Below are 72,089 nucleotides of genomic sequence, written 5' to 3'. Positions count from 1 at the left end.
GGCTTCCTCCTGTTCTCGGACACGTGTCACCTTCTGGGCTGTGATTTCACCTTTGGTGTTCAAAGACGTTGGCAAAAGTCCCAGATATTAGCAAAGGGAGGCCAACCTAACGAGAAACCCTAGATGCTAAGTCCATTTGTTTGAAGCCCCCCGCCTCCCGCCGCCCGCCCCGCTCCACCTGCCAGCAAAGACGTTGCAGAATTCACATGAAAACGGGCCCCTGTTCTAAGGGATCATAAAGTGGAGCCATTTCACTGGACCCTAGGACTGGTCCCGAAACCCCAACAGCCTGCTGACATCACCTGGTTCTGAGTCAAAAGAGAGAAGATTGTGTAGACCAGAATTTTCCTACCTTCACAGCCTGTGCTGCGTTAGGTTCCTGCTTACTTTCTCACCAGAAAAACATTAAGGAAAAATTTCGTGCTTCTCTGTCCTTCCTCCTCACTTCATCCCAGTAGAGAATTCTTTCTAGATGAAGGACATATGTGCAGGCCAGCACATGTGTGCACACACAGAGCACACAAGTCACAAATACTCAGGCTAGAATTTGGCAGGTGGTCAAATCCTTTATCAAATGAACCATTTTCAAGAGATTCCTCAAGGATAACCCCACCAAACTCCAGGTAAACAGTGACGTGCTCACTTGAATCACCAGGAAACCACCAGCGCCTTGAGGACAAGGATGCTGTCATTATTTGGGGATCCCTGCCACCCAACCCTGTGTCCTCACATGACAGTCCTCCAACAAATGTGTCTGTGAATGAATGAATGAATGAATGAATGAAACTCTCTCCCTTATTATGGAGACCATCTCCAGCTACAAGGAAAGGCTTCTTTTCTCCCCTAAATTTCTTCAGGGACATTTCCCAGCCCCCACCCACCCCCAGTGCCCAAGTCACATCCCTACATCTAAGAAACTGAGAATAGAGATTTCCAGAACAACGGTAGGATGCTATGTGGCTAGTTCGTGCCAAAGCCAGCTTCTTATTTAGCAGTGCGATTCCACACCAAGTGTCTTCTCTTCATGGCGGTTTTACCATGAATTCAAAGCATAATACCAAATGTAAGTTCAGAAAGCACCTTTTAAGAAATGAATTTTAGGGGCGCCTGGGTGGCTCAGTCGGTTAAGCATCCGACTCTTGGTTTCGGCTCAGGTCACGATCTCAGGTTTGTGAGTTCAAGCCCCACATCGGACTCTGTGCTGACGGCGTGGAGCCTGCTTGGGATCCTCTCTCTCCCTCTCTCTCTGCCTCTCCCCTGCTCACACACTCTATCTCTTTCAAACTAAATTAAAAAACTTTTAAAAAAGAAATGGATTTAAGGCAGTGATTGCCGACGCTTTTCTACACGATCCCCTGACAGGTGTGAATATTTTTGTTCGGAGCCAGCTGCGTCAGGCGCGGTCTCCTCTACTGCTTCTCTATTGACGCTCTAGCTCCTGTTGCGAGAACCGTGCCTGGCACTTGGGAGCCACTCAGGAAGTATTTCTCGATTTCACAGAACGAGTAAAGGTATAAATGAATGAATGGCAGGCTGACGTCTTCTGTGCTGCCGTGAGACTCTCCAGCCCCAGTGAGCCTCAAAGGCAGAGTCCCACGAGACGGGGCAGTGGTTATTAAACTGCGGGATTACCAGTTTCCCAAGCCAGAATCAGGGGCTACCTACTCCTTCCCTCTCATTTGCCCACCTTCAAAAGATAGACTCTGTCACTTGTACCTGCTCACCTCTAGGACCAGTTGTGAATGACTTAGTTCTCTGGGCTGGGTGAGACAGGAACTCAACTAGAATGATCTTATACAGAAAGGGTCCCTGGGCAATGCTGTGTCCTTCTCAAGAAGCTTGTGGCTTCTGTCAGGTGCCCTCCTAACACAGCTAGTCTGCCTGGCCCCTCAGGCCTGGGGTTGTTCATGGCTCCCCCTGTGACTCGCCATTCCTACAAGCTGCACCCCTCCCTATCGGTTTCCCTAAACCCTGCTTGTATCATGATAAACAGTCCCTTTGTTAAATCCTATATACTTATCAAGTGCGAGCGTGCCTTGTCTTTCCTGCTGGGACCCAGACCCATATATCCACGCTGGTCTCCTTCCTGACCCAAAGTAAACAAACCAAAAGTTCCCAGGTGTTTCTAATCACAGTTTCCTTGCATATACTAGTTATTCAATAAATATTTATGAAGGTAAATCATCAAGTCCTATCACCAATAACAAAACTAACCTCCATCTTTTCCAATTACAGGTCAGTAGATAATTTCCCTTAAATCTCAAAACTTCGGGTTCGAATACACAAGATTTTAAGAAATAAGAATCTCATTGTAGGGGCACCTGGGTGGTTCAGTCGGTTGAGCATCTGACTCTTGATTTTTCTCTTCTCTCTCTCTCTCTCTCTCTCTCTCTCTCCTTCTCCTGCTCTGCCCCACTCACTTTCTCTCTCTCTCCCTCTAAAATAATTTTTTAAACAACAGTGCCGAATAAATACCATTAAAAAAACAGAATTTCATTGTAAGTTGGTAAGCCATCCATTTCTTACTAGAATCATCGGTCTCCACCTTGGACACATAACAAAAAAGTATTATGCCTGGAGTACTTTTATAGTAATCCCTGGACCCATCCCCCACATTCTGATTTAATTAGTCTGGAGTGGATCCCAGGCACTGCCAATTTTTTAAAGCTTCCCAAGTGGCTCTAAAGGGCATCTAAGGTTGCAAATCACCTTTCTTTGCAGTACCTACCTTCTCCTTCCCAGGGGTGATAAATGTCTGCTTTAACCATAATGAGGTTGCAAAGGTGAAGAAAAGACTGCATGTACGACTGGAGGAAAGGATACCTAGGGAAGTATTTCAAAAAAATTTCCCTCTTAAACATAAATTCATTGAATAAATAAAATGAATGAAATTGCAAATAGCACCAAGGTCACAGTGAAGAATCCAGAGCTCGGGGCCCTGTTTTAGTGTCAGCCCAGACTGCAAGCTAGACTCAGTGAGGAGATTCAGAAGTGTTCACGCTTTGGTCCCACCCCATGGCCCCACCCCAGACCGACAGCTTCAGTATCTATGAGGTGGGTCCCAGGAGACAGTAGTGTTTTTTAATACCCCAGGTGAGTCTAAAGTGGCCAGAGTTAAAGACCATTAGTCCAGACCAAGCAATTTTTTTAAACACCTTAGAAATTACATCATAGATCATGTCATTCTTTTAACACAAGAAGAAATTCAAATGTTTTCGTATAGAGACCAGCGACACCTTGAAATCTGGTCTAAATGTGATTAAATGGCATTGTTGGTAAGTCTAGCTAAGAATTTTTAGTTGCAATGTGGCAAATATGGGGTGGGGGGGGGGGTTGCTGGACAGGACAAGACAAGACCAAACCAAAGCAAACCAGTAAGCGTACCTGGCTGCCTGTCATTAGTTGGTAACCAGATGTCCCAGAGGGTAACGCTGGCACATGGGTCTGGATGTGCCCTTTGCCAAAAACCGGTAACTCTCCTGGACACATGGTCCCCAGATGAGGTGAGTTCTGTGAAAAATGTTTCTCCAGCAGATGTACGGACCACCAGCTACAGGTTTTCCATTAACACCGTGAATCAAAGGAGTGTGCAAGGTTTCCGGAGGAGAAACAGAAGGCCAGCCTGCTGGCCAGCGATGGGGAAGCCACAAAGGAGCCCACGTTCAGCTCAGCTGGCCCCAGACACAATAAGCTCATGCCGGCCAGACGTTCCTGTAAAAAAGCATCAGTGTATTACCGGTGATTAAATCCCTGTTTGCCTTCAAAGGAACTCATTTCTTAAAGCTACTTCGTAAACTTACACCTTGAAGTGTGCTTTTAATTTATGGCCAAACTACAGTAAAGAGAAGCAACGTAACGTGGCACAAGAGGGCTCAGTGAGAGTCTTCTCTGGACAGTTCATTTCTTCACATGTCAGATTCGCCTAGCTTGGTGCTTCTCAACCTCGGCCGCACCACAGAATGCCATATCAGAACATGTGGATGTCCGGGCGGGGACCCCAGACATTCTGATTTGATGTGCTTGGAATGCAGCCCAGGCATCAGTATTTCTAGAATATTCCCCAAGGGATTCCAGTGCGGGACCAGGTTGAGAAGCCCTGCAGTGGATGTTCCTGAGGCTCCCCCTCCGGCCCCAGCCTTCTCCTGAGCAATTAGAAGAGGTGAGTAATCCACGATGGAGACATCCCAGAAGCCCGCTCGAGGCTAGCTACTTTGCCTCCTACGAAGGCTACCATTTCTTTTTTTCCAAAATGAATAGAGCTCTCAATCGAGCAACAACAACAAAAAATCTAAGACATCTTTGAAAATAGCTTCCCCCACATGCTGTGCCTCTGCCATTTTTCCCTGGCCTGAGAAGATGTTCAGTGGCCCTTCCCATAGCCCGATCTCAGCACACACAAAGACCTGCCAGGTTGGGTAAGGGGTGTTTGCAGCACGTCACTAAAAGTGTTCTTGATTCCACCTCCGCCCTTCCCAGTGCCCCTTGGGCCTTCGGGCTGTGGGCCCACGTACATTTTCACGGTTGGCCTTAAAGGACTGATTCCCATTTTGGTTTGGATTTGTTGCCAGACGGCCCCACCCGAGTCCAATTTCCCATGTGCCGGCTGAACCACCAGCGTGGAAGAATATGCTAACATTCCAGAGCTGGAGCTTTGCCAGCCATGTTACATCAGGAGAACTGAGTCCACATCAGCCTTCCAGGGTCACTGCGCTCCCGCTGCCAGGGAGCCATCCTGGAAGCCCACAGTGGATGGCCCCAGCCCTTCATTTCACACTGTCCAGTCCTTGATTCCAGCTGTGGAGAACAAACCCAAGGAAGGGGGCGGGGTGGGGGGGAGGAATCCAAGGAAGCACTCATTCAGGGCCAGATTCCAAAAGCAAGTCGTTAAGTAGACGTTGTGGAGCAAACCAAACTTCTGGACACCGGTAAACTACAGAATTAAAACCAGGACAAATGTAGTTACGTCTAGACACTGGTCCTTCAAATCCAGGTTGTAGACTGAGTTGTCCAGTTAACTGCTCTGACCTATACCTCTTTGCCCATGGAGACATAGCTTCCATATATTAAAACTCATCAAGCGTTGCTTTGCCACCTGAAGGCTGAAATGACAATGGAAAAACCACATCTGGCAAAAGTTTGATCTTTGGCTCAAGAAATTAGATTGGTTTTAGTGGGGTAAATTTTACAGCCCGGAGAACTATTTTCAAGTTGCTACAGTTTTGCAAATTTGCAGTTTCCACCACCAAAATTTTCTCAGCGTGGGAAAGAATGAGGAGGGCCACCCAGGTCTTTATTTGGGAGTCTCCTGATGAGTTTGTACTTGCCCACAGATGCCCCGTTTTCAAGACAAAAATCCTACTTAATAAGAACATTTCTTGGGTTTTGGAATTATTCATCATTACGTTTCACCAGATCCTTCGCACCAGAAGTAGAAACAAGATGGAGGCATGACGCCTGGGGAAAGGTCAGGGACAGATTTAAACGCGTCTCACTAAGCAAGTCAGCTCGTGTCCCTGCTATCAAGCTTCTATGCCAGCTGTCATCCACTATATCCTTACCCTGGCCCCACCCCTCCTCTGCCCAGGGAAAATGTCCAAAGGAACCTCCTACCCTACAGAAGAGTGAGCAAGGATTATTTCCAGCATCGGCCGCTCGGGTGACACAGGATGTGTCACGCCACCTAGAAATACTGAGGCCAGGAATGGGCACTAGGTCACATTTGGGGAACACAGGCTGGTGATGTCACACTCTAGATTAGAATGTGGGGTGTCTGCGGACACTGTGTTATTGGCATCACCTGACGGTGTAGCTCGCAGGTGAAGAGCGTGCGATCTGACGTAAGACTAACCTTGGCTCAGCTCCCAAGTCCTCTGTTCTCTCAAGGGAGACCTTGAACAAGTTATGCAACTTTCTGGTCCTCAGTTTCTTCCTCTGTAAAATGGAAAAAGTCCACTTACTTTGTAGGACACATGTGAAGATTAAGGCAGTGTAAAATGTTGAAACACAAAAAGGAGTCAAGAAATTATGGTTGCTTTTAGTATCCTTTATCGGCATCTAGAATGATGCAGCTATAATGAGGTCTGTCCACCTAACAGAAGTGTTCTCAGGGCCTTATTCTGTGCATGGACTTAATTTTTTTTTCACCAAACAATTTTTGCCCTTCCAATTATACACCAAAGCGGGTACGTGGCACAAAGTGGAGGCATCCGCTAAAGCGAACGCGGAAATTACCTGGAAAGCAAGTGAGAGACATGGCCTCAAATGGCACATAGGCCTGACTCAGGCCAGCAAGGTCAAGGCCAATGTGGCTCTATGAAACATCCTAACTAAGGATGTTTTTTTTCTGAAATTTTAATTTTTTATACATATATATATATATATATATATATTTTTTTTTTATTCAAGTTAGTTGATATACAGTATAGTATTGGTTTCAGGAGCAGAACCCAATGATTCATCACTTACATATGACACCCAGTGCTCATCCCAACAAGGGCCCTCCTGAATGCCCATCACCCATTTAGCCCGTCCCCCACCCACCTCCCCTCTGGCAACCCCCAGTTTGTTCTCTGTATTTAAGAGTCTCTTATGGTTTGCCTCCCTCTCTGTTTTTCTTTTATTTTTCCTTCCCTTCCCCTATGTTCATCTGTTGGGTTTCTTAAATTGCACATGAGTGAAATCATATGACACTTGTCTTTCTCTAATTTCACTTAGCATAATACACTCTAGTTCCTTCCACGTTGTTGCAAATGGCAAGATTTCATTCTTTTTGATCACCAAGTAATACTCCATTGTGTATATATACCACATCTCCTTTATCCATCCATTGGTTGATAGACATTTGGGCTCTTTCCATAATTTGGCTATTATTGATAGGGCTGCTATAAACAATATAGCACATGCACCTTCAAATCAGCATTTTTGTATCCTCTGGATAAATACCTAACAGTATAATTACTGGGTTGTAAGGTACTTCTATTTTTAATTTTTTGAGGAACCTCCATACTGTTCTCCAGAGTGGCTGCACCAGTTTGCATTCCCACCAACTAGCTAAGGATATTTTAAAAGAAAATCAGTCTTATAACTTCCAGATACAAACTAAAAGTGACATCACGTCAAGGAAATGTCATATAATCATTTTTTGGAGGCTGCCTTAGGAGCCACATTGAACTTGTGATTAGCACATCAATTCTTAATACATGAGAGCTTTCAATATGTTAGAATGTCTTGAGAAAGGTTATATAGTATTTTAAAGCTTTTAAAAAACATTCTGTTGGGGACGCCTGTGTGTCTTAGTCAGTTAAGAGCCCTGATTAACTGATTTCGGCTCAGGTCATGAGCTTGCGGTTTGTGAGTTCAAGCCCCGCATCGGGCTCTGCACTGACATCAAAAAGTCTGCCTGGGATCCCGTCTCCCTCTCTCTCTACCCCTCCCCCACTTGCTCTCTGTCTCTCAAAATTAATAATGACAATAAAAAAAGCATTCTGTTGATGACATGTCTGAAGTTCCTTCTGCGTGGATGGAGCAAAGATGGACTCCAGCTGCTAACCAAATTAGCAATGGCCTTCACGTCAAGTGGGGATAGCAACACCGCTTTCCTTCAAGGACCAAGATGGGACCTGCAAAGCACTGCACAGAGCACCACAGCACTCAGGAAGTGCTCCCAGTCAAGGTTAACTGCTGCTGTCATGGCTACAGATTGGCTGGCACTCTCATCCAGTCGTTCGATGACCGAACCACACCTGTGCTAGGCACCGGGTTTTCTGAGAATACTCCAGAAGTGCAGTCCCTCAAGACTCTCTAAGACTCCAGGGAGCGACGGACATGTAAACGTGTTCTCGTACAAAGTGGCAACTTCTCTAAGCACTGGACAAAATGCTACAGGCACCCAGAGGGGAGCCAAGGCAGGCTTCACAGAGAGTGGAAGCTCTTATGTGGGTTTTAAGAGATGAGTAGGAATCTGTCTGGCAAAGGGAAAGGGCATGCAAGACAGAGAAAATAGCATGTGCAGAAGCCGGAGTTAATTAAAAGGTGTCAGGGACTGAACTGTTTCCCCCCAAATTCAAACGTTGAAGCCCTACCTTCCATGTGGTAGTATTTGGAGGTGAGACTTTTTGGCGACAATTAGGCTTAGATGAGGTCATGTAGGTGGAGCCCTTGTGATGGGATTAGTGCTCTTCGAAGAAAGGAAGAGACACCAGTTCTCTCTCTCTCTCTCTCTCTCTCTCTCTCTGCCCTATGAGAACACAGCTTGAGAAGGCGGCTGTCACAGGCCAGGAAGCGCACCCTCCCCAGAAACCAAACTGGCTGGAATCTCAATCTTGGATTTCCAGGCTCCAGAAGTATGAGAAGTAAATGTTGCTTAAGCCACCCAGTCGATGGTATTTCATTACAGCAGCCTGAGTAGATTAATCCAAAGACATGGTGATCTTTGAGGAACAGTGGTGACCTCTGGATAATGAAAGCAGAAGTCAGCCAAGAAGGCTTTGGAGAGATCGTTGGAGGCCAGACCGTGAAGGAGCCCAAGAGCGAGCCAAGGATTTGGCTCCAATGCTATGGGCCTCCGGAACCAACAGATTTGGGCTGGGAAATGATGTGCATTGATTTCTTTTCTATGAAGAGAAGTCTGGTGCCAATAGGGAAAGAGAGACTCTGCAATTTAGAAACAACAGGAGGAGAGGCCTCAGGAGTGAAGCAGAGGGAAACTGCTTATTAGCTGGTAGGGAGCAGCAGCCACCTTCTCTGCAATGGCTGGGCTCACAGCTGGTCAGCTGCCACCAGGATCCTGCGGCCCTGCAGCCCGTGTGCGGAGAAGGCCTGGCGGATGAGAAAGGGGATCTCGGTTTGCTCGTCAGCGCAGAGACTCAGCTAAAGAGAGCTGCAGTGTTTAAGGACAGAGCCAGAAATGAGAAGTCATTCTTCTCACCAGTAAAAAAAAAAAAAAAAAAAAAAAAAAAAAAAAAAAAAAAAAAAAAAAACAAACAGCCTTGGTTTGTCCCAGAAATTCCCAGAATGTGACATTTCGGTGGAGAAGAACAGAAGATGGCATGTGAGGGCTCCCGGATTATTTTCCCAATGTGATATGCAAGCCCGTCACCTTGACTTATGCATTTTGGTTTTGCCTCTGAAATATGCTTGGGGAAGCATGTTTAGAAGCTGAGCTTCAGAAGAGCTCAGGGTACTGAAGATAAAGGGCAAGATGACCAGCTGTCCTGGTTTGCCCAGGACTATCCTAGTTTTACACCAAAAGTCCCCCATCCTGGAAAACCTCTCATCCCAGGAAAACCAGGACAGCTGCTCACCCCAAAGAACGATTATAAAATGCAGCAAAAAAGACTGTGATTCAGTATTTATCAAGTCCACAGGAGACAGACATGATACTCGGTGAAAATGAGGTGATGATTTTTCCCCAATGTAATTTTAGGGTGCCACACATGAGAGCTCAGAGAACACACATTTCCTCTAACAGAGCCCAACATGTTGACTATGAAACCCAGGAAGCAGGAGACTAACAAAAATAATGACAGTAAGGACTGACATATTGGGCATTTATCATATGCTAGGCACTATTCTAAAAGCTTTACATAAATTAAATAATGTAATCCCAACAGCTGTATGATCATCATCTCATCTTACAGATGAAAAAAAATGGAGACACGGACATCGTGTATATGACAAGTGAAAACAGGATGGAACCAGAGTCTGAAACCAGGCAGCCTGGGTCCAAGGTCCACACTTTCAAACAGCTCCTGTATATAACATATAACAACTGATGTTCCCTGAGCATCTACTGTGAGCCAATCATTGTGCTAAGGAGGCTTTTCGTAAAGCATCTCATATAACCCTCACAGCAGTCTGCCGAGGTCTAGAGAGGTTATCCATCCTTTCGACCAATATTTGTTGAGCTTACGGTTGTTCAAGAATTATAATGTTATATGTTTAGAGGGGAAGGAGGGTGAGGGTTTAGACCAAAGCAATAGCAGTAAATATGGAAAACAGAAATGAGAGGCAGGGCTCCAGAAAAATTTCTGAACTGCAAACATCAGGACATGTGAGTGTTTGAACATAGGGGATGGGGGCGGGGGGAGTCAAGGAGCACTCACGATTTTTTTACTCGAGGGACTGGATGGATGGAAAACCATCTATCAAAAACAAGACTACAAGAAGTTTTCCTTGAGGGGGAAGAAAATGAGGTCATATTGGAATGTGTAAGTTTCAGCTACTACGGGTCATTGCAAGTCGATGTGGCCAGAAAGTTCTGGAAACACGCCTGGAGCTTAGTCTCCATGGTTGGGAACCAGTAGCCCAGACTTGGTGATTAAAGTCACAGGTGTAAATAAGGTTACTCAGAGAGGAGAAAATGACAAATGGTAGAGCCCTAAGGAATGTCAACGTTTCGGGGTGGGGGGTGGGGGGTGGGGGGTGGAGGGGGAGCAGAGGAGAGCATGCCAAGGAGGCGGTGAATTTTCTGGGAGAGGTAGGAGAAGAACCAGGAAACGAGTGGTTGCCTGGAAACCAAGGGAGGGACAGGTGATGGCCAGAAGGGCCAGTGCCACAGAGGACAAACAGCAGGAAGGCTGGAACAGACCATGAGGACCAGGGCCCAGCTGGGGACTAAAGGCACCGGTCAGACAGCAGCGAGGGAAACTCACTTCCACCTCAGTCCGCTCCTGCCCTGGGTCTCCTTACAACCCTCGGCCAGGAATAAAATCAACTTCAAAGCCTAAGGTTAAGGCTAGGTCTCTCCCTGGGAGTTAAGGATTCCAGCTGCTGAGTCTAAGACTCAAAGAAGCAGGGGTGGGGGCCGGGGCAGGGGTGGGTCAGGCAGATAGGCCATCACTGTTTACACATGTATTTTCAGGTGCTTTGTCAGGCCAGAAGATTAGCTCTAAGGAGCCACCAAAACAGAAAAACAAAAAACAAAAAACAAAAACCACAGAGCAAAAGCAAACCGTTTTTTCCAAAATCCTTTCCTTCCACAGCAAAAGAAGAGAGAAAGAAAAAGTAATTCTGCCCGAAAGAAATTCCACGGGCAGGTTTATGGCTGCCTGACCCCTGACCCGGGGCTGGAGAATGACCGAGTCTTACTAACATCAGCGAAGTATGAGTAAAGAGGCACGCTTTCCAAGGGTCTCATTTCATTTCCAAACCCAAATAGCTCGCAGGTGACCTGGAAGCTGTGGGGGACATTTCCCCCTTCAGGATGATAGAGAAAAACCAAAGCCGAGGCAGGGTTCCGAATGGGAACCATCACATTCACGTGAAGCAGCTCTGTTTTTAATACACCCTGGGGAGAAAACGAGGCAAGCCAAGAGCTGAGCTAGGGAGAGATGTGGATGCAAATCTGACCCTCATTCAACTCTCAGCAACTCGGCTCAAGAAGAAAAAGCATGTTATTTGAAGTCAGACGTTTGACCTTTTTTATGGGAGTTGCCCATTATTTATGTCCACACCCTTTCACTGGTATAGCCTGGGTATTTCTTATGCTCTGAAGCCAGGCTCTGTATCCAAGTCTGTGTGATCACCCGAGCTTTACGAGGTCTCCCCACTAGCCCACCACACTTCATTTTTCATGTAGTAAAGGGATCATGCAGAACATTCCTGTGGGGAGAGATACCGCCCAGGCCTCCCCACACTGCCTCTCTCTCTGGCTGATAAACCCCCATCATAAATCCTGCCACAACGTGAGGCTTCGACCTGTTGCTATCAGGATGCTTTTCTCTTGGCAAGACACCAGCTCTCTCCCATGAGATAAATCCATTATTTTCAGAGTCCTAGAGGCTTCCTGGGGGGGCAGGCGAAGGAACAAGAGAAGCCTCTCCAGCCCGGGGTAAATCATCCTGCGTTGCCAATGTTTGCAATCCTCAAGCTAACATCTCATTCTGTGCTCCTTCCTGGGTCTCATCAGCAGTTCTGCCACAGAGTGACGTGGAACTTTCCAGTCCTCCACTTCACCATCCCCCCCACCCCCCTTCCCAGCTGTTGTCAAAGCAACAGCCTAATTCACTGGGAAGTTTGATGAGGAGAGATGGTGAGGGGGAGGGGTGGGCTAGGAGAAGAATGTACTGAGATAAGAAAAGCACTTGGCTGTTGTCTACACAACCAGACCCCTGAGCTCTGCTTTCTGGCTCTTGGACCTAGGACTGGACCTCAGAATTCATTCTCTTTGGCCTCAACAGGTTCTCAGGTCTGGAACATGAGAACGAGAGATTGAGAGAGAGAGAGAGATGGGGGAGGGGGGGGCTAGAATCCCCAGGACACTCCAGGGCTACCCGTGCACATTCATCCAAAGACCTTGACCCAGCTTGGCCCATGTCCTTTCCTTCCATTTAGTGACTCCGCCGGGACTAGACAAAGAGGCCGCCGGAGCCCCTGGGCTGCTCAGGCACAGCATGGAACCTCTGAGCTCCTGCGTTTAATCCCAGCCCTTTCCAATTCCAACCATTTTTCCCCAACAAATCACTCTTTCTGGTCATGTCAGCAACTACTATTGCATGATTGAGTGGATCCGCCGTACAGATGAGCCGGCTTGGCTGTGGGGGCTGCCAAAAGAAAACCCCCAATTGATCTGGTGTATTTCATCTTATTGACAAGGATTTAATTCAGCCAAGCTGCACATCATCTTGGAAAAATTTCAAACCTTGGGAGAAGGGAAATCACAATGCCACCCTATCGCAACTGGAAAGTGGGTCTTGAGGCCGTGTTGATGAGTGTGTCTGTAGCAACTTTTGAAAATAATCCATTTAAACATTGCAACGGTGATCCCCAGGCTTTGGAGAGAGGTTACCACGTCCAATAGCCATTTGGTTCTTTCTAGATTCCCCCATTCCCCACCACCCCCTAAGGCACAGTTTTCGAAAATCTGGGCAAACTAGAACTTCTTTTAAGATATTTAAAGTTAATTTTAGGTGATATTACTTTCAGACTTTTTTGGTGAATTCTGCAACACCTTTGTGATCCCTCAGACACTTGGGGTTTCGCCCAAAATCGAGGAATCAATTCTCTGTCCCCCAGGTCAGAAACGGATCTTACCAATGCTGAGAAGGAAACTGAGTTTCTCACAACTCAGGGCAATCTCTAAGGCAACATACATGATATGCGCAGACGGGGCTTTGAGCATCTCGTGTTCTGCACTATCCTAGCAATTCCAGCCTGTAGCTGTTCCTCACAGAAGGCTGCATGAGCTTCGCGGGTTCTTACGGAGAGAGGCTAGAGCGAGAAACCCTCTCCCACTTTTCCATGACAAGAAGTCCGCTGATAATAATGGCTAACATTTACTGAGCTGCTATTATGTGCCAGGTACTACTCTTGAGTATATTCACAAATCTAATCCTTATTACAACTTTCTGAAGGTGGTACTATAATTCTCTCCAGATACTTACAGATGGGAAAACTAAAGCACAGAGAGATCTAGCAATGCTCCCAGAGTCGCACAGCTTAAATAAGGGGTGGTGCCAGGATTCTAGCAAAGGAGGTCAGAGTCCAGAGCTCATGCTCTTGACTTCTAAATGCCCGCAGCTCTCACACCCGAGCATGAAGAATCAGCTGGAGGGCTTGTTACAATACAGATTTCTAGGCCACACATTCAGAATTTCTGATTCAGTAGCTCTGGGTGAGGCCTGAAGACTTACATTTCTAGCACATGATGGCGATGATGCTGGACCACACATTGAGAACCACTGGTTATGTTTTTGGCCCCCAGAGAAAACTCTTGCTGGAACCCTTTCTTCTTCCCCATATACTCTTCCAGTACAGAAAAAAAGTTCAATGAAAGCATCATACTAAGTAATCCCATGAGATCAATCAACCAGCCAGTCTTCTGGGTGGCCCTGACAGTTTCTCAGATAGCACTGTGCTGTCCTGAAGGGCTTCCAGAAGCAAAGTCACACAGCCTTCTCAGGGAGCCTCTCTGGGCCACTGACTGGACAGGCAGCCTGTAGAAAATGACCCGACAGCCTATGCCCTCTTATTTCTTCCATCTCTACTCCCTCCTTTGTTGATAACACATTGTTTCTAAGCAATGAGTATTACTAAACCAAAATGAATCTCATCTGTTTGTTAAAACTTCCTCCAGGGGCGCCTGGGTGGCTCAGGCTGGCTGGCTGGCTCTTGACTTCGGCTTAGGTCATGACCCCAGGGTCGTGGGATCGAGCCCTGGACTGGCTCTGTGCTGAGCGTGGAGCCTGCTTAAAATTTTCTCTCTCTCCCTCGCTGCCTTTCCCCCTCCCCCTCTCGCACTCGTGCACGCGTACTCTCTAAATAAATAAATAAATAACCAACCTTCCTCCACAGATGTTTGTAAAATTATTATATCTGTCCAAGTTAACGTAGACACGCATTCACATTCAGAATCGCGTCAGGGCTATGCAGGACCACAGGATACTATACACAAAAAGGGAGGAAAATCAAGGCAAAGATAAAATTGAGCAACGCTCAAAGATAACGCTGGGGCAAAGTTAGCACACAGAAACACAAGCTAGAAGACAAACTCAAAGAAGGAAATGCAGTAGGTTTTGAGACTTAGGGTTTCTGAGCAGCTCTTGCACATGCTGAGATCCAAAAGATCTCTCCATCGTTACGAAGGAACACAGCATCATGTGGCCGACCAGGTTCTCCACAACATCCCCACGCAAGACACAAAAATGTCTCACAGAGAACTTATTAGAATAGCCCTCAAAGGACACTTCAAGTACTTCCGGTTATAATATTCCCCAAAATATGGACCCTACAGGGTCCCTCATATCAAGGTAAATGCCTTACCCCCAGTAGCTTTGCAACAAGTACTTAAAAATTAAGAACATTTTTAGCAGGTGGGCTCTTCACTATCTATACCAAAGTGCAAAGATGAAGAACTACAAATGCACTTCTTCCCAAACCCCCATCATTCTGACACTTTTGCCACTGCCCTTCTAACTTTTAGTTTGTGCTTTTTTTAAAGTAGACTCCGGGGGGCACCTGGGTGGCTCAGTCAGTTAAGCGGCCGACTTCGGCTCAGGTCATGATCTCGCGGTCTGTGAGTTCGAGCCCCGCGTCGGGCTCTGTGCTGACAGCTCAGAGCCTGGAGCCTGCTTCGGATTCTGTCTCTCTCTCTCTGCCCCTCCCTTGCTCATGCTCTGTCTCTCAAAAATAAATAAATGTAAAAAAAAAAATTTTTTTAATAAAAATAAAATAAAGTAGCCTCCATGTCCAACATGGGGCTTGAACTCACAACCCTGAGATCAAGTCTCATGCTCTCCTGACTGAGCCAGCCAGGTGCCCCTTGCCACTACCCTTCTATTCAACTTAACTAAGTTGAATTTAATTCTCTAATGCTGGGAGACAATTATTACATCAAATGGTGAAAGTCACTGCACATTTTCTTTTAAAAACAAAGTCCAGGGGCACCTGGGTGGCTCAGTCAGTTAAGCGTCCAACTCTTGATTTCGGCTCAGGTCATAATCTCATGGTTCGTGAGATTGAGCCCCATGTGAGGCTCTGCGTTAACATTGTGAGCCTGCTTGGTTCGTTCTCTCTCTCTCTCTCTCTCTCTCTCTCCCTGCCGCTCCCCCACTCCTGTGTGCTCTCTTTCACTCTCTCTCTGTCTCTTAAAATAAATAAACTTAAAAAAATCATTTTAGACCAAATATTGGAAGGCTGAGATTCTAATCCTCTCCCCATAACTTAGTGGCTATGTGGCTTACTTTTTCTCAACCTTGGTTTTCTCATGTGTTAACTGGAAGAAAACTCACCACATAAATACTCCTTTATTAAGAAAGGAATAGAAAAGCCTTTCTAAGAACAAATGTCTGAATTTGAAGTGAACCACAATAAATGAAAATTCATTTGATGAATTACAATGATGGTAATAATCCTATCTAATGGTCATTGACTTGTTTGCCCCGGGGGGCAGTGATGCATTTGTGTACAATAACAGGTGTGATCCCTACCGGTGGCCACTGGGGCTCAAAGGGAGTAGGGACAGACTCACACCAGGGGATGGTGGCAGGGGCGAAGCGCTTCAACATAGCGCAGCCAAGGTTGCTCAGATCCAGAGAGTGAATTCAACAAACACGTCTACACCCATCATTGGAGCACGGGGACCTGGTGGATATCAGAGCCAAGGTACAAAGAAAATAGGGTTGGAGAAAAAGGGAGATAAAGACAAAAACAGTGAGTTGACATGGGAAGACAGGAGTCAGTCTGAAAAACTTCTGGCCATTTGAAGCCAATGTCCACGCCTCTCCTTTAAATACTTCTCAGGGCCCATTTGCTGGTGGAAGCGAAGTCTGTTTAAATGGGCAGGGACCAGTCACACAGACACGCTCACTCAGTTTACCCTATAATTAGTGGCAGATGCTTCCCAGCCTACCAGGAAACATGGAAGAACTAACAGACCAGTCTGGGTTTCGGATTTGAACTCACCATGCCAGTGTCCTTACTGAGGCCCTCAATCTCAGGGTGGACACACTAATGTGTTAAGAGAGACTTGTTCCTAGTAATAGTCAATGTGCTAATGTTTGTAAATGCCTTATGTGTTTATACACATGCTTTTCTGATTCATATAAATCAGAACAGGGTTGAGTTTATCCCTAGCATAACCCCCCCTCTCATTCACTGGTATTCTAATACGTTTCTTGAATTTAAAAGAAAACAAAATGGGCTAGCACCTAGTGGTCTGGGAGATGTATATAATCTGAGAGTTGCCCATGAGAGTGTGCAATGTGAGGGAACGTCCTCAGTAGAGACAGAAATGGTTGGAAGCCACCACCAGAACCAAGCCAGCTGAGTAGCTTCATGATGAAGATGACACAAGAGGTGGCATGAAATCACCATTGAAGAATCTGGGTAGGGTACCAATACCCAAGGGCTCTGTACTCACAACAGAAGAGTAGAGTAGAGTAGAGTAGAGTAGAGTAGGCAAAGAGTAGAATCCAGCTAACTGTAGATGGTCTTCTATGACCCTGAGCTAATGACTTATCTTGATGTTGATCATAAACCTCTCATCCTGAAAGCGCTCAAATTCACAATTTGACTTTACCCACTTGGAATTTTTTTTATAGTAGTTGGATGCTAATTGCCAGAATAGGAAAGTGATTAATCCAATTCTCTTTTGGAGTGACTCATTTCCAATTATGTACTAACAGCTCGTGGTGGTCAGCCTCCAAGATGGCATCCAGTGATGCCTCCTGATACCTCCAGTACCTCCTGGTATGCACACCCTTGTGCAGTCTTAGCCACACTGTATCAGGGCGTCTTGGTGTGGTCAATAAAATATGGCTTAAGTGATGACGTGTGACTTCCTACACTAGGTCATAAAAGACGTTGCTATTTCTGCCTTGCCCCCTCAGATCTTGTTTTGGGAGAAGCTAGCTGTCATGCTGTGATAATACTCAAGCAGGCTTTGAGCAAGTTTCACTAGAAAGGGGACTGAGAAATCAGTTTTCCAACCATGTGGGTGTGCCATCTTGGAAGCAGGTCCTCCAGCCCCAGTCAAACCTCCAGATGACTGCAGACTCGGCTGACAGCTTGACTACAGTCTCATGACAATACCTGAGCCAGAAACACTAGCTAATCCATTTCCAGAAACTACATAAAATAAGAAATGTTTATTGTTACTTTAAGTCATTAAGTTTTGGGATAATGTGCTATGTAGCAATAGATAGCAAATATATAACTGGTGTGCTAATTACAAATTACTTTTTATTATTCATTCAAACCAGATACTCAAGGATCTTTATTTTCCAATTTTTTTTATTTTTTTTAATGCTTATTATTTTTGAGAGAGAGAGTGAGTGAGACAGAGAGCAAGCAGGGGAGGGGCAGAGAGAGAGAGGGAGACACAGAATTGGAAGCAGGCTCCAGGCTCTGAGCTGTCAGCACAGAGCCCAACACAGGCTTGAACTCATGAACCCACAAGACCATGAACTTAGCCCCTGGCTAAGGTGCCCCTGGTGCCTGGGTGGCCCAGTTGGTTAAGTGTCCAACTTCAGCTCAGGTCATGATCTCATGGTTTGTGGGTTCGAGCCCACATCAGGCTCCATGCTGACAGCTCAGAGCCTGAAGCCTGCTTCCAATTCTGTGTCTCCCTCTCTTTGCCTTTCCCCTGCTCATGCTCTGTCCCTCTTTCTCAAAAATAAACATTAAAAAAAATTTTAAATAAAAAAAACTTTTTTAATTAAAAAAATTTTTTAATTAAAAAAACTTTTTTAATTAAAAAAATTTTAAGAAAGACTTGTTGCTAATTCTCCATAAGTAGCCCAAATGAGTTTCAGGTTTTATTGTACATATGTGAATCTATTTCTTACTTTGACCAATTGGCAATGTTATTTATTTGGGATTAGAGTCTGTTCTCCATTGGCGACCCTTCAGAAACAAGTCGTCCAAAATCTGGTCCATTGTATATGTGTGTATATTTTATGGCAATGTCTAGGCCGCTACTTGGGACATGAATCAATAAGTTACTTGTGTTTATTTAAAAAGCCACAGGGTGTCATCAAAAGAATTTGATCATATCAGAAGAATTTCTTTTCCTCCCCTGAATTTGGCAAAAAGGTTTTATTTATGGTACCAAGAAAGAATGGGCAGCACAGGTGATCTCCGAGGATTTTTTGCCACCTCTAAAATAGAGCAAACAATTTTGGAATTATTCCTCCTTTTTAGTATAAATCAGGAGACAGAAAACCTAAAGCCCAAACAATGAATTCTCACCGCAGGAAAGGTGTGCCCCATAAGCACTGTCTGAAGAAAATTTGTCTGCTTAGGCCGACGCATCATCCTGAAGCACTACAGAGCCCACTTCCTAGGGCATCATGCCGTAGTCGGGTCTGTGTGTTCTGAGAACATCCGACACAGCAACATCTGGGAATTTCAGAAAAAAACAAAAAACATATTCCAAAGTCAATATAAACCCTGTTTACGTTGTTGCCATCCTGAATTATACATTCCCCTTTAATTAGTGCAAATAATCAAAAGCTAGCAATATTTACAAAAGTCTTAGTTATGATTTATTTTCCTCAAGAAAGAATTCTACCCACCAATTGCAGATTGGGAAATGAAAGAAATCAGGCTAATCAAGATTTTAGCCTAAAGGCAAAAAAAAAAAAAAAAAAAAATAGGCCATCTGGAAGATAGTTCCCAAATGTTCCAGCATGAGTTCTTTCCCTCTCAAATACTTCTAGTGTCCCTTATTTTCTGATCAGAATTTCTTTACTTTCCATCCCTCTGCCTCCAAGAAGCCTTCCTGATACCTAGACTGTGTGAAGGGCCCCTCCTCTGAGCACCCACTCCATACAGCAAACATTCTAAAGGCTCTGTTCCTATTTAAGTTTTAAGCCCCAAGTGCCTAGCACAGAGCCTGGCACACGGTAGGAACAAATAATATGCATTGATTGAAGTGTATATTGGACCCATGATTTTCATATAACATTTGGCTCTTCCTTATATTGTGTTTATAGACCATTCCTTTTGATTCACTGTCTCTGCCAATTCCCCCTTTATACAAATCTCTCATTGTGAAAGTCTATGTTTTGCTAAGTTTCAATTGGCTGAAGGCAAAGAAACAGGACAAAAATGTCTACATTTTTCACCCAGCGTGTGAGACTATTACAATCCAAAAAACGACCACGTAACTTTCCACCCACCATGATGGCTATAAGCAAAAACAGAAAATTACAAATGTTAGTAAAGATGCATAGAAATTAGAACCCTCATATATTGCTGGTGGGAACATAAAACAGCTAAGCCAGTGTGGGAAATCAATTTGGTGATTCCTTAAAAACTTCAACATAAAAGTACACGTGACCCAACAATTCCGCTCCTACTTCCATACCCAAAAGCACCGAAAACAGGTTGTTCAAACAAAAACTTGTACACAAGTGTTCACAGTAGCACTGTTCACAATAGCTAAAAGGTGGGAACCATCCAAATGTCCATTAACTAAAGAACATGTGGTATCTCATGCAATGGAATGTCGCTGGACCATGAAAAGGAAAGAAATAGTGATACATGCCACAGCACAGAGAAGCCTTGAAAATGGTATGCTAAGAGACAGAAGCCAGTAACAAAAGACCACATATTACATAATTCCATTTATAGGAAATGTCCGGAACAGGCAAATCTATAGAGACAGAAAGCAGACTAGTGGTTGCCTGGGACAAGGATGGAAAGATAAGTGGATGGCTAAAGGGTAAGGGGCTTCTCTTGGAGGTGATGAAAATGTTCTAAAATTTACTGGTGGAGGCTGCACATTATCTGTGAATATATGAAAAGCCATCACACTGTACACTTTAAATGGGTGGACTGTATGGTATGTGATTATAACTCAGGAAAGGTATTTTAAAAAACTACCAGGTAGCACAAGGAAATTCATGAGGTGTTGGGATTGTTCTGTGTTCTGTTAGTGGTGGTATTTGGCAAGACTCGGTGCATGAGTGAAAATCTACAGAACTTGAGGCACCTGGGTGGCTCAGTCAGTAAGCGTCCAACTTTGGCTCAGGTCATGATCTCATGGTTTGTGAGTTTGAGCCCTGTGTCAGGCTCTGTGCTGACAGCTCAGAGCCCAGAGCCTGCTTTGGATTCTGTGTGTGTGTGTGTGTGTGTGTGTGTGTGTGTGTCTGCCCCTCCCCCACTCATGCTAGGTCTCTATCTCTCACTCTCTCAAAAATAAGCATTACAAAAAATTATATATTGGAATTATGAGCTGGGATCCATGGTCAACTTCAGTTGCGATTGGTTTATCTAGTCAAAAATTCCCGAGCATACTCAACGAGAACACTCAGATACAAGGAGCCAAGCCTGAACCTTGTTCGTCAGGCTGCATTCTGCGGCTGAAATCCAGACCATATTGAATCACTTCAGAGAGACCATCACCCATGTAGTCTCGTCTCCACTTCATGCTTCAAGCAGAGGTGTTGATTCGGTGGTCCAAGGTTTCCTTCCAGGTCCCCAAAACCCCTGGTGATTGAAATCTCCATCTCACACGTACCAGATAATGAACCTGGGCCCACAATGTAGAAGGGCAGGCGGTGACGTAGGAACTAAACCAGGTCATCGTTAACATCCTGTGACCCTCTCATGGGAGTTAGGGAAGCCTGGTACCCTAATCATGAAAATACCCTGCCATCCCCTCGTCCTTCACTCCAATCCTCGAAGACTCTGACCGAAGAGTGATACACTCCACAGTAGGGACCACATGCATGCACCTGAATGTGCCAGACTCCACAGCATCCACAGGCATGAAGTGAGAGCAGGGACCACCGGTATCAGCTGGGATTAGATGCGACCACATATAATGGAAAGCCCAAAATGACTGAGGTCTAAACACAAAAAAGTTACTCTGCCACATAAAAGAGGTCTTTGGGGAGGCAACCCATGATTGACACGAAGTCAACAGGGACTAATCCCTCCGCCTTTCTGCTCTGCCAACCTCAGTGCCTGGCTTCTACACTTACGGCCCAGCATGACCGCTGAGGCTCCAGATGTCACCTTTCAATTCCGGGCAGCAGCGAGGAGAAAGAGTAGAATAATAACACAGGCACACCTCTGGGCTGAATCGGCAGTCTTTAGAGAGCCTTCCTGGAGATCCACGTGAAGGCTCCATTTGGATTTCAAGGACCAGAACACGGTCACAAGGCTACATACAAGTAAGGAGAAAAGGAAGCTGAAAAAGCATCGCTTTTCAGTGGACACCTTGCTGCCCTCAATGATGCAGGAGTTCTGCTGGTCAAGAAGAAGCCAGAATGAATGCTGGGCAGAGAACCTGCGAGTAGACCCCGCCAGCCCCATGTCTTCTGGGGTACCCGGAGCTGGCCCTGCGAGGAGCCCATTCAGTGCTGCTGATCTGATCTGATCAGCAGCAGTCAGACAGCCTGATCTAGAAGCAGCTTTGTTTTCTGCTCGTGTAAACAGGCAACTGTCTTGTCTGGCCCGCAGCGCCTGGGCTAAGCAGATAGGGCATGGTTTTTCCAGTCTTCATGGAAGGAATTGGTCAAAAACATTGATATTTTTTCTTAGAAACCACAGCTCTCTGTGAAAATGAAAGGAAATTATTCCAATTTTCTAAATCATCTAGGCTTCTCAGATAGGTTAGAAATGAGAACACACTGTGTCATTCGGTCTTCAAGGTCACCCCATAATTCTCCCACCCGCAGATCCATACAGACCAATGGAAAATAGTCACATCTGAAGGAATGGGGGTCGACGGTAGGTATCTGCTGTGTCCTAAAGGTGCCACTGAGAATGTGCCATTCTCTCTACGGGGAGGCCCTGCATATGTATCCCCTCAGGAGCAGAAGACAGATTCATGGACTAGCTCTTGTCCAACTCTTTTAATTGTAAAAACCCTTGCCTGTAGGGAAAAGAAATGGGATACAAAATGAGTGTAAGTGACTTTCCCAATGCTGAAGGCAGAGCTTTTAACTTGGGTCCTAGCTCTCAGTCCCCTGTTCAAATCAACATAACCCAAACTATTACTGAAAAAGGAAAAAATCTACAATGGAGAACCAAATGTTTGAGATTCTGAAACATCTTACATTTCTGTCTACACTGATTTAGTTATCCAGATCAGTGTTTGATTCTTGATTTCATCTTGCCTTGCCTTGGTCTCTATAAAGTCACCCATTTAACTCAATCATTATTTATTGAAAGCTTACTCAGTGGCCAGAAAGAAGTATGTTATGAGAGGGTTACAAAAGGACTGCAAGATATGGCCTTAGAGGGGCACCTGGGTGGCTCAGTCAGTTGAGTGCCCGACTCTTGATTTCGGCTCGGGCCATGGCCTCACAGTTGTGAGACTGAGCTCTATGTCAGGCTCCATGTTGAGCGTGGAGCCTGCTTGGGATTCTTTCTCTCCCTCTCTCTCTGCCCCTGCCCCACTCAAGCACTCTCTCATGCTCTCTCTTTCTCTCAAAATAAATGAAGAAGTAAGCATTAAAGATGATGGCCTTATAATGTTACCGTGTTAAGATGTATGACCATGAATTAATTAGGTTAATTTTTAAACAAACACACCAAAGACTACACACATCCATGTGAGTGGCACCTCACCTTAGGAAGCGCACAACCCAATGATGGTGCCATCGCTTAAAATATTTTTAGAATTCATATTTGTGAATTCTTTTCAATAAATGAACCAAATTATATTGGGTACCTGTAATCGCCACTGGGTCTTTTTGCTTTGAGAATGGAATTTATTTTTCAGGGCAAGCCAAAATCATTCAGAACCAAGTCTGGTAAAACAGGTGGATGGTCAGTTTAGGTTCCTGGTGACATTCTATCAGCCCACGAGGTCATCCGCCAGACCTCTTTTTCCATAATAGAATAATCTTGGTATGTTTAGGCCAGCGGTTCTCAAACTTTAACATACATCAGAATCATGCGGAGGGCTCATTAGACCATAGATGGCTGGGCTCCAATTTCTGATTCTTCAGTTACGACTGAGGCCTAAGAATCTGCATTTCTAATAAGCTCTCAAGTGATGCTGATGATGCTGGTTCAGGAACCACACTTTGAGAACTACTGCTTTAAAACAGTTATTTTAGGTTTTCCTTGAGACAGAGCCACACTTAATCTTACCGGATGTAAATCATCCCTGCTCTCAAAGAACTTCTTTATTACTTCTCGTACTGGGTTCTGGACACTTCATGGCCTCGTGCCTTCCAGGTATGAAACTGGACATGTGCCCATGGTCCCTACTGATAATGTGTCACTTTTCACCCAGAGCCACAGAGGATGGAGCTAATGTCTGCAGTGGAAGGGGCTCACAGGTGTTTCTGTGATTAGAACTTGAGCTTTGCCCAGTACCCAGGAAAGTCACAGAATATTTGAACTGGAAGGGCTATGAATTATCATCTAGTCTAACTAAGGTCCAACCCCACTCCCCTCATTTGAGAGCTGAGGAAACCAGGTCACCTAGTAACTTCACCCAATGGAACCCAAGTTCAGAGTCACCCAGTAAGTTATAGGACAATTACATAGGATCCATGAGAAAGTATCCGAGTCACCTTCCATTTACAGAGGACAGGATCATGATCTCATCCAACCAGCACCAAATGCAACGTGAGGTAGGCCTAATACAGCGTGTGCCTCCCCCAAAGAAGAAATAGCGCAAATCAGACTACATATTTCTACCCCTTCCATCCCATAATAACTGCAATGGGAAACATCACTATTTACCCCCCTGTGGTGAAGTAGTCTTCATACTTGAGACATAACCCATTGACTCCATCTCCAACGATAAAGCCCTATTTCTAGAAGATGACAGAGGGAGGTGAAGTGAAGGTCAGCTAGAATGCACATCCTTCCACTTCTTTGGTGTAAACATTCACTATTTGTGGTAAATGTCCACATGTCAGCAGAGAAACGGTCAAGAAACCACAACGAGTTGACTTGGCTGAGCCCCAATAGTGTTCTAAGCTTCAGTGCATGTCGACATCTGGTCTCAACCTCATTTCAATCTGGTACCAATTGATGGGATGGCACGGGTGCTTTGGAAGCCACATGCAAGGAAGAGGCTGCTGGGGAGGGTGAAACGGGGAAAGGGGGAGCATGGCGGGAAGAAAGGCTGGAAAACTCAGGGAGGACACAACGTGGGGAAGCCTGATTGTTTTAGTGTCTGCCCACCCTGGAACTGGCTACTCATGATGATGGATCCAGCCTGTAAGACTCAGCCATATGGCCCCCAACGCCTTGTTCCATTGGTTCAGCCTCAGAGGACCTGCCCCCACCTGTGCCCCTGAAACAATACACAGCCCCTATGGGGGAACTACTAACATCTCCTCCCTTTTTCACAGCCGTGTTTTGCCCTTTTCTTCTCCTCCACCAATTCTACTGGAAACCCGCCTTCTCTAGAAAACTACCTCCAACTCACCTACATACCTGCTACCCACCCCGCCCCCACCAAGAAACTTCTTTTTTTTTTTTTTTAATTTTTTTTTCAACGTTTTTTATTTATTTTTGGGACAGAGAGAGACAGAGCATGAATGGGGGAGGGGCAGAGAGAGAGGGAGACACAGAATCGGAAACAGGCTCCAGGCTCCGAGCCATCAGCCCAGAGCCTGACGCGGGGCTCGAACTCACGGACGGTGAGATCGTGACCTGGCTGAAGTCGGACGCTTAACTGACTGCGCCACCCAGGCGCCCCCCCACCAAGAAACTTCTAAGTGCAATTCCTTACAGTGAGTTGATCGCATTCTCGAATGTGAGCATTTTATCTTCTGTTCTTAGTGATCAAAAGCAGGTGCTTTATTTCCTTGGCGAGATTCTGCTCGTGTTGTTCTTCTCGCTTTCCCAATTTTTCCAGCTCCTCCTGTTCCCCATGGAGTGCTGTTTAGGTACCTGGAAAAGACAGTCAGGTCAATACTCCTGAAGTGCCCTGCATGTTAGGGCTAAGCCCGCCTAAGAATGCCACTAACAGTTTGGGGAAAGCTTGAAAAGATCCGTCTGGGAAAGGTCTGGGGAGGTGTCTTAAAGAACCCACAAGGTCAGGCGTGCATGGTTGCTATGGTTATCAGGTCCTGAAGGTCTAGCCACCTCTTTCTGACAAGGTAATCCTCCGTGAAGCAAAAAAGACATTCAGGTGCCCAAATCCAACTCCCCCCAAGAGCTGGGAGAGCACTGACGGTCACATTAGCCAGCTTGTCACAATGTCACAGCATATAGATCACCAGGGCTGTGAGGGGAACACACATGGAAAGCCACTTTATGAACATTTGTTAACATTAGAATGACATTCAGGGCACCTGGGTGGTTCAGTCGGTGGTTCAGCTGAGACTTTGGCTCGGGTCATGATGTGGGTTCAAGCCCCACATCACGCTCTGTGCTGACAGAGCCTGGAGCCTGCTTCAGATTCTGTGTCTCCCTCTCTGCCCCTCCTCCATTCGCATCTCTCTCCCTCTCAAAAATAAATTTAAAAAAAAAATTTTTTTTAAATAAAAAAAAAAAAGATGAGAATGAAATTAAACAGTGAAGTCAAAGCCAAACGTTCCTTGTGCTGAGTCTCATTCTGTTTTGCTTTGTTTCTGTTTCCTCTTGAACCACAACTAACATCACATCTGTCTGTATGGTTCTTCTGTGCCTGGCAGCCAAGCCCTTGGACGTGAACAAGGCTGGGGCAGTGGGGAAGTGAGTGAGCCAGGACCCCATCAAGACCGTTTCCCCTTCCTACCTGAGTCTCAAACGATGGTTTTCCAAGTTCCAGATGGTGATCATGATTGTTCAAAAAGCAAGCATTATCCCTGTTAATGAGGATAATAAAACTGCACAATTCATAAGCACCAACAGCATATGGAGCACCCAACAAAACACAGATTTTCCCGGCATTATCAGGAAATGAAGTTTTCCACATCAGTGAATTTTCTAGAAAATTAGGGCTTACCTCTTTAGCGTCCATATTTTTTTCTGAAGATATTAACCATTTGGGATAGAAATATGCGTCAGATCTGTAGTACCCTTTCCTATCTTGCTAAACAGTTTGTCGAACATGACATACACCTTTTTTTTTTTCCTGGATGTCTCACTACGAACACGTGATGCCCATAGAAAGGGTGTGTCTCCCTTTACAACGATTCTGGGTCTTTACTGGGACAGCCCGCTTCACGTTGGCCTAGAAGCAGCTGTCCACCAGGCTCCCCGCCCTAGACGGCAAACACCCTAAGTGACAGCCAGAGCTTTCTATCCTTAAGCCGGTATCCCCTACAACCTTGCCATTCAAAAGGTGGCCCCCGGATAGCGAATCAGGAGGTCCTCAGAACCGCAGACTCTCCGGCCCCTTCTCTGACCTGCTGAATGAATTAGATTCTGAATTTTAATAAGACCTTCAGATGATTCGCATGCACATTAAACGCGGAAAACTATTACCCTCCAGCTGTGCGTGCCAGCCTGGCCCTGGCCCCTCACTCGTCATCACCTGCAGAGGCCTGTTAGAATCACGGGACACGGGGCCCTGTTTAGACCCCAAAACCAGAATTTCCCCCAGTGAAGCCCAGAAATCTATTTTTATCACACCCCAGGGGCAATTCTGATGTGCATCCGCATGGAGTATCCGGCCCCAGATTTTGCTCTCGGGCACCCCAGTTTTCTCTCTCCACTCACATTCTTCATTTCAACTCTTCCTAACAAACCAAACCCACGAACTTTTTGCAAAGCGTTGTAGAGGCCGCCTCAAAACTGTACCATCATTCCTGTAGGTGGGGGGGGAGGCGGGGCGGTCCACGGCGTCAGGCCCAAGCCTGAAGTTTGGCCGCGTCCTATCATCAGTGCTCCGGCCTCATCAGGGACTTTGACCAAACCTCCTGGCGAACGCATCTCTCGCGGCTCGGGGAGCTTGAGTTTGCGTGGGGAGCCGCCTCCGCAGCCCGGCCCAGAGCTGCGCACCGCGGCGGCCGGGCGCGCCAGGGTCACGGACACTGGGGCTCCTGCAGACGCGTCCGCGGGGACGTCGCCTCCTGCGCGCCCGCCGGGGTCCCCTCTGCTCCGGGCATCTGGAGCCTGCGGGGAATGCGGCCACCTGAAGCCGGAACCGCCCCGGACCCCAGACCCCACCACCCAGATACCCCCCTCCCCGCGCGAAACCGCTCTCGCGCGTAACACACGTGGTCTTTATTAGTCTTCACTAAACTGAATGGAATTCTTGTCTTTGTGTCTCCTGGGTAGCCTGTCTCCTCCTGCACCAGCGAGCTGACAGGTGTTAGTTCTTTTTGTCTAAGCAGATACGATCCCGTTTCTAATTTTCTGACACGGTGGTTAAGATCTCCGGCTTTACTAAGTGAAAGAAGCCAGACACAAAAGGCCACGTATTGTATGATTGCATTTACATGAAATGTCCCGAAGAGACAAATCCTTAGAGATGGAAAGTGAGTTAGTGATTGCCGGGAGCTGGAGGGGGGCGGGGGAGTGGGGGGGGGGGGGGTCCCGGTTAGCAGGTACAAAATTGCTTTGGGGGGGTGGGGCGATGAAAATAAAATGTGCCATTAGAGAGTGGTGATGATTGTATCATCTTGTAAATATAATAAAAACCACTGATGGTACGCTTTAAAAGATAGAAATGTGAATTATAGCTCAATGTTTAAAAAGATCTGGGGCTTCAGAATCAGACCATCTGAGTTCAAATTCCACCCCTGCTGTATCCCAGCTGGGTTACCTTGGATAAGCTAATTAACCTCTTTGAGACCCAGCTGCATAGTGTATAAGGAAGGACGATAGGGGTGCCTGGGTGGCTCAGCGTCTGACTTCGGCTCAGGTCATGATCTCACAGTGTGTGAGTTCGAGCCCTGCGTCAGGCTCTGTGCTGACAGCTCAGAGCCTGGAGCCTGCTTTGGATTCTGTGTCTCCCTCTCTCTCTTCCCTTCCTCTACTCGCACGCGCCTCTCTCTCTCAAAAATAAACATTAAAAAATTTAGAAAAAAAGATGATAAAAGTGCCTATATCATAGGTTTGTTGTGAGATTAAGATAATCTTTGTAATATGCCGGGTGCACTATAATAAATGCCAATAAATGTTCACGGCTAATTGTGAATCCAACCATTTTCAAATTTCAAAATGCATGAGATGGGGCACCTGGGTGGCTCAGTGGGTTAAGCATCCGACTCTTGGTTTCAGTTCAGGTCATGATCTCACAGTTTCATGGGTTCGAGCGCCACACAGCCTGCTTGGGATTCTCTGTTTCCCTCTCTCTCCACCCCTCCTCCTCCTCTCTCTCTCTCTCTCTCTCTCTCTCTCTCTCTCAAAATAAATAAATAAACTTTTTTTAAAAATGCATGAGAATCACCTGGGGAGCTTGGTAAAATGAATGACCCTTAGATTTTCAGATTTATAAGCCTGGAGTGTGGCTCCATAATCAGCATTTTTAATAAGCCTTAACACTCTGATATAGATGGTCTGGAAATGATACTATAATAAATACTGTTCTATACTCTTGAAAAATGGAAAAATTGATACACAAATGTTTTAAGAATTATGTGTTAGCTTCCCACTTAGGATGTAGAAAACTGGAAAGAACATCACTCCTACCATTACACCAAGAAAAAGAAAAGTTGAATAATCTGCAAATTCACCTTTCTTGACCCATCAGAGATCTGGGACTGAAAGACAGTCAGCTAACCCCAAACCCAAGGAAACTACAGGAACCTCCAGAGAGAGACAAATATAAGCACTTGATTATCTGGGGCCCATGCCGCTGGACCCAGATAAGACTAATTCAGCTAAAAATCTCAACAAATTGGCACACCTGTGTGGGTCAGTCTGCTAAGCATCAGACTCTTGATTTTAGGTCAGGTCATGATTTTGCGGTTCATGTGATTGAACCCCATGTCGGGCTCTGCACTAAGAACATGGAGCCTGCTTGGAATTCTCTCACTCCCTCTCTCTCTGTCCCTCTCCAGCTCATGTGCACTCTCTCTCTCTCTCTCTCTCTCTCAAAAATAAATACATAAACAAAGAATAAAAATCAACAAAAATTTCAACAAATTGCTAAAGGCTGAGCTTAGACCAGCAAGAGGCTATAGAACCCCTTGGGACACAGACAAAGGCAAATTCACACCCTCTAGCAGGTTTTCCTCCACAGACCTCATTAAGGATACACAAAAAAGATGGAGAATAGGACACAAGTCTTCAGGCAGCATCCTACGCGCTGCAGGCCTGGGAGAAAGAAGTAGCAGACACTGTGGGAAATGTCTGGAATTCCACTTAGATTCTTATCTCCTATCAAATCTAGCTTGGAAATATTGGCAGAAGGGCAACAAACCCTGTCAGTCCTAGGACGCTGGTGAAAAGCTATTGTAGCTGGGGAAAGGTGGGGGAGCAGCTCTATAGTCTTGGGAAGGCACAGGAATATGTTCTGGACCCAGACCTATAGTTAAAGGTAAAGGACAACCACTAAGAAAGCACCACCTCCAAGATGTAGAGACACAAGGCCTGGCTACAATGGAGACCTAATCAGAACATCGGAGAATGCTCCCCACCCCCCACCAGGCTAATAAGCATCTAGTAACTACTGATAGTACTCTACTGCTGAAAGAGGTGCAAAATCATGGTGAGAAACCCCCATGGAAGCACAGGGCAAAAGGAAGATCAACACCCAAGGGTAGAGCAGACACCATGGGGAGAAAACCTTCCAACAAACCAGCCACCACCCTAAACACCAGAGAAATTTAAAAATTTTTAATGTTTTTATTTATTTTTGAGACAGAGAGGCAGAGACAGAGGGAGACACAGAATCTGAAGCAGGCTCCAGACTCTGAGCTGTCAGCACAGAGCCTGGCACAGGACTCAAACTCATGGACCACAAGATCATGACCTAAACTGGTCAGACACTTAACCGACCGAGCCATCCAGGCGCCGAACACCAGAGGAGTTTAAAACTGTGTTATAATGAAAGTAACCATAGCAACAACAAATCCCAAACTGGTTTTCAACTCTTAATTAGGCTGATTCAACCCTCCACACTAAATGCTAAGAATAGGAAAAAATGTCCATTTCCAGGGACAACTATTTAACTCAGTCTCTAATACCCTAGACAAGATGTCTGGCTTTCATCAAAAAATTACAAGGTATGCAAGGAAACAAGAACAACAAAAAAATTGTCAAGAGACAAAGCAATCCATAGAACCAGACTCAGATGTTACACACATGTCAGAACCAACAAACAGGGAATTTTAAATACTTACGATTATTATGGTAAAAGGCTCTAGTGGAAAAAATGAAAAACATACATGATGAGATGGGTAACTTCCACTAAGAGAGAGAAACTGTAAAAAAGAATCAAATAAAGATGCTAGAAATGGAAACCATAGTCACAGAGATAAAGAATGTTTCCAATGGGCACATCATAGACTTGAAATGAATAAGGGAATTAATAAGTAAGTTTAAAGATAGGTCAATAGAAATTACCCAAAGGAAAACCCAAAGGAAAAAAGAGCCAAAAAAAAAAAAAAAAGGCACCCAAGAACTGTGGGACAATATTGAAGAGTCTAATATGCATATATTTGGGATCCCAGAAGAAGGAAACATGGCAGAAAAATATTTGAAGAAATAATGCATTTAAACTTATCTTCATTTATTCCATTTCCAGTGCTCTTCATTTCTTTGTGTAGATCCAAGAGTCTGTCTGGTATCATTTTTATTTTCTTGAGGAAATTCCTTTAACATTTATTGTACTTCTAGGTCTGCTAAAAGTAAATTAGTTCAGTTTTTATTTGTCCAATGAGATTTTTTTATTTCTTCCTAATCTCCAAAAGATATTTTTGCTGGGTATGGAATTCTGGGTTGACATTTTCTTCTTTCAGAAATGTAAGAATGCTACTCCATTGTCTTCTGGCTTGTATAGTTTGTGATGAGAAGTCTGCCATAACTTTTATCTAAGTGCAACGTGTCTTTTTTTTCTCAGGGGCCTTCAAGAATATCTCTTGGCTTGAGGTGCCTGGGTAGGTCAGTCAGTAAATCATTCAACTCGGTTTCAGTTCAGGTCATGATCTCACAGTTCATGGGTTTGAGCCCTATATCGGGCTCTGTGCTAAAGCATGGAGCCTCCTTGGGATTCTGTCTCCCTCTCTTTGCCCCTCCCCTGCTTGCTCTTTCTCTCTTCTCTCTTTCTCTCTCTCTCTCTCTCTCTCAAAAATAAATAAACATCTAAAAAAATAATATCTCTTGGCTTTTAACATTTTGAATGATATGTATAGATGTGTTTGTGTTTTGGTATTTATGCTGTTTGGTGTTCTCTGTTGGTGTTCTCTCAGGTTCTTAGATCTGTGGTTTGGTGTTTTAATTTTGGACCTACCTTTGGTTGTTGGGAGGGTGTAATTTTTAAGCTGAGAACTGACAAATGAGTAGGTCTCAGCCAGAAAAAGAATGGTTGAGAAGGGGGTTTCAGAAAAGAAGATTCTGAACAGATGGAAGAAATAGCATGATTAATGGCCTATAGATGAGAGATCCTCACATTAAAAAAAATAAAAGGGTGAATGGGAAGGTATAGCAGATAAGGCTGGAGAGACAGAGGATACATTTTGGAAGACTGTGTAACACACATTAACCATCTATCCTTAGGGTAAACATTGAAGGGTTTTAAGCAGAGGAGTGACATAATCAGATTTAAATTCTTAAATTCCTAATTGTCATCCCACCTACTGACAGGAGAGTATATTTGTGCAAAATGTCTTAGATCCAATGGTCTACACATGTCCTTGGATAGAGTCTCAAGCTATGGGCTTTTCTGTCCCATCTTCCTTTGTTACGTCTTCCATCACCTACCACATACCTCCTAGTCTCCTTGCAAAACTTACCTATACTATGGTCCATTCATTTGAGTCTTGCTAAGTATTTATCAATATCCTCTTTTCTCCATACAGTTATATTATATTTACCAGCCTTCTTTATTATTAGATGTGGCCATGTGCCAGAGTTCTGGCCAATATGAGCAAGAAATAAACTTTTTCCTACATCACCAAGATTTAGGGGTACTTAGTCACAGCATTTAGCCTACTCTGACAAATACATGAAGTAACTATCTAGTTACAAAGAAACTAATGTTTAGATGACTAGTAAATTCCTTGGGTCCATATATTATTTTGTTAAAGTATCATATTTTACATAGAAGGATTAGAACAGATAAGTAAAAGTTTGTGTATTCTGCAACTCACGCAACATTGAGGGCCTCACACTTTACCAGTCTACCTCTAGGAAGCCCCTGACAACACTCCTGGGATTCATGCTTTTAATTAAGCATGGTGTAGAACAACAGAAAGTGCCTTGATTTTATAGCAGGAAAGCCAATATTCCAGTTCCTATGATCCATGTGGCCTCATATAAGTTGCTGACCTCTTTGGTGTCCATGTTTTAATCTGTAAAAGCAGGAATAATACCAGGGTAAAGGATGACACTGACAGGATTAAGCAAGGCCACATCTGTGTGGTAGATTGCTACTTCACTTATATCTACAGCCTTTCCTAGGTGATTCTGCAGCTGCTCTAACAAAAAGAATGGAGCACAGTCCCCCACACCTTGACACCGAGTTCAGCCCTGTGACTTCCTCTGGCCAGTATAGGAGTAAATGAGGCCTCGCAAGTTTCCGCTTGCTCTCTTTTGCCTCTTCTATCACCCTCTCTGCCACGGGAGGACATGTCTGGGGTAGCTTGTTGAAAGCTAGGAGACACCCAAGTCACCTCAGCTTGAGGCCATCCTAGATCAACCGACAGCCAGCCAATGTCCAGCTATGTGAGCAAGCCTAGACAAGACCGCAAAGCTACAGACATGTGAGCAATAAACACTCGTCGTATGGCACTGACATTGCAGGGCTCTTTGTTATGTGGCATCATTGTGGCAACAGATAACCAATAGAGTCTGTGAGATTAAGTCCCCACAAACTGTAAAGTACTACACAAATGTAAAGTATTAAAGCTCATGAAAATTATATATATTATATAATTATGCTTATATAATTATATACTATTTAATTATATATTTATATACTTTATATGTATATTTGTATGTTATATAGTGATATATATATTTATATATTATATATAAATATATATCTTTCTGAGCTTTAATAATTATATAATATATATACATTTTATATATGAATCAAACATAATAATTTATATTTTTAATATATTTTAGTATATTATATAGTTACATTGCATATAATTTATATGTGTGTGTGTGTGTGTGTGTGTGTAGCCAAGGACTCCATTGGTCTATGAGATATTAGAGCTTATTGAAAAAACTCATTAAGTCCTTATTTAGAGAGTCATGGAATCAAAGTTTGAGTTGGACAGAACCTTGGAGATTGTCTAATCTACCCTTCTACCTGTGTATGGAGACTCTTCTCCATATTGATTCCCTTTCCGGGTACCAACAGATTTGTGTCCTCTAGCCCCTCTATGCTGGGACATCCTTACATTCTTCTCTGTCTCTAGCAATACCTGTGTGGACAACCCAGGAGGCTCTAGGTCCATCCTTCTCACTTGGCCATTCCCCTGTCTTGATGTCTGTGACTGATGCTCTGGTCATGCTGTGATTTACAATTTTTCCAGATGCCTTCAACATGCAGCCACTTGCCAAAGTAAAAGTTGCTAATGCCATATCATTGATCACATGTTCCTGCATATTGCATTAATCTTAAAGACCCAGCTTAATGCACACAAGGACACCCTCTCTGAGTATCGAAGGGCTGGTCCACAAAAGCTCATAAAATAGGCATCCTCCGGATTTCCAAAGGAATGGAAAGCCACAAGAATAAATTGGAAGAGAAATCGGGCAAGCTGTTTTTTATTTTCTAAAGGAAGGAAGAAATTATTTAGCCTGATTCAGGGCTCTTTCAGGCACCTCACACATTATTATCGCTGAACAAATGCTTATTATTCTTCTTAGCAATGAGGTAAGCCTAGATGGACCTTTTCTTCCCTAAAAGGAATCAGGAGTACTTCCAAGTCCCATTTCTGCATCCTAAATGCTATCTTCACCTTAGCAGCCGAAGGATCTTTTTTTCCTCTAACCTAGAAGGCAGGAGGCAGAGTGCCTGTCTAGAAAAATGACAAATCAGACATGACATACATACAGACCTATTACTTCTGTCATATTTCTCCTCTTAACTTTTCTCAGCAATTAAGGTTTCCATGAGCTTCCCACTCCTTTTCAAATCCTGCTCGTGAGGCAGTTGTAATTAAATTCCCTTGATTTCCCAGTGCTGCTTCTTTGTAAAATAACTTGATCTTAGAAAAGTTCCCTTTCTAAATTTCCCCGCACACCCTTTCCTGACCTGGACTGTGATGGTGTTCGAAATCTTTTCCTTTCTTCTGTATCTAAACTTAGGTCAAGCACTGCATCCTCCAGGAAGTCTTCCCTGATGGCCTAACCCAGCTTCATTTGGATGCCCTCTCTCTGGACTCCCATAACCATCTCTATATCCCTCTATCCAATTTACCATGCTGTCTTTTAGTCATCGGTAGGTATCCTTATTGGCTCCCATGCTTGGCCTGCGCACAGAGGATAGGGTCATGCCTCAGTTGCTTTTCATCCAGGGAGCCAGACTTTCCAGTAGAATTCAGAAAGAGAAACACTGACCAGTAGCTGATGTGCCCTCATGGCAACTATTTCGTTCCCCTTGACACTATGCTCCACGTGCTGAGCCTAAATCAAACATTGCCTTTGTTCCTGCCTTGTTAGCGTCACAAAGATAATTTACCTGGGGATGAGCATCATGGAATCTTCTGAAATCATCAAACTATCAAATAACTTTTTGCTACCTGGTCTGGGGGCAGATTTATACTAAGCACTATGGGGGGGAGGGGGTAGATAATAAGGAAATAGAAAAGTAGGTCTCAGACAATAAGAAATATATTATCTAATTGAAGATTCAAATGTATGCATATAAAACACTAACGTTGCATCAGAGAATATGAGTGCAAATAAATTACATACACATTAACAGTGAGAGGAGAAATTCAGAGAGGGAGAGAGTGCAGGAAAAGGAGGAAAGTTGGAAGGGCTTTTGAGGCAGCTTTGCAAACAATGCTAGGGGCGCCTGGGTGGCTCAGTCAGTGAAACAACCCGGTCTTAATTTCAGCTCAGGTCATGATCTCATGGTTTGTGAGTTCGAGCACCGCGCGGGGTTCTGTGCTGACAGTGAGGAACCTGCTTGGGATTCTCTCTCTCTCAGCCCCTCCCCACGCAACCCCCCCCTCAAAATGAACAAACAAATATTTAAAAAAAAAAAAAAAAGAAGCTAGACTCAGGTCTTGAAGGAGAGTAGGATCTCAGGAGAGGGGAGAGGATAGGGTGCAGCCTTTGGAAGGAACAACATAAGCAAAGGTTCAGAGGCAGGATCTGTGCAGTCTGTTTAGATTTGGAGAATCACGAGTAGACGTGCGTGGCTTGGATGAAGGCCCTTGATGAGGAATAATGGGAAATTAGGTTCCAAAGCCAGACCATATTATCTTGATTTTCCCCCCAATAAAAAGAACCGCCTAAGTCACCTACTTTTAAAAGGCCCCATCAAATCCACGTCCTGAACAGGAAATGTGCACTTAGCAGGGAATGTGCAGTGTTACTATAGCTCAGCCACCGCCAATTACTCTCTTCAAGAGAACCGTGTTAACTCTTGACTAACCAAAGTGTGTTTCTCTGGTCTGTGCTCTCCCTAATTCAACCAACCAGTACATCTTGTACACCCACTGCTTCCTGCTCTCTGTACGAAACTCCCTAAGTCATTCAAAAATGAAGGAGACAGAACTCCTAACTCCAAAGAACGTATTTTTGTCTTATTTTCCTTCTTCCACACTTCTCTCTCTGCTACCATTTTTTAGGGGCAGTATCCTTTTAGGGGCTCCATCAGACTCCAGACCTCCTGTAATTAAACACATTTGAAACATGCTGGTAGGTTTGAAAAGAGAGGAAAGAAGAAAGCAAGTCAATAAATAATTTGGGGGTGAAATGCTTACATCTGGAGAGCCTTCCTTAGGATGTTAGGTCTTCAGCTAGCCTCTCCTCTCAGTGGTTAAGAATTGGCTCTATCTGCCAGCAACCTTCTTTTGTATCTCCCTCCGATGAGAAATAAGAGATCTCTCTTCTTGTCTAAATGAGGAGAGGAAATCGTGGCCACGCCAAGATAACACAGTCCAACTCACCCTTCTGAGTCTGACTTTGACCAGCCCCCAGGCCAGCTCCAAAACAGCACAGCATGGCTGGAAAACCCTCCCTCTCAACATGCCAGGCCATGTGTTCTCCTATCATTCAAATAATTCCTGAAATCCCAACCGCTCTGTGGTCCTTCAGGACTCCAGAGACAAATAACTGTTTCCCCTCATCATACACTACTCATGAAAGGCTTTGGCCACTTTCCCTGATGGATCAGCACCCCCACCCCCATATAGAATGAATTCCCCTTTGCTCCGTACCCATAAACATATGGGCCCTTGAATCATACTTATTATAAACAGCCTACGTTTGAACTCCTCTGTGGCACCCTACAACCTCTCTGTGGGTCCAGTAGTCTTGGGTTTGTTGGGATCTTCGGAGCCAGCCCTGTCAGTGTTGTTTTCATAAGTGGACTGGAACAAGACCAGACCAAACAAGCATTCACACATGATTTTCTCACTTAAAAACAACTGCAAAAACCAACACTCCTATGGCATTTATAAAATGCTTTCGTATCCATGACCTGTTTTCTTCTTCAACCTAACCCTGCAAAGTAGGATTTCCTTTACCCTCTATGAATAAAGAAATGGATGTTAAAACAGGTTAAGTAACTTGCCTTTGGTCAATAAGTGGGGCCCAGAAAACTATTTGAAATGAGCTCCTTCTAGATTCTTCACCTGACACCATAAAACAAAATAAATATTGGACAGATTAAAGACTTAACAAATAAAACTATGAACAAAAGGGGAAAAAATGAAGATTTTGCCTGATCTCTGGATGAAGAAAGATTTTTTTAGGCATAAAAACACTGGAAGAAATCAAAAAAGGAAACATTAGATTAGTCTACACAAAAATGTAAACCTTTGGGGGCACCTGGGTGGTTCAGTCGGTTGAGCATCCTACTCTCGATTTCGGCTCAAGTCGTGATCCTGGGGTCCTGGGATTGAGCCCTGCATCAGGCTTTGCACCAGGTGTGGATCCTGCTTGAGATTCTCTCTTCCTCTCCCTTTGCCCCTCCCTCACTCACTCTCGCTCTCTAAAAAAAGAATAGTAATAATAATAATCATAAATATTTTTTAAAAATGTAAAACTTTTATATGTCCCAAAGCCAAATAAAAAGCCAATAGCCATCTGAGGGGAAACTGTCTGAACACTAAATAGGCTCCTATGAAGCAGCCTTGCTCAGTCACCATCTGGGGCCAGCTCTAGAAAACTAGGACTTTGGTTCAAAAGCTGAGGCCAGTTCCGAAGCAGCTCACCAGCTCTCTAGCGAAGGGACATTCGAGTGGCACATATCACAATCCGCACAGAAAAAAAGCCTGGAAACTCATCAAAAGGTTAGTAGTGCCTATGGAATTATGCATTACTTTACTTTCTTCTTCATACTTTTCTGTACTTTCCATGTTTTTGCAAAACATATCATAATTGGGGGGGAAAAAGGTTTTATACTCAGAAAAAACAGAGTTTTATTTTAAAATGAGGATTATCAAAGGATTTCTGTTTTCCCTAATTGTTCTCAGTCTTATCACCACTCATCTTCTGAGAGTGATGTCTCTAATATATTCGTAGTTTGCTTAGAAACATCTGAGTGAGGACATTATTTTCAGAACAAAATAAAGCTTGAAATTACATGTATCCACACAGAACACTGTTTTTGGTTTGCTCTCTGAAGGCTTTGCTTCCTTGAAGGTTTATGAAAAACTTTCTGGGGTGGGGGATGCTCCCGGGTGGCTCAGTTAGTTAAGCCCCCGACTCTTGATTTTGGCTCAGGTCGTGATCTCACAGTTCATGAGTTCATCCCCTCATCGGGCTCCGCACTGACCGCATGGAGCCTGCTTGGGACTCTTTCTCTCCCTCTGTCTCTCCCCAACTTGCACTCTCTCTCACACACACAAAATAAATAAGTGAGCTTTAAAAAAATTGTTTTGCTGATTTGCTTCTCCTAACAACTGCATTGGAAGGAAGAAGGAGAAGCAGGTGGGAGGAAGGGAGTTCCCACGTAGCATCTGCACCAGGCAGGGTGGGACAGGGGGTTTATACCACCACGCCACCTGTGACAAGTGTTTTTTGTCATGTGGGGATGTCAAGGTTCAGAGTCAAGTACTGTAAGAGCTGGAGACAGGATTCACTCCAGGTCAGCTTGGCCCCAAATCTTTGCTCATTCATTTACACCTCGTGGCCTCCAATCAAGAGCTATGTTCACATCGTGCAGCTCAGCCAATTTGGGGGAGTTGACCACTGGAGCTCAGCCAATTTTGGGGAGTTGACCACTGGAAGTGCCTGGGCACACAACAGGCAGTTCTGCCAAGCATGGACTGAGAGTCAAGAGATTGTGTCCTAACCTCAGCTGTGTCCAAAGGGCCACGTGACCTTGGACAAGTTTGCTTTCTCGCCCACAGAAGCAGTGGCTGGGACTAGCGGTTTCAAAAGGGCTTTCCTTCTCTTAAACTCTGACTCCCTAATAGTCATTTATACGTGTGAAAATGGTGCTCTCCACAAGCCAGTGCTCTTCATTCTGCTTCAAGGGCACAATTCTCTAAACAGGTCCCTATGATGGCCTTATCCAGGACCACTGCCAAGCTCGTTCACTATGGCACTGTTTACCCACAGAAAACTGGTAATAATCTAAACATCAATGGAGAGAGAACTAAAATAAGCTATGGCACGGGGGCACCTGCGTGGCTCAGTCGGTTAAGCGTCCAACTTCAACTCAGGTCCTGATCTCATGGGTCTTGAGTTTGAGCGTGCATCAGGCTCTGTGTTGTCAGCAAGGGGCCCAACTGTTCCCTTCTCTCTGCCCCTCCCCTACTCTCTCTCTCTCTCTCAAAAATAAACATTAAAACATGAACGCGCACACGCATGCACACACACACACACACTCTCTGGAGCTTTTATATGGGGCACCACAGAAAAGGCTGGGTCACATAATTCATTCCTTGAAGAAATCTCTATAATATCCTAACACATACTATTAACTGACCATGTAATGCCATCAACTTAACTTCCTCCAACAAGAGTAATGCAGGACCTACTATAAGCTAGATAGTATATGAATCTCCACATTCATATAAGGCATTCTACATATTCATATAATGAATTGGTCCCTGGGCCCCAAGGTGTTCTCAGTCTGGGGTGGGGGGGGGGGGGGAAATGCATAATTATGGTACATTTTAATGAGAATTGTCATACAGTTACAAAGTCCAAGAAAGCCTAGGGTAATTCTGTCTGGAGGAATCTAAAGAGGCCCAGCATTTAACCTGGATGTGGAATTTGAAGTGGGTACCTACAGAGTGAGCGGGACCTCGTAAAGTCACAAGAGGACAAGACAGAGGACCCAAAGGGTATATAATATAGAGAGAACTGGCACACTGCAGGGGCCAGAGGGGGCCAGTAGGCACCTATGAGGCTAGGGAGTAGCAAATGAGCTGGGGAAAGGAGGCTGGGTCAGGCCCTGAGGGTCGGGAACACCATCTGTACACAGGACAATGGTGAGCCATTAGAAGTTTCCGCGCAGAGGAGCAGAGCAATTAGAAGGCTTTCCTGACAAAGACAGATCACTCTGGAGGCTGTGTGGCCAGCAGATTAATAGGTATCTGGGTCTGGGTAGATTTAATGGCCCTGAATATTTAACTGAGTTTCCTAAACACGAAAGGTATGATACATTTTAATGCGTTTCTGTCTCTCTCTCTATGGCAACTAATCTTAATTATCTTAGAAATCTGAGTTCAAGAAGGTATCTCACCTGTTTATCTTCAAAGGGAACAAGTCAAGGGTTTACTCTGAGTATTAAATGTGCATCTTTATAGGTTTAAGTCTTAATTAAATAGCAGTGGGATCCATACGCAGGTTACTGAAAGTGTAAATACCTGGAAAGAAGGGGGGAAAAATATTTGAAATTTGTCATGTTGAAGTATTGTTATTAAAAGAACAGAAAACTGTTAAAAACCAACTCATTGTACCCTGCTGTCTGTTCAGGCTGCTGTAACAAAATGCCACAGCCTGGGCGTCTTGTAAATGACAGAAATTTATTTCTCACAGTTCTGGGAGCTGGAAGTCCAAGGTCAAGGTGCTGGCATGACTGAGCGAGGGCCCTTTCCTGGGTCTCCAACTTCTTGTGTCCTCACAGGGCAGAAGGGGTTGGGAGCTCTCTGGGGTCCTCCGTTATGAGGCATTAATCACATTCATGAGGCTTTATCTTCACAACCTAACCTCCCCCCAGAGGCCTCACCTCCTAATACCATCACACTGGCCTTTAAGATTCAACCATAGCACCTGGGTTCCATTTACTGCATGTAAATTCATACGTTCAATTACGAAAAAAGTCTGTGGAGGAAATAGGATCCAGTCTACACCCTTGTCCCTCCACACCTGCTACCTCCCACCCCCTCCCCATCCCCGTCACATATACGGGCAACACCCAACACCAGCACTGTAACCCAGTTCTGCCATTGTGGTTTAGCTGACTCCAAAACTTTAAAGAAAGTCAGCCCTAAAGCACTAAAATTGGGGTAACCACTCAGGACAGCAGGACAAGTAGAAAAGGAAGCAATCTCAGTAGAGTCAAAACCAGGGGTGGACCCTGCACCATACATATCAGCATAAGCAGTAAGTTGGGCATGTATTCGTTCAGAAACCAGAAAGCACCCAGTATATGCCCAGTGCTGGCCCAGGCGCTGGGACTGGTGAGAAATCGGAAACAGCCCTTTTCCTCAAGAAAACTCTGTCTCTTTTGATGCTTCCTGCAACTCTCTAACTGCTTAAGTTGTTCGGAGGAGGAAACTGAGGTTCAGAGATGCTAATGCACTTCTCAAGACCAGGATGCCATGTGGGGGGATTGAGAATGAGGCAGAAAGACTGGGTGAGAGTTGAGCACTGAGTCACTGACAGAGCACAAGCGCAGGAGAGCACCTGTTGTAAAAGAAGTCCCCAAGTCTAGGGGCCAAATTTACACACAGGGACCCCAGATGAGGGGGCAGACCGCTGCCTAGGCAGGAAGCATTGCAAACTATTATGCGCCCCCTAAGACCATGTTAGCTTTAAAAGCGTGTGCACATGGGTGCATACACACACATGGACCAACTTCCTAACTCCAGTCAAGATATCCAGGGGCACCTGGGTGGCTCAGTCGGTTAAGCATCCGACTTCAGTTCAGGTCACGATCTCGCGGTCTGTGAGTTCGAGCCCCGCGTCAAGCTCTGGGCTGATGGCTTGGAGCCTGGAGCCTGCTTCTGATTCTGTGTCTCCCTTTCTCTCTCTGCCCCTCCCCGTTCATGCTCTGTCTCTCTCTGTCCCAAAAATAAAAAAATAAACGTTAAAAAAAATTTATTTTAAAAGATATCCAGTCAAGGCAGCTTATAGAGTGCACTGCTGGAGGCACACAGACCTGGGTTCAAATCCCAGCTCTTCTGCTCAACAACGCGTCAAGCTACTTAACCTTGCCCTGTGTTACTAAGCCTTATCTCAGGGGGCTGCAGTGGGGAGGGGGAATTCTAGAAGAAATGATGCATGGAATGTGCTTAGCAGAGTGCCTGGCATTCAGTGCCAACCAGGAAAAGTGAACTGTGACACTTCCCACTCAAGAAGACCCAAAGCAAAAATGTGATCTGTTCTCACAAACGGGTTCCTTCTGCACCTGGTCTCTCTACCTGCATGACTCCTACCCACTGGCCGAAACCGGACACCGCTCTCTCTTCCACTTGTCACACGGCCACCCTTCCCCCTTTCTCCGCCATCTTGACCATCACAGCTAGCACTTCCGGTGTGATTCTACGTTCAAAGATACTAACCCAAGCACTTTACAAGATCTTTAATTGGGCAGCGAAACCCTCAGGAGGAAGGTACTATCATTATCTCTGCTTTGCATCTGGGGAAACTGAGACTTGAGTTAAGAAACTTGCCCAAGATCAGAGTGCCTGGGTGGCTCAATCAGTTAAGTGACCAACTTCGGCTCATGATCTGACGGTTTATGAGTTCGAGCCCTGGGTCGGGCTCTGTGCTAACAGCTCAGAGCCTGGAACCCACCTTGGATTCTGTGTCTCCCTCTCTCTCTGCTCCTCCCCTGCTCACACTCTGTCTCTCTCTCTCTCCTTCAAAAATAAACAAACATTCAAAAAAAGTTTAAAAAAAAGAAAGAAAGAAACTTGCCCAAGGTCACACAGCTATTTTGTGAGAGAGATCACATTTTATAGACCGTTTATTCCAAAGCCCAAACACTGAACTATTACACTGTGTTGCCTCCCAACGAACCAGTCACTACCTTAGCCTGGTGCATTCTCCCTGCGGCTTCCTGTCACTGTACTGCAACCACATCCCGCTCTACTCAAGCCCAGAGGGCTCTGTGGGTTTTCGGAAAGTGGTATGGACCACTGAATTCCCCATCAGCCTCAGAATGCCAGGCTGTTGGGGAATACGACCAACACAGTGTCTCTGAGTCTGAGAAAGGGTGTTGCTCAGCTGGGAGCCACCCTGGCAGGGAGGGTGGGCAGGCGGCATGGAGGCCGAGGAGGAAGGCAGTCCATGAGTCTAGGTGTGAGGTACAAAGGGCCTGAGGCGAGGGGTGGGGGTGGGAATGAAAAGGCTGCATGCGACAGACATTACCTCACCAGGCACAAATACTCCCAAGGCTGGAGCTTTAATAATTCTGTTACTAGGGCAACAGCAAAAGAATCTATCTCGGAGAGAACCCAGCGCGGCCCGTTTTTACACAGAAGCATGGCGGCTGTAAGCTGGGTTCTCTCTGAGATAGGGGTGAAGGCGAGTGGCCAAATGACACAGCAAGCCGCATGCACCAGGATTTTCCCTGAGGTTTTTCTAACCTTTCCATCCTTCCTAGTTTGGGAAGTGGAGAGACATTTATCCAAAGCAAGCTCTCCAGGAAGGTAGACGGCATGATCCATGAAACAGGGGCTATTTGAGCCCCATGACAGGTTAGTGAGCCTGCCTCTGATACTTGGACACTTGGGGTCTGGTGGAGAAGGGCTCAGATTGAGAGTCAGCCTGGAGACAGAAGCGAAAGCATTTATCACAACGTTAACCAGTCGCTCAGCTACCTGCCTTCCCCTTGCTTGGCACCACTGGGACTCTGGCCAGGCCTTAAGAGTGTCTTCTTCAGTCTGTCCAGGAAGTAAAGAGCTGGGAAGATCCTCCTGGGGGAGTGAGTTCATGGGCTCTGATCAGAAATACAGATGCTCCTTGTAAGACCCACGGTAGAGTAAGCTTTCTTCCCAGGAGCTCCGTGGTCCTCCCCCCATTGTCCTTCTGGGAGTATGGCAATGACACACCCACATGACTCCATTGACCTCTGACAGCAGCCCTTCCAAAAACCCAAGAGCCCCAGCACCTGGGTGGCTCAGTCAGTTGAGCGTCGGACTTCAGCTCAGGTCACGACCTTACAGTTCATAAGTTCAAGCCCCGCATTGGGTTCACCGCTGTCAGCACAGAGCCCACTTCGGATCCTCTGTCCCCCTCTCTCTCTGCCCTTCCCCGGCATGTGCTCTCTCAAAAATAAATAAAACATTAACAAAAAACAAAAAACAAAAAACAGCCTTTCAAAGATGCTGGGAAAACTCTGAGACCTTCTTACCTGCCTCCCTCAGGATTCATGCTCTCCTTTTCAATTTCTATGCCAAATGCCAACTTCTATGTGACACCTCTATGTGACACCCTGTGGGGACACCCTTCACCTTGCCCATGGCATTTGTCTCTACCTCCCACATGACATATTTTCTTGAAAATCTGTGTGCGAGGAATGCTGAAGGAGAGACAGGACCCAATTTCCCTCAGTCCTCCTCCTAACCACCCAGAGCCTCTGTGAAGTACAGATTCCCCCCGAGAGACCACCAAAGGCTTCCACTGCTTTAGAATTTCAGTATCAAAGGTTGTTCTGAAGGCCAGGAAGGAGGTGGGTAGCCATGCCCACCTGGATTATGGAGAGATTTCCACGATAGTGGTTCTGCCCCTTCTGGGGCTTTGATAAAGTATGAAATGCCCAGTGGTCTGCCCAATGGATACAGCATGTTGCAGATGGCCTTGGAAGGAATTCCTCATTACAGAAATATGGGTCACCTCAGGCATCGACGAGTCAACGGTTGCTGGCCTTGCCATTCATTCTTTGAGCTTAGGAAAGTTGTTTTTCTATTCAGCTTCCTTGCCTGCAAAAGGAAGAAAATTATACAAAACAATCTCAAAGGTTAATGTAAGTCTTTAAAGCTGAAAAGGTTGTAAGCCTTCTGAAAGACAAGGAACCCCAAAGTGTAAATAGATCACATAACCACAGTGGTTTGAGCTGGTCTGGAGTTAATGTACCATTAGTGCCTCGGAGGGGCACTTTTATAGTACATTTATTCCATGGAGCCTGTAAAAACAATAATGAGCATTTTGAGGCATTTGCATAGGTGGTGGTGGTCTGGCTTAGTAACTAAGAGCGTGCACTCAGGAATAAAACTTTTTGGACCCAATCCTGCCTTCATCACTCATCAGCTCTGTAGCCTTGGACAAATGGCCCCTCTTAGAGCTTCTTTTTCTTCATGGGTCGTGCCACATGACTCGCTGCATTGCTGTGAGAATCACATACCTGACAGGGTGAATAGTAAAGGGTAGTTGCTATGTTATATTAAATGATACTCAATCTTTATAGCAATCCTGGAGAAGCATTATTTGGCATCCCTATTGTATCAAAAAGAAACATGTCCATAGAAGCTGAAGTGTTTGCCTGAAGTCACTCGGCAAGGAGTTTCTCCTTCCGAAGCTCATACCACGACACAGGTGTCTCTCCCATGGTCTCCTCCCAAATCAATGGGCTCAGACAAAGTCGCAGTGCGGGTTTCAGGCATAATGACTACTACACCTATAAGCCTAGCCTTGGGCGTTAGTTAGTATATAAGTCTGTTATAAGCTGAGAAGGTGATCCAATCCCCCCAAAACGGTATGCAATTTCAAGGCTTCCCTTAGATTCCTCTAGATAATAAATACTACAGAAATGTATAATGTAGGGGGAGCCTGAAAACAAAGACATCCCTGGGGAACACAGCAATTGGAGTGATTTCCTCTGGCCTACACTCTTGTAAAGGTCCAATCTCCTGAGCAGGGACTCAGGCAACCTGAAGGAGAAAGACAAAAATAGTTCATACCAGGTGGTACTAAAAACAGACCCAAGGCTCACAGCTAGCTAGCTAGATAGCTAATAGATAAATCATAGATAGATAGATAGATAGATAGATAGACAACAGATAGATAAATAGATACAATAGATAGGTAGATAGGTAGGTAGGTAGACAGCTATGATAGATATAGATAATAGATAAATGATAGATGATAGGTATAGATAGATAACAAATCAATTATAGATAGATAGATAGATATAGATAACAGATAAATTATAGACAGACAGATGACAGATAGAGGAGAGATAGATAGATATGATAGGTAGATAGGTAGGTAGATACATAGATATGATAGATATAGATAGATAATAGATAAGATAGATGATAGATATAGATAGATAACAGATAAATTATAGATAGATATAAATGATAGATGAGATAGATAGATAGATAGATAGATATAGATGATAGGTGGATGGATGGATAGATAGATATAGAGATGATACATGAATAGATGACAGATAAAGATATAGATGATAGATAGATAGATAGATAGATAGATAGATAGATATGACAGGTAGATGGATAGATGGATGGGTGCATGGATGGATGGATGGATATAGAGATGATATATGAATAGATGACAGATAAAGATATAGATGATAGATATGATAGATGATAGATGGATGGATAGATAGGTAGAGATAAATCTATCTATAGGTAGACAGACAGACAGACATATTTGGCCCTTAGGCCCCACCTTCCTGGCATATATTAGGACTTCTTTTCTCTTCCAGGCTGTCTTTCCTGTTCATCATCAATCTGTTTTCCGTGGGACTTGCTCCCAGCCCCATACCTGCCTTGACGGCCCTGCTGAATAGGACACAAGCATTGTCAGAAGTCTGGAGTGACCTGGATGCCATAAGCAGCTTTGACATCAAAGTCCTTAGCATTCTGCATTCGTTAGACCTGCACCCACTGAATTCCTGGCCCAGGAAGCAGAACAGAGAACTGACTTCTATGCCGCTAGGTTGCTAACCCTGTGGAGAGTCCTGAGTTGAACACATGAGCAGTCTTAACTGAAATAAAATGGCACCGGCATTTCTTTCTATTTTTCTCCTGAGCAAATACAAGTATGCGGAAATTATATTGCCCCCGGCCCTTGCTCCCGGGCGTCGGATGGAACAGGCACTGACTAACATTTACAAACTGTTTACCCTGTGCCGGGCACCGTGCAGTCGCTAGAATCTGTCCTGGTGCTCGGGTCTTAAGGCTTCAAGCATCTGTCCTTCCCCTGCACAGACTGGCTCTTGATGGAACCTTACACTTGGGCGGGTGCTCAGAGAGCATCCCGCCTTGTTCTATAGAAAGGAAACCAAGGCCCTGGGAGGGGATGGAAATCAAGGGTCCTGGCTGTATCCACTTTGCTCTATCCTCCCCCACCCTTGCCTTTTTATAACATCAAAGACTGTGCCCACCTGTCTTTTGGATCATGAGAGTCTGTTGGGAGGCACACTGGCACTCGAGAGGGATCGGTAAGCGGGAGGCTGTCTCTGTCAGATACAGCTAAAAATAGGAGCCGGCCCGAGAGTAGCCTCAGCTAGTGAGTGTGCACTGAGACCAGGTGCTCCTCACCGAGTTCACCTGATACCCACCAGTGCTACTGGAAGGACAGCCACCCCGGCCACCTCAGGGGCAGAGGTGGGCTCAGCAAACAGCTGTATACACTAAGGGCAACCCAGCTGCTTCTGAAGCTGGGGCGAGCAGATTCTATTTCTGCAGCCATCTGACCACGTGGGGCCACAGGGGGTCATCAGAAGGAACAGGAAGGCTCTTCTCTTGGCCGTCCCCTAGTGGCTCCCTGTGGGGCCTGAAATCTTCCCATGATGTAGGAATTCAGCAGTCCTAAGGAGAGATGGAAATTCTCTCGTTCACCTCCCTCAATATACAGATGAGAAAAATAAAGCACGGAGACATTAAGCAACTCTGCCAAGGGCAAACAGCCTAGTCCAGAACATCCCAGAGCAGGATCCCTGAAATAAGAGTCTCGTAGATGTTCCTTGAAGAGAAATTGTCTTAAAGGCTCTGAGATCAGGTAGTTGGGAAAGGCCGCATTCTCTATTCTTTGTCTCGTACACTCATTCTCTATCTAACAAATATTTACTCAGTCTCAAAACGAGGACCACGTTTGAGGGATCTGGTCTAACCCGGCAGAGCTGGAAGCAGCCTACGGGCGTGCAGACTTCAGGACCACAAAGCACACAGCTACCCCAGGCCAAGGACTATTACTCGATTTAACCATTCATGAGGCTTTGCTAAAATAGCAATGCTCCGGAGAGAGAGAAAGACATAACTGACTGGCGTCCCTGATAACTTTTAATGCACTTTGTTTGTCCGAGGCTTTTCCAAGTGAGAGCACTTGCAATCATATGGCCAAACAACAAAGCCTGAGCCAGAGGCTGCTGCCTTGAGAAAGTGCATCCACATGCGGCGGCTAGAAATCAAATGCGTAAACCTGGACACGCTAGCTCCCCTGAAAGGAAGAGTCAGAAAGAAGGAGAGAGGCCGAAAAGTCACGCCACAAGCTTTGGCAAACCAGGCAGCCATCATCTCTCCCCAAAAGGAAATGGATGGGGGCACCTGGGTGGCTCAGTCAGTTAAGCAGCCAACTCTGGATTTCAGCTCAGGTCATGATCTCATGGTTCATGAGTTCAAGCCCTGCTTTGGGCTCTGTGCTGACCCTGTGGAGCCTGCTTGGGATTCTCTGTCTCCCTCTCTCTCTGCCCCTCCCCCACTCATGCCCTCTCTCTCCCTCTCTCTCTCTCTAAAAATAAATGAATATGCTTAAAAAAAAAAAAAAGGCAAACCCAGCCCACTGGGAAGGAATGTGGCATTCCTACCACACCCCCTCCAAACCACACCCTCAACTTGTCTTGGCCCCCAGGGGAAGCCATCGCCCCAGAAATTAATTCTTCCCCATATATAGCCTTCACAGGCGAAATTCCTCTCCCGGGCAATCATGTAAGGTCTAGCAAGGAACTTTTTTTTTTTTTTTAATTATAAGGAAAGGGTGGCTCCCCCATCAATAAAATCCTGCTTCAATTAGTTCAACCATCCTTTGGGTCATTATTTTAAGTGTTTGAAATTTCTACTTAAATAAGGTCACTTTCAATTTGGTAAACACTCCTAAGTCATCATCTTAATTCACGGCCAGTCACCCTAGGAATGCTGAGTAAGTAAACATAATCAAGCATTAGCTAACCAGCCACAAATCCACTTGAGTTTATTAATTTCTCTCTTGGCAGAGAAACACGAAAAGGGACCAAACCATCAGAGACATTCACACATCATTCATTCAATAAATATTTATTACACACCAGGTGCCAGGCACTATGCTAAGCTAAATATAAGTGGCATTATTTTATGAATATTCACAGCTAGGTTACCTATGAAATCCTATTTTCCCCCAAAACATAAATTTTCATTCCTGAGGTGCTTTTTCTTCATTTCTGCCCAATATGCCTTCCTCCGTGGAGTAGATGATGCGTCACAACACTTCAGCTTCCAGATCCTCTATCCCTCCCTCCAAAAGACCCTCTTTCCCATCATCCCTCAAACAGTTAATGACTATAAACTCTCACGAGAAACTCTAGAGAGGCACTCGCTACTTTAAAAGTCCCAGGAGAATAGTAAGGGTAAGAAATAGTTCATATCCTCGCACTCAGATATTTTCTCATGCATTTGAGTTTTGTGTTAAGGAGAGTAGCTTATACTTGCTCTAAAGGTTTTTGAAAATACTAACGCACATATATTCCAAATGCAGAAAGGGTTGTACGCGCACTAGGAATGCAATCTTAAGAGCACCACCTCATCAGAGGAATTCCCTTCCCTCGTTCGAAGGAGGCTCCCCTTTCCTCTCCCACCAAGAACTGGCGCCTGTCCGAATCCATTCCCCAAGGAAAAGACCCACTCTGAGAACTGACCTTAAACAAGTCACTTTGCTCCTCAGTATAGAAGGGAGCTGTGCTGAACACCGCCAAGGTCCCTCTTAGGTTGGATCCCTAACTTAATCCTCTACTACACCTCCCTGGGAACTGGTATACACACACACACACACACACACACACACACACACACACACACACACTGTGAACCGGCCCCCCACCCCCATGCTGCAGGGCCCTGATTCCCCCGGGGAAAGCCAGCTTACCGAGATACACAAAACACCCCCACACCACCCAGAAGGAGAGGCGGGACTCTCCCTCCCTCAGCCAGGCAGTCTCCTGAGGCTGCTGACATCACAAAGGTGTCAACTGGCAACCTCATTGTCATGTGGCTCTCCCCTGGCTCCCCTTCACTTGCAACGCAGGGAAAGGGTGAGACCTTTCAAAGCCGCCAAGCGGGCAAGCTTCCAGCAGCAGCCTGGGAGTGAGCAAGCGGCAGAGCCACCCAGCCGGGCGGCGGGGCATTGGGCCTCTCGTTTCAACTTCTGTTCTGTTCTCCTGTAATGGAAAATTGCTTTGCACAAAGCTAGAGTGTTACAGTTCTTTCCAGCGCCCCTCCCCCCCGCCACCACCCCGCCCCTCGGCAGCCTTCTGATCAGAGGGACAGCGCCCGCAGGAAGGTGGAAGGAGGGTAGTTGCGGTTTCTTACTATGTCCCTTGCTTCAGGCCCTGGGCCTGGGTGGTTACTCTTTTCCTTTGGAATGGGACTGGTATCGGGGTCAAAGTGTCCAAATAACTGTCAGTGTCAAGCCCAAGAAGTGATCTGCACAGGGATCCGGTTAACCGAATACCCCCCAGACATACCCCTGAACACCAGGAGGCTGTACCTGAATGATAACGGCATCACTTTTTTGCCAGCGATGACTCTGGGACTCCTCAGTGACCTTGTTTACTTGGACTGTCGGAATAACCTGATTCGCGAGGTGATGGATTATACCTTCATCGGGGTCTTCAGACTCATCTACCTTGATCTCAGCTCCAACAACCTAACCTTGATCTCCCCATACAGTTTCTCCGTGCTCAGCAACCTGGTGCAGCTGAACATTTCCAACAACCCTCACCTGTTATCTCTCAACAAGTACACCTTTGCCAACACCAGCTCTCTGAGGTACCTGGACCTCAGAAATACCGGCTTGCAGACCTTGGACCATGCTGCCTTCCATAGCCTCATAACACTACAGACCCTGTATCTGAGCGGAAACCCATGGAGGTGCAACTGTTCTTTCCTGGACTTCACCATCTACTTAATAGTGTCCCATCTGAACCATCCAGGTGAGGGTTTGATTGGGTGTGGGGACGCGGATGTGACGGAGTAGGAGGAATTAGTTACAGAAAAGGTAGTCGAAAGATGGTCAGGATGGGAGAAAAAGTCTGGGTTAATCTGATTGAAAACATTCTTATGGCTCTGCAAGATCCATCCTGGGGTTGACTGGAGAGGCAGTAGGGTCAGTAGAAAAAGTTCTGGAGGAGGAATCCAAAGAGCTGAGTTCTGGTCCCAAGCTGAGCACTTACTAGTTGGCTGCCCTTGGGAAAGCCAATTTCTCTGAGCCTCAGTTTCCTGATCCATCAAGTGGGGACAATAATATTTCCAAACAGAGCTGTCATGTCAACCTAAGATGGTATGTGTGGAAATGACTGACTTCTGTAACTGCACAGTAGCCAAGTAATACAGGGACACTTTATTCCATTGGTGGACTATTTTAATCTGTTTGATTCAGTGACTGAATTTTTCCAGGATCCGAAAGTAAATTCAGACATGCATAGGCAGTAGAAAATCCAACGGTATAATGTACGGAAGAGAAAGTTCAATAGAGAGAGGAGGAGGGGCACAGGAGCTCCCCAGACAATGAGAGAGGGAGCAGAGAGAAGGGAGAGGAGAAGGCATTTGATGGTTCATCTTCAAGATGCTAACCCAATAAGGAAGGAGAGAATGGCATGAATCCATGAAGAATGGGTCACCAGTACCCACTGTGTCCAGCAGGGAGATTGCAACCTCCCAGGCAGACTCTCAAGTCTTACCTGGTAGATTTCCAATCCAGATGCTGCCACTCTCTCCACTGTCCCCACCCCTCTGCCATGGTCCCTGGGGCCCTCCAATGTCTCACCCCCTCTTCTGTTCAGTAACTTTATTGTCCAGTCCTCATCCTCCAATTATCCCACTCCACCAATACTACCTTCACTCAGGAAGTCAAAACTTCAGTTGAATGTGAGATAATTCCTCACAGAAAGCCAGGAGCCACTGATGTAATCTGGCAAGATTGGACTTTGGATTCAAACCCTATCAAAACCATGTCGTTTCTCCCTTCTCTGAGTGTTTGTTCTTGAAAATATTTCCATGCACCTGCACCTGCTGAAGCTTCCACCATGAAGTCTTGCCCAGGTGGCAATATCCCAGAAAGATCCCTAGCCAAAATGACAGGTTTCAAGGGGATCTGGGGGAGAGGGAGCTGAGTGGTGGCAGCCCTCCTGGCCTCCCTTCCAGTGGGAGGGTCTTAATGTGTCTTCCGGGCAATGCCTGGACTCTGGCGAGGCAAGCGAGCCTCCTGGAATGCAAAATTGAGGGAGGCACTAAGAGTGGGTGGCTCCTCACATTTTGTGCCCTAGACACCTGGCCCTGCTGACAGGCACTTCCATCTGAGTTAGAATAAATCGAAAGGAAAGAATTTCATCAGACTATCTTCTTAAGACCACCAATCATAAAAGAATAGAGGAGCAGTTATCTTGGGTGGGTTGCCTGATCTCTCCAAGAGAATGTCTTCTACTTTTCTCAATGACTGGTGCTGTGGTGCTTTCTAGAAAGCTCCCTGAAAGAGGGTCGTGATTGGTCATTGTCGCGCATTAAATGTGGCTTTTAAATGGGATTCTCCTGTCAGTGTTCACATAACCAGCCTGTGAAGAAGCTTCATCTTCTCTTGCCCCCTCCCCATCACACATATATATTTTCCTTGAGCAGAGCCCACCACATAGCCAGGAGAACCTCCTACCCTAGCGGAAAAGGGAGATGTAGCTTGGCCTCGTCCCCAGTCCCTAAACCTACCACTTCACCTGACCCCGAATCTCCCTTCATCAAAATTCTGCTTATAGAGTTATCTCTTGTCGGAATTTTCAGGCTGACTACCTTGGACTCTTTGACTCACTTCATTCTGAGATTGAATAGGATTGTAGACTAGATCTGTTTCACTGCCTGTTCTCAAAAACATCAGAAGTGGGTATCTATCCTGTCAAACTCATAAACTCTTTACGAACAACAGTCTGTCTTTTGTGAGCCCCGCCCTCCCAAGACACTCCCCCCAACAACTACTAATCTGCTCATCTCCCTCTGCTGTTTGGTGGCCTAGAGGAGCCCACCCAGGCCACTTCATGCAGAACTGTGGTCTCGTTGCCCTGGCTAACAATTATTATCTCTTAAAAACACTAATGAGCCCAAGGCCAGACAGAGAACAATTTATCTTTGTAGAGAGATTTGCAGCTGTTAGAGCTTTTCACACATGCTTCTTTACTTTGAGTGTCAAACCAACCCTCAAATTTTGTGCCCTAGGCCTATGGAAGAGGCTAGGATTGGTAATTAAAAAAAAAAAAAAAAAAAAACTTTTTTAATGTTTATTTATTTTTGACAGAGACAGAGACAGAATGTGAGTGGGTTGGGGCAGAGAGAGAGGGAGGAACCTCCGAGATGTCAGCACAGAGCCTGACACGGGGCTTGAACTCACAAGCTGTGAGATCACGACCTGAGCCTAAGTCGGCCACTCAACCTACTGAGCCACCTGGGCGCCCCTAGGATTGGTAATTTTAACCCTATCATATGGATAAGAAAATAGACTGGCCCAAAATCACACAGCTACTAAATGGCCCCCCAAAAATGATTTGAACCTCCTGAGTCAGGTCTTTTTTCATGAGACTACTATATCTTAAATCCCCATATTACATAACTATGATCCATATGTTATATGCATCTGGCCACAGCATCTAAATTACAGCTTTATTTCTGATATGACCACACATGAATGCATCCAAGATCATTTCCACTGGAAATGATCTAGCCATGGTAAACTCATCATATGCCTGTGTTCTTGCAAACCCAAGTTCACCACAACCTACCCAAACTCCCAAAGAAGGAGCCTAACCTTGCTTACCTTTGCATCTCAGTCTGGTTCTCCCTTCCCACACCTACACGTACATACACCCCGTGACAAACACATAAACCCATGTGCAAACACACACACATATACCCACATACATACAAGCACAAAGATGTGCCCACACACACATACCATACATGCAAACATAAATATACACCTACTCACTTACACAATCACCCACATATTACATATATACAACACACATACATATACCGATGTGCAGATACACAGCCACACTTGAGAAGGCACCCACATACACATGAAACCGAGCACACACACACACAGTAGAATTCAGAAGATGCTTCTCTTGCCCTTTAGCCAGACCTCGACATAATGGAAGATAACTTATTTCAAGTGACTCTCGTACGATTCATGTCTCAAGTAGAAATATCTTCACTATTGACAAATACTCGTGGCGAATGCTCAAGCTTCCTATTATACCACATTTGCCATCAACAGGTGACCTTGGGCATGTTCTACAATGGAGTGTAGTCATCTCTCCCCACGTACCCACACTGCAGGATATAAGAAGATTCTCTATGAAGTGAGCTGAGTAACTTGGTTATTTGTAGAAAAGAATCCAAACTAAAGATGGGTTTCATTTTAGACCCAGGAAGATACTGAACGTTAGTATTGGGCGATTTTACCTATGGTACAGAATTAAGGTCAGCATGACAGAAGAATGGCAAAATGTAGAACCCTTGAAAAGCAAGAAGTGAAGAAAGGAACTTCCATGCTACCACCACTCAGTCATCCATTCATCCATTTAAATATTTATTGAGTCCTACTAGGTGCCATAAAGTGTTCATGGAGGGAACCAGCCAAGAAGCCTTGAGCTGTGTGTGTAGACTCGTGTGACTGTGATCATCTGCACCATATATGTCCCATGGTCCAGTCACGTGCAGCAGAACTAACCCCACTGTCCAGACAGGGCAGGACAAAAGAGACTACCATGTACCTACTGGGCAGAGCAGGCACTTGGGAAAGCCTCAGTTGCAGATGGGGAAGGCCAGACACCATGCAGGCAGGGGAGCTCCTGTTAAAAACAGACATGGATTATAATTCTAGCCTTGCCACTTGCTATTTATAGTATATCAGAGAAGTTACTTAACCTCTCTGAACTTCAACTTCATCTTTCAGACAGGTATAAGAATAGAACCAACTTATGTGGGCTGTGGAGATGAGAACACTTACAAACTGCCATTAGCATTAAGTCTTGCACACAAAAAACATTCAATAAGTGAATGGTTGGCAGGCGTGGGAAAGGTATAGGGTACTTAAGAGAGTACAGACATCAGTTAGGTGACCCCAGGATAAGCAGTGGACTTCAGGAAGGCTCAGCACACGTGGAACAAGAGGACAGTGTCCAGGAGACAGGACTATAGGGATGCGTGTGGGGATATAGATAGGATGTGGGGAGGTGGGCAGCGGGTCCCAGGACTCTAATCCCTTGGAAAATGGGATAGCAGGGATCTTAGGGGGAGCTAGGTATTAGACGAGTTATGAACACAGGAGTTCAGACCCCGGGGAACAAAACCAGAAGCCCAAATCAAGGCTTGGTCTCAGCCTGGACCATAAGACTCAGTGCTGGGCCAGTAGTAGCCAAGTGGTTCTTTCTGAGACACCTGAGTCTGGAACTGAACTTCTATCTAAGACAAGCCCCACTTCCAGAAACAGGTGTGGACATGCAGAGATCTTTCAAGAGCTGAGGGCAAGGAGGTCCAACTGTGGGGTAGACATGGCCTTGAAAGCAAGAAGTCACCCACATGGTATGATTTTGTTATCGGAAGAGGACTAAGTGATACCTTGGCTCCCATCCAGTGCCTACCATTGAGTTAAAATTAACCATTAGAGATTTACCCTTTTAGATCCCCAAAAGTACCCCAATCTTGAAGAGGACCCTGCAAAAATATATGAACTTTAGGGCTGAGTAATACTGGTGTCCCCAAGCCTTTATCAGCTCTTAGAGGCAGAAGTGAATTCTTGAGAAATACAATTAGCCAAGATTAGTTCTGCAGCAGTGGGGAACCATGAAGGAAGCCAAGGTCCAGCAAAGAAATGAGGAGATCTTAAAACAAAAAATATGAAGGCAGTAATATGTCCTTCCCCTATGGCCCATCTTGGCTAAACCCACCCCCACAAAGGAGCTATAGAGAAGGTTAAATGTTTCATTCATCTATTTCATCATCAACCAAAAGTTTCCCATATTGGCAAGAGGTTCTATTCTATTATCAAAAGGTCTTCATCAAAAGAAGCCCTCTAATGATATACTCACCAGATGCACTAAAGACTATTAAGTCCTCAAAGAGTTCACATACTCACTTTACAAACATGAAAGTCACAGCAGAAATGGAGGTGGGTTGTTATGTGCTGGTTTCCAGGATGCTCTGATCAATGCAGAGGTAAACAGACCCACAGATTCCATTTTCTTTTTGGCCCAGGTCAGTAGAGAGGAGGACTAATTCCTGGCTGGAACTGTAATTTTCCAGTCATTAATACCATTTGAAGGTGAGACTGACAATTGAGCTCTTCCCAGGATAGAGCTGCCTACTAGGACAGGGTCGAATGCCTCTGAAGATGCTCTCAAAAACTCATGCAACTCTAAGCTCCCGGACATAAGGAACCTGACCTCCATCCCCTCTTCTCCCAAAGCTTGGTCTGGCACTGTCCAATAAAAGTCCCTGCAGCAGTAGAAATGGTCATATCTGTGTTGTCCAATACAGTAGCCACTAGCCACATGTGGCTATTGAGTTCTTGAAATTAGGCTATTGCAATGGAGGAACTGAATTTTTAATTTTACGTCATTTTACATCTTGTAAGTAGCCACATGAATGGCCATTGGCCACCATATTGGTCAGAGCAGCCTTTTAATAAAAGATGCCAAAGCTGGAACTTTAGAATCTAGCTTCCTCACGGGTAAGTGACTGTACAGCCAAGCCTGGCATGGAGATCTCCTGACAACCAGATTCAGTGTTTTCCCCCATGCCATGATACCTCCTTACTCTGAGACACATCACAGTCCACTCCACTCTGAAACACTCACTGTATGTTCAGTATATGTCCAACATTGTATTGTAATGATGGCTTTCATCACAGAGAATGACGCCATAATTCCTGCTGTAATAAGACAATCTTGGGATATAAGAGAGAGAAGATGCAATTGAAAGCCAGAAAGCGCTGACCTGGTCCCTGTGATGCCACTGTGTGACTTGGGGCAAGTCACTTTCCCTCTGAGACTCACTTGTCTTTGAAATAAAAAGAGAGTAGGATTAGATACTCTCTAAAGCCCCTTCGAATGGGTAGTCAATGGAGCTAACTAGAAAGATAGGGTGCACTTGGATGCAGGAAAGCGGTGATGAGCAGACAGGGTGCCAGATGGGCAATGTGATGGATCAGTGCTGAGGTGGAGCCATTCCTGGAGATGTAGGCTATAGTCACGTAATTAGGACGTGCATGTAAGTAGTAAGCAGGCAGCCTTGAACTCCTGCGCTGTCCCACCTCCTGTCTTAAGCACCGTCTACTTGACTAAAACAATGCCTTGCCCTCGACTGTCCTCCCAGGCTTGGCCTGCTCAACCAGTGGTTCTCAAACTCCAGTGAACATAAAAACCTCAGGCCCCACATACAGAGATTCTAGTTTTGCACAGTGCAAATCCTTAGGCCATATTTTGAGAAACCCTAGGACAATGGCTTGTGTTCTAGGTCTACAGCGGTTACCCCCACTGGTGAATAAATTGATTTGCACTGAGATGTTAATGGCTAATAATGTTTTGACATGTTTCCCTCAAGGGGCATTTGCAGTGTGACAGAAAACAACCAGAAACAGTGAGAATTCAGAAAGCAACAGACCACCAGGGGTAGAAGTGGGGGTAGTTTGGGGACAGAGTGTCCCTCTGTGTCAGCTCTTAAGTTATAGTCCTTAAGAAGTCTTGGGTGACCCGGTGGTGGGGCCTACAAATCAAAGAGGAGTCTGGGCAAGAGTGCTGTAGAGGAAGGGGCACCAAGCCGCTCAGAGACATCTGCAGGGAACAGATGGGCTGGGTCATGTGCTATTTCAAGTCCACATCATCTCGAGGGCGTTTTGAGCAGAGAACATCTTAGTTTCATTCCAAGGCTACTTCATCTTGTATTCAAGGCTGCTGTAATAGGATAATGGCCCCATTTCAAGCCACCAAGTACAAAGTCATCTACAGCTGTGCCAAGACTTAGATTTCCAGAATGAATTCAGGTCCTCATACTCTTCCACCATTAATGCTAACCCATCTCCTCCATCAGAGAAATTGCTGCAAAGACCAGACGCCCAAAAAGGGAACAGCTGGGCAGCAGACATTTCCAAGGCCATCAACTTCTCCTCCAGCCCATCTCTCCTCCCTTCTCACCCTGCTGAGAGCCAGAGGTGCAGCCTCATGAGGGCAATGAGGGGGCTGGGAGGGGGGCATCTGGGTCAGTGATCCCTAAACCGCCCAAAAAGGCCAAGAAGAGATGGGGTGGCAAGCACGTGTGGTCTAGGAAGGAGGCTGAATGATTCTCACACACTCTTGAATTCGGCTCACTCGAGACCCCTGAAAGGAGATGACCCAAAGTCCCTTCATGCTCAGCAATGCAAGACCTCTGGTCACCCAACACCAGCCAGGCCTCTGGAAGGCAGTAGTGCAAGGCTAGCCAAAGCAGCCAACCTCAGTTTCCTTATCTCTAGAAGAGAAGAGCTCTCCAGCCCGGAGGTAATCTGCAGAATGTGGATGTGGCTAGAAAGAGAAACAGGGATCCAATCATGAAGGGCCTTTAAAGGAACAGGCAGTGCATCCTGAGAAGCCCTAGGAGGCAGGCAAGCCTGGGTGCAGGGCTGGGAGGCTCCTGTAGGCACCCAGGTAAGAGGAAGGTGGTCTATGGCTATGGCGGCAATGGGGATGAAGAAGTCTAAATAGGTCAGAAGGAACCATTTAGAAGATAGAAGCAATAGGACACAGGACTGAACTTGACCCTCCCAAGGTTCCTTGTATGCCCTTCATGACTTCTGGCACAGTTCTACGTAATTAATAGATTTGTATATTTAACATGTGTCTTCTCTGGCAGTAAGGTCTATGAGAGCAAGGAACATGTCTGAATCTTCAGAAACTAGCTCAAGGCCTGACACAGAAAAGGGCTCAATAAATATTCATTGAGAAAAATCAATGAATAAGCGAGATGTGGAAAATAACAGACAAGAATTGGCTCAGCCCACTTTGGGGGCTTCCCTGAGACAGACACTCTTAGAGGAGGGGCAGTGAGGAGCCTAGGGCACAACCATATCCCACCGTGAGCATGTTGAGTGGGAGGGCCCCTGTCAACCAGTAGGTCTTTGGATGTTCTGACCTGAAATCCAGAATAGAGAATAGAGTATATATTTGAGAATCATCAGCTCCCTGGTGACCAATGAAACTAAATGAAGGATAAGATGAGCCAGCAAAAAAGTAAGGGGTAATAGAGCAAGGACAGAAACTTTGGGGAATCCCAACAGAGAGAAGGGTGAAGAAGAGGCACCCATGAAGTACCCCGGGTGGGAGAAGCCAGGGAAGAGAAAGGAAATCAGAGAAGGGTATACTCATGGACGCCAAGAGAAGAAGAGTTTCAGAGAGTGGAAGCAGGTCAAGTAAGGGTTGAGAAAGGTCCGTCAGATTTAGCTACCAAGAGGTCCCTGACGTCTTGGACCTTCCAGTGGCATCGTGGGTGTGGACACCAGAGCACAGTGGAATACAAATGAACAGCAAGGAAGAAAAAGGGTGCAGAAAAAATGTAAGCTTGGGGCGCCTGGCTGGCTCAGCTGGCGGAGCATGCAACTCTTAATCTCGGGGTCACATGTTCAAGTCCCACGTTGGGCGTAGAGCTTTCTTGAACAAAAAAAAAATTGTAAGCCCTTCTGGGAAGCTTGGCTATGGACTAAAGGAGACAGACGGCTGAGAATGATATAAAGGGGGTATTTCTTTCTTAGGAGCAAAGAGGTCCATGCATGTGTTTTATCTGCTGCTGAGGAGGCAACGCAGGGCAAAGACATGGGGTGGGGGAATAAGCAATGGCGTAAAGCCCCAAGGAGGCAGGAGTGGACGGACTCCAGAGCCAACTGGAGGGTAAGCCTTGAACAGGGAAACTCCCCTCCCCTGGGACCGCAGAGAAGGAAGCGAGGGTAAGCACACATGGGTAAGTGTGAGGATGTGTGGCAAATGGAATCGAGGGGCCCACCCAAGTGTCCCTACTTTTCTTAGAGTGAAATAAAACACAAAGGACAACTCTGTATCTAGAAAAGTGCACAGGTTCCCGTGATGTGTTCTGTGATGCTTCTGTACCATCAACCCAATTAGATGATCCCAAAATGGCCCTTTGTTCTTGAGATGATCATGCTCCCGTTGAACAAGCAAAACCAAGGTGGGCTCTGGATTCAAACGACCTGGTTTTTAATCCTGCCTCTGGCACTTACCGGCTGGGCCACAGTCTCCAGGAGAAGCAGGCTCCTCATCTGAAAACTGGAGATCAATTAGTTCCTAGTTCTGGGGTCGTTGTGCTAATTCAATGAAATCGCCCACGGGAAGATTTTAGAAGTGTACACAGCAAGTGCTCAACTAACGTTAGCTATTATCACTGCTGTTACAATCCCTGGTGGCAACTGCCAATACCACAGGGGACATGGAGAGGGGGGAAAGCAGTGTGGGTTTACTGAGACAGGTAAGTACTGCTGTGACTTGCCACTCTTCCTGCTGGGGTGCACTGTCCACGGGGAGTCCCACTCAGGGGGGGCCCCAGGGCTTTTGGGGTGGAGGAGGGTGTTTTAAAGCTTTCAAAATGGCAGCATTATGTGAAAAAAGAGAGAAAGAAACCTAATGCTTAGCCTATATACAGGGATTTTCTCTTTTATCAGAACAGTGGTAGATTTGGCCCTCCCCTCAACCCAAATAAAGGAATAGCCAATGCATCCGATTAAAATATAGTTCAGACAAGAATTAAAATCATGTTAACAGAGTCTTGCAATTTTCCATATTTTCTTCCAACAGCTACGATGCTCGGCCAGAGCGTGTGGCTGAGGTAAGGTGCAGGCCTTGTTGACTCTATTTGACATTCACACAGGGGTAAGGAGCCCAGCCTGGCACCTGAGTGCACTCATTCCACTATTAGTTTCTGGGCACCTATTAGGTGCCAGGTCCTGGGCCAGGCACTGGGCACACAGCTCTGAACAGAAACAGACACACTCGCGTGAAGTTTCCACTCTATCAGGAGGGGAGTAAATAAGCAAATAAATATATGACCTAATGCCAAGTGATGGTAAGTGCTACAGAAGCAAATGCAGGCAGGGAAGGGAGAAAGCGTGCCTGGGATTGAGGACAAGGCAGATACTTTACACTGGGTGGTTACTAACGAGGTGACATTTGAGCCGAGAATTGAAGGAAGTAAGGAGACAAGCTGTGGACATAAGACGTGGTGGAGGGGGGCTTTCTAGACAGAGGGAAGAGAGCAAATGCAGAGGCCTTGGGGTGGAATGAGCTCAATGTATTAGAAGGTGAGTATGGTAGAGGCAGGTGGAGGAAGGAGACAGAAAAATAGAGGCCAGATCAGGTAGGACCGCTGGGCCAATGACAGGCTTCTGATTTTGTTCTAAGTGTGACAGGATATCAGGGGTGCCTGGGTGGTTCAGTCGGTTGAGCGTCCTACTTCGGCTCAGGTCATGATCTCACAGCTCGTGAGTTCGAGCCCCGCGTCAGGCTCTGTGCTGACAGCTCGGAGCCTACAGCCTGCTTCAGATTCTGTGCCTCCCTCTCTCTCTGCCCCAACGCACTCGCATTCTGTCTCTGTCTCTCTCAAAAATAAATAAACATAAAAAAAAAATTAAGTGTGACAGGATATCACGAAAGGGTTTCGAACACTAACAGGAATGGCTCATGGTTTGAGATGTGGCTCGTGATGAGAGGGGGAAGCAAGCAGGGGTCCCAAGTTTCTGCCTGGGTGACTGGTGATCAGTGATGCCCTTCTGCTTCTGAACTTTTCTAAATTGCCTCTCTCCATGAGGATAGCCGTCCGCTACCTGGATTTTTCTGGGCAGATGGGTAGTTATTAAGCAGGCCCAGCTCTAGAGCAAACTAAGAAGAAACTAGAATTTGCCTTTAGCCTCCAAGAACCAACTGGTACCACCCCCCAGCCCGGCCATGCAGCTGGCTCCTCTCTCCCATCAAAACCTTACTCAGAAAGGTGGCCGGTTTCTCCCAGCGTAGGGCGTTAAGTCGTTACCTTCTTTTTCAGAAGACGATACCCTTCAAGCCTTATTCTGTCGGCAGAATGGAAGGTTACATCTCCTGCTGACGGAATCCCATGTACTCACAAGTACACAAGACGGTATTTTGAGGCAAGGGGGTCTTTCTACCCCTAAAACATGCCCATATACAACCCCTTATGCAAAAGACTAGTCCGGTAGCCTAGAGCACCTCTAAAGCACAGGAATAATCGAGTTGAACTTGCTGGACTTGAAGGTCTTTTCTGTAATGTTCCAAGAGTCTATGAATCACTTTTAACCTTTACCAAAGTAGGGACTCTTTATCCAAGGGGGGGGAAATGTATCAGATAAGAACTGTAGGGCCCAAGCCCAAATCCTCAAATCTTTAAGGTTTCACAATGCCAGGGATGGTTTAGACCAGGAGTCAGCACTGCTTTCTATAAACAGCCAGACAGGAAATGTCTTAGGCTCTGTGGACCTCTGCTGCAACTACTCGATTTTGCCATCTGTTACCTGAAAGCCGTCACAGAAAATACGTAAATGAATGGGCATGGCTGTGTTCCGATAAAAATGTACTTACAAAACTAGGCAGCAGGTTGAATTTGGCCCACGGGTTGGAGTTTGCCGAGCCCGGGCTAGAGAAGACAGCTAGGTGATGAGAAAAAAAGAGCTCTAGGGAGCAAAGGTGAAGCCAATGCCCAAAGGACCGCACATGCGAGTCTGAGAAGGGGGCCTGGCTGGCTGGCTGGCTCTGGTATTGTTGGGCTGCTAGGTGATCCAATCTAGGCTCCCCTCTAGGGAGTCATTTCCTCTGGGCACCCATAGTACAGCAGAATGTAACAGCGGTCCTTTCAAATTCCAGTCGGGAACTGGTCCTAAAGAGTGAGGCCAAAGACAGGAGCGATTAAGGACTGTTGTGTGAGATCAGACCAAGAGCCCACCATTCTCTCCTGTACGCATCCAACAGACATTTATTGAGCAGGTACCAGGGACCCAAAGGTGAACAAAGAGGGCCTCTGCCGTCAGTTCTCTAACGCTAATGAGGGACTAGTGAGAAGCCCCTTTTGATGGCACGCCCACGACACCTGCACCCTCACTTGTCTCCATCTGCACTTGCCCTCACTTCCTTCTCTGCAGTCGCTGAGGACAGAAGAGTGTCGCTTCCCAGTTCAAGGCTTACCCCTCCATTTGGTCCCGAAGACCACCTGTTCCTGACTCCCCCAGGACTTCACGCCCCATGGCTCACTGAATCCTCCCCAAATTCTCGAAAGGGAAGCAGAGATTTGTATTCTTCTAGTGTCGAGTAATCCAAGGTGGCAAGGATTAGCTGACCCACGTATGGTGTTCTTTCTCCCCAGGCTCCCTTTCCTCTGGCTGAGCATTATGTCAATGACCCTGGCCCCGAGGGGTATTAATAACAAATAGCATTTTGTTCATTCAACAATCCTGCTTTGAGCTCTAGCGTGGGTTAAGCGCAGTTCTAGGTGTTGAGGGAACAACAGTGAACCACACAGACAAAACTCCCATGTCTTCATGGAGCTCATAATCTGGCGGGTGGAGGCAGACGAAGGAGTAGGAGGTAAATCCACTTCCTTGACAAATGCATAATTAGCTGGAGAAAAAAATAAGGCCAACTATACATCTAGTGATGATCGGGCAAGCTAGGGCCTAATAAGGAGAAATGGGGGGAAGCAGGTCTTTTCTCGGGGTTAAGGTGGAAGTCTTAGGACAAAAATGCTAAAGCTGTTAGAAACCGGTGCTGCACCCTGAGGGTGAGAGCAGATACGGTTTAGTAGAGGAGGGAGTCTCCAAATTCCATCCTTCATCATACGTTGCCACCGCGTGGAGGCTCCACTCAGCCCAGATGGTTCCGGAACACGCACACCAGCACGGGGTCGGGGGTGGGGGCGGGGGGCGCTCCGAGCCTGCACTTGGCTCCTCTGGAGACTCAGGCCTGGGAACCTGCAGCAGAACACAGTGCAGAACTGTGGTCAGAACTGTGGTCCCTGCAGGCCAAGAAAGGAACAGTCTGCCTTACAACCACTGGGTTCAAACCAGTTTTCTGAGACAGAGGCTTCCTGGGCTCCTGCGCCAACAGGTGTGGTTCTGAACCACAGAAGCTCTTGCTCCTCCAGACACGTGATTCTGGCAGACGGGTTTTCTGCCTGTGAGTAACACGCTATGTGTGGCAATAAACAAGGGGGGAGTTTACGTTTCCTTAGGAACTATTTGCAGGAAGAGTTTAAACATCAATGACGCCTGTAATCGTACCTGGGTGCTCTAACTGGAACAAATGCCCTGCGCCCATGGAGTGGGGCTGACAGAAGGATGACGTGGGGTCTAGTAACCTGTCTCCAATATGAATGAAGGCCCCAGAATTGTGCAGTGCACAGCATATACAACAGTACTTGGTAGCTCTTTGTCAGAGGAAAGGAAATCAAGAAAGCCAGAGAGGGAATAATTGACAAACAATTTATTCATTCTATAGCACGGGAATGATTAAAACTACCTGGTGGAGTGGTCAGAGTAGAATTTAACTTTGAAAAGCACATTCTATGGTGCCCAGCATATATCAGGCTCTCCAAGATCAGTAGATGGGCCTATAATCTCTAATGTCATTAGGCCAGAATAGAAAAACAATGTATGACTATCAAGCTAGCAAAAAGGACACGAAGTAATAAAATAAAAAGCAACAAGGTAGAGAGAAAGAGATAAAGTATGTGGGACAAATTGAAAACAAATATATCAGTCCAACATTAGATGTTAACGGACTAATTACAATACAAAGTTTGCTAGATTGCATAGAAAACAAAACTCAGTTATACGCTGCTTACAAAGATGTATCTTAAACATAGGAATGTAGATACAAGTAAATGGATGGAAAAAGATAAACAATGCAAACACTAACCAAAAGAAATTCAATAGAGCCATACTAATGTCAAAGACAGTAGACTTTAAGGCAAGAAGCCCTGCTAGAGATAAGGAGAGATAATGTTCAGTGAGGCAAGGGTAAATTTACCAGAAAGAGGTAACAGAAGTTTCTACACATCCAATAACATATCTTCAATATATGTAAAGCAAATCATGACAGAACGATACGAAGAAGTAGGTAAATACCCAGCCAAAACCGATGACTTTCACATCCTTCTTGCGGTAACTAATAGACAATGAATAAACTCATAGTAACCAAGAGACAATCGTTTTTATCGATAAAAAGCCAGTAAAGATATAAATGACAAGCCAATACAGATACAGAAGACCTGTACAAAATCACGTCCTAGTTGGTATTCACAGAACAACGTACTCAGCAAAGACAGAATACACATCTTTTGGGGGGCACGTGCAAAATTTACTAAAATTGGCTTTATCGAGCAAATTCTCAATAAATTTCCAAGGACTGAAATCATACAGAGTATGTCTCTGCCCACAGAGTTCAAGTAGGATTCAACAATAAAAATACAAACTAGAAAATCCCCCCAAAATAAGTGTTTCTTTCAATAAATGATAATGTCTTCTTAAGAACAAGAATGAGAAGATATGGATTATGCCTTCAAGAGTTTTGTCTGCCTGGTGGGGGAGAAAAGATACACTCCCCCTCTGGCAAGTACCCCACCACGACCCCCCGGCAAGAGGCAACGCGATAGGCACAGTGAGAACGCTATGGATGGTTCAGGAAGGGGGACAATCACATGTAGTCTGAGCTATGAGGACGAGGGGGCTGTGGGAGCACTCTGAGAGCAGATGCATTCACACCAGACTTTGAAGGATAGGAAGGACTTGATCATGCAAAAATTGCAGGAGGAGGCATTTGATACAGAAAGAATGGTGGAACAAAGCTCACTACAACAGGGGTAAGATGTAATCAAGGAATTAATAGTTTAATTTGACTGGAGCAAAGGGAGGGGCACTGGAGTGCTAAAGGAGGGCGAGGTAGAAGGGGGCAGATGCTGAGGGCTCTGAACGCCAGGCCAGGTGGTCTGGATGTTATTCCCAGGCCCACGGGGGAGTTAGAGGAGGGTTCGAGCCAGTGTGCCACGACAGAGCTGTGCTTGAGGAAGGGAAGTCTGGCAGGTGTGTGTGACACGGTCCAGAGCTGGGAAATGGGGGAAATGGGGGAAAGTGGATTTAGGGGGACCTGCTGGGAGGTAGGAAGGCTCCCACCTTGGCAGTGACTGGGGAGCGGGGAGGGGGAGAGAATACAGCAGCAGAAAAACCCAGACCTCCCTCCCCGCAGAGCCACCCACATCCCGCACTTAAGAGCAACCTAACAAAGCCTTAAAATCACTGCTAATTGCCCCTTTCAGGTTAACGCTCCAAAATGGGGAAACGGTGTTTCGTGTTTAGTCTCCTCTCTGCCACCCAAGCCCCAATTTGAAAGCTGAATCTTCTTAAAATAGAATGAGATAACCCCCCCTCCCCAGACACACCCGGACCCACAGAATCTCACATTTTCCTTCCTCCAATACATCTTTCTCTGTATAGTCCCATGTCGGGTCTCTGGCAGTTTGGAGAGATGCCCCAAGCCCTCTCTTGATAGAATTCCCGAAGCCTGGCCAGAAGCCCCCGGCTGCCCACCGCCCCCACTCTGGGGCCTCCTGGGCAAATCGCTAAGCCAGGCTGACTGGACAGAGGCCTCCGGGCATGATTGTGGTCCTGCCCCCTTGACAGCAGTTGTCATGGATCCCAGGGCCCCAGCCCATTTTCCTCTCCTGAGAGCTCTCCCCCCCAGCAGGGCAGGGTCACCCAAAGGGCCTCTTCCTCTCCTTCCCTCTGTAATCTTTGCACATAGCGGAGGTGACAGCCGGTGGCTTCCCTTCCTGTGTCTACAGGTTCCACCAAGAGCCAGTCCTCGACCACATCACAGCTTTCAGGCCATCTTCCTGAAAGTAACAAACAACTCTCACTGCAGGTGTACTGGGGCAGAAGCAAGGCGCAGGGGATGGGTGTTCAGCCCGCGGCGGACTTTGAGGGCGCCCAGGCTGGTCAGCTCTTTCCGGCCACCCAGGCCCAACAGCCTCCTTGCCACTTGGCTCACTTCTGTAACCCCTTTCTCTAATTCCTCTGCTGCTATAGCTCCAGTCCAAACCCGATTTCCCTAACTTCCTTGGTCACCCAAGGATCGGAATGCCTTCACCCATCCGGGAGCTTCTGCCCTAAAGTTTAGGAGAAGCATCTCTCCACACGAGCAGGCTTGTGTCTCCCACGTCTACAAATGAGCTTAGAGAGCTCAGTGTGTGTTTTCTGTGTCTTGTCTCCTGCCTGAATCCTTCAGGTTATCTAGAAACGTCTCTGAGTCTCGGTTTCCTTATGTGCAAAACAAGAATGATAGCACTGTGTGTGTCAAAGCTGCTGTAAGAATTAAACAAGACCTTTGTATACCACTTAGCATGTAGTCTGAGCTTGGCACATAGTAGCTGCTGTTATAATTGGGGGCATGATTATCTCAAGCCCTGGTCTCACCCTGCGTTGGAGGGCATTTATGTGATGCCTGCTGGATATAGTCCCCTGGCACACGCGCGCGCACGCACACACACACACACACACACACACACACCCCTCTGCCTCAGCACGGAGGAGCATGTGGACATGGGAAAATGCAGGGCTGAGGGCAGAGCTCTGAGTTTTCTGTGCAACTACTGAGCACCAGGCCTGCCTTCCCTCCTGCGGCAATGAAATCCTCTCGACTACCCTGAGAGCAGGTAGCGTTCATGGCCCAGCCCGTGTAAGGTGAGGAAATGGGACTCAGAGAGGGAAATGGACATCCTGCCGAAGTTCACAAACTTAGTAAGTGACAGTCTGGGTCTGAACCCTGGTCTGGTCTGTCTGGATCCAGGGCCCAGTTTGCTTTCTGTCATATACTCAAGTCCACGACGCTTGACACGGGGAGGGGCTCAGAGAAGTAGCCAGGTAGCTGAGTCGGCTGCTAAAAAGGACCGAAGACTCATGTGGATCACGTGATGAGCCAGTGATGTCGACCTCACCATGGAGAAGCAGAGCCACTCCTCCTCCTGGCTATCCTCTCCCCCGAGCTCCCCGCACCCCGACGTCTTGCGCAGAGGACACACAGGAGGCATTTCTGGGGAATCTTGTCCCTCCGGAGAGTTGAGCCGGGTGTGATGCCTCAGTGGTCCCCGGCGGGACTCAGTCAGGCCCGGGGAAAAGGGACAAGGTGGCTGGAAAGGTGGGAGGCGGGAGGGAGGTGACGGATGTCGGTGGGGGTCAACACTCCAGGGGGATCCTTCAGCCCCGGTTGTGGTTTCTCGTCCCTTGAGCATCCTGAAGGAGCCAAGCGCATTCCCCGGAGGCCACTGAACACAGCGGACCCGGAAGCGGGGGGTGGGGACAAGAAGCAGGGCTGGTGCAGTACTTGTCAAACCTTGCTGTGCCCACATACCACCTGGGGGTCTCGTTCACACCCGCATCCTGCCTCGGGAGGTTTGTTGTGGTGCCTGAGGTCCTGCGTTTCTAACGAGGTCCAGCCCGTGCTGCTGGCCCGCAGACCACGCTTTGAGTAGCCCGGGTCCGCGAGGCCTCTCCGGGTCCCCTTTGGACTCAGGACCCTGGAGGTTCTGCGGTTTCAGCTCTGTCCTGCTGTGTTTTTCCTCGTAGATGATCAAAATGCCACGTGCACGGAGCCCACGGAGCTGGCGGGGTGGCCCATCACGCAGGTGGGGAACCCGCTCCGCTACATGTGCATCACGCACCTGGACCGCCAGGACTACCTCTTCCTGCTGCTCATCGGCTTCTGCATCTTCTCGGCGGGCACGGTGGCCGCCTGGCTCACAGGCATGTGTGCCGTGCTCTACCAGAACGCCCGGCGCAAGTCGAGCGAAGACGAGACCGAGGACGAACACGGCCAGCGGGGGAACGTCAGCGGGCGGATCTTCAGAAGCAGGGTCGACTCGGCCCAGGACGGGTTCCCTCAGCTGATTTAGCGGCCCGAGACGGCTATCGGACGTGCCTTTCCCAAGGCTCCCCGCCTTCTCTCCGCCCTCCCCTCCCACTCCCTCACAGCTGTCTGAGACACTGACGCCTATTAGCAAAGCAAATAAAATGTTTGGTGGCCATTTCACAAGTTGGTCCCTTCCTGCTCCACCAGCCCAGGGGCACCTCCGTGAGCTCCGCAGGATGGTATAGAACAAGGCTGCTGCACCCTCTTCAATGCAGGCCGACTTGTTTAATGAGCAACTACTATGCCTTGGCTGGCGGGAGGGATATGAAAAACACAAGACTGAAGACCAGTTCCCAAAGAGCAAACAGTTTGGGCAAGTCAAGACTAATATGAATGAAATGGAGAAAAACGCAAGACCCAGTGATCAGAGCTGACATCAGTGGGACACGCCCACGGGCCAACTTCACACCCCGTCTCAAGACCGCCACCACCATCCCATGGCACGGATACTAGTTGACAGTGAAAAGTTGAGGCCTAGAAAGATTAAACAAGCGACTGAGGTCACCCAACAGGTCAGGAGCGCAGCCCCCCAAACTCCATGCACTTTCCTTTCCATGAGGTTGCCTCCCCAAGAAATGTTTGGCAACGCAGCCAAGGACTCACCACGTAAGTCTTGTATGAAACAAAGGAGTGAAACCCAGAGGCGACCACCACTTACCGAGCCCCTCCCCGGCACCCAGTCTCACCTCCAGCATTGTATGCATTTTCTCTCCAGGTCAGCCCTCAGGACCCCAGGTCAGGTGGTCGCTGTTACCCTCGTTTTCCTGAAGCTCGGAGAGGCTAAGGAACCAGCTCAGGATCAAACGGTTGACGAGAAGCCAAAGGAATTCTGATTCCCAGGCCACCTGACCCTGAAGCCTGTGCCCTGCGTACTATGAGCTCCCGTCTTTCATGAAGCGCTAAACAGAAGAGCCAAGTGTATACAAGTACGATCCGCCTCTCAGGACTGGCCGGAGGAAGGGAAAGGGAGCAGCTGACAGGCGTGGCTCAACCCCAAGACCCATTCAAGACTCTGATCAAAGGCCCTACCCATGAGGCCAGCTGTCCCTAAACCCCCAACCAGATCTTCCTTACCTCTGCACTTCCTCTGTGAATCCCACATGATTTCCCCCAGATTTGTCCAGTGTAATGGTTAAGAGTAGGAGCTCCTGAATTGGGGGCTAGGTTCCTGTCCCCTGATTCTGCCCTTACCCCCGTGTCACCGTAGGCTTCCTGCTTATAATGAGCTTTAGGACCGAGACCTCCTGGTATTCTCTGTTGACACAGTGCGTAGGGAGGTGCCTTACACAAAAGGAGGGGTTCCATAAGAGTTCATTATCACATCCTATTGAAATCACAACCCACCGATCATTCCTACTCTGTTATGCGGATTGTGACAGGTGACCATGGGCAAACTATTTTACTTCTCTCTGCCTCAGTTTCTTCATCTGTAAATGGCCATCGTTATAGTGCCCACATCATAAAGGGATATTATAAGAATAATGTGAATATATAAATAATAATGCAACATCCTGGGAGAATTTGAGGCTTATAGAAAAGTTACATACAGAGAAGGACAGATTCCATGTTTTCACTCCTATGTGGATCCTGAGAAACTTAACAGAAGACCATGGGGGAGGGGAAGAAAAAAAAATGGTTAGAGAGGGAGGGAGCCAAAACATAAGAGACTCCTAAAAACTGAGAACAAACTGAGGGTTTATGGGGGGGTGGGAGGGAGGGGAAAGTGGGTGATGGGCATTGAGGAGGGCACCTGTTGGGATGAGCACTGGGGGGTGTATGGAAACCAATTTGACAATAAATTTTATAATAAAAAATAAATAAATATAAAAATAAATAAATAATAAAAATAAAAACAGTATTAAAGGATAAAAAAAAAGAAAAGTTACAAAGGTAGAACACAGAGTTTCCACATACCCCCTCACCGGGTTTCCCCTAAAGTTATTCCCCATAAAGTTACCCCCACGACCGTGGCTTATCTGTCAAAATAAGAAATCCCAAAGCTGGAATTTAACTTCAGACTTCATTCGGATGCCCCTGGTTGTTCCCGTGTTTCTGTTCCAGGGTCTAATCCCACATTTGTACTTGGGACATTCTTCACAAAATATCTAACATGTATGGGGCAAGGGTTCTTCTAAGTGCTTCTATAGACCAGCTCATTTTGTTGTGACACTAACCCTATCACAATGACCCTGTGAGATGGTTACTATTATTATCCCCCGTAGATAATGACACTGGGGCTTCAGAGGTTAAGTAACTTGCTTGACATCACCCAGCTAGAAAGACCGAAATGAGACCAGCTGTGTCTGACTGCAAACTCTTTCTCCCAATGAGCAACAAGTACTGTCTCTCAGGATTTTTTTTTTTTAATGTTTATCTATTTTTGAGAGAGAGAGACAGAGCGCAAGCAGGGGAGGGGCAGAGAGAGGGAGACACAGAACCCAAAGCAGGCTCCAGGCTCCGAGCTGTCAGCGCAGAGCCCAAAGCGGGGCTCAAACTCACAAACCATGAGACGATGACCTGAGCCGAATTCAGACGCTCAGCCGACTGAGCCACCCAGGCGCCCCAGGAATATAAATTACCAAGAAGACCTTGGCAAAAGAAATCTGAACTTCAGTTTTTCACGATAACCTCTAAGATCCCCTGGATGGTCCCACAACAAAATGGACTGAGCACCTACCCTGACCGGCCCTAAGAAACCACAAAGAACAGGCAGGGTTAAGATGCTCAGGGAGCGTCCAGTCTGGTTTGGCAGAGACACAAGTAATCAGGCCACCTCAGGACGGAGTGGAAAGTGAAGGGTGGACGGGGGGTGCTAGGGACACAGAGGAAGGGCACCTCACCCAGCGGGTGGTGCGGAATCCCGCAAGGTCCCCGTAAGAGGAGACGCGCGAGCCGAGGCTCGAAGGCTGAGTTGGGATTGGCCAGGCCACGTGGCGAAGAGGGGGTGAGTAACAAGAAGACATTCTTAGCGACAAGAACTGCACATGTGAAGCCTGGAAGCAGGAGAGAGCCTGGCCTGTCAAAGCTGGAAAACAGAGCCCACGGCAAGGAGAAGAGA

General features: G+C 46.2%; 1 protein-coding gene and 1 long non-coding RNA gene across 4 annotated transcripts; one reads left to right on the top strand and one right to left on the bottom strand.

Moving 5' to 3' along the window:
• Positions 1–34,220: 34,220 nt before the first annotated feature.
• LOC125925946 (uncharacterized) lies at positions 34,221–50,032 on the bottom strand. Of its 3 annotated transcripts, none has more exons than XR_007458946.1 (6): positions 49,915–50,032; positions 44,522–44,753; positions 40,346–40,469; positions 37,477–37,639; positions 36,408–36,540; positions 34,221–34,490 (listed from the first exon to the last, which is right to left on the bottom strand). It is a non-coding gene; the product is annotated as an uncharacterized LOC125925946 (long non-coding RNA). The 3 variants fall into 3 exon arrangements; XR_007458945.1 differs by lacking the exon at positions 34,221–34,490 and adding an exon at positions 36,207–36,313; XR_007458947.1 differs by lacking the exons at positions 34,221–34,490; positions 49,915–50,032 and adding exons at positions 36,207–36,313; positions 49,688–49,825.
• A 58-nt stretch (positions 50,033–50,090) lies between these two features.
• On the top strand, positions 50,091–69,154 carry LRRC52 (leucine rich repeat containing 52). Its single transcript, XM_049635244.1, has 2 exons — positions 50,091–50,980; positions 68,689–69,154. The coding sequence occupies exons 1-2, from the start codon at positions 50,359–50,361 to the stop codon at positions 69,012–69,014; spliced, it is 948 nt and encodes a 315-aa protein (XP_049491201.1). The 5' UTR covers positions 50,091–50,358; the 3' UTR covers positions 69,015–69,154.
• Positions 69,155–72,089: the final 2,935 nt, after the last annotated feature.

The sequence above is a fragment of the Panthera uncia genome, chromosome F1 (assembly GCF_023721935.1).
Source record: "Panthera uncia isolate 11264 chromosome F1, Puncia_PCG_1.0, whole genome shotgun sequence".
Taxonomy (NCBI): Eukaryota; Metazoa; Chordata; class Mammalia; order Carnivora; family Felidae; genus Panthera; species Panthera uncia.
The sequence above is the reverse complement of the archived record's forward strand: the minus strand, read 5'-3'. Positions and strand labels throughout refer to the sequence as shown.

Bases quoted from the DNA above. Each gene is read 5' to 3' on its own strand.
- LRRC52 (XM_049635244.1), top strand. From the start codon at position 50,359: ATGTCCCTTGCTTCAGGCCCTGGGCCTGGGTGGTTACTCTTTTCCTTT. The intron at 50,981-68,688 runs GTGAGGGTTTGA...TTTTCCTCGTAG, and splicing joins GTCCCATCTGAACCATCCAG to ATGATCAAAATGCCACGTGC.